This window comes from Sapajus apella, unplaced genomic scaffold (genome assembly GCF_009761245.1).
Source record: "Sapajus apella isolate SASKATOON/1434 unplaced genomic scaffold, GSC_monkey_1.0 scaffold62, whole genome shotgun sequence".
Lineage (NCBI taxonomy): Eukaryota > Metazoa > Chordata > Mammalia > Primates > Cebidae > Sapajus > Sapajus apella.
The window spans coordinates 7,733,355-7,805,158 of NW_022437002.1; the positions used below are offsets into that span (position 1 = coordinate 7,733,355).

The following is a 71,804-nucleotide window of genomic DNA, read 5'->3' on the forward strand; positions in this document are numbered from 1 at the left end:
AGGCATGGGAGACTGCATTTTCAGCGTGAGTTCAGGAAACACCCCATAGGCCAGTGTGGCTGGAGCTCAGTGGATAGTGGAGGTAAGGTGAGGCTAGAAGATAAAGGGAGCCCAGTTGTGAAAGGTCTTGACTACCATCCCGAGGAGCTTGGGCTCCATCCTGGGGGCAGCAGGGAAATAACTGAGGAAGCCTCAAAGGTTCCACATCAGAACAAAAGCACAATCCTGGATTACAAACTGCTTTGCCAACCTGCTTTCTTCTCTTCCTGAGCTCACATCATCTGTCAACTTCCCCACATGGCTTTGGGAACGTAGGCAAATCAAATCATTTTAACCTTTTTGGGCTAAATAAGATAACATGCCTTGAACATTGTTCAATAACATTATAATGGTGAACATTATAATGTTCACCTTGGGCTCCCAAGACCAGGCACAGCCCCAGAGGACCTTTGACATGCCAGAGAGCCTTTAAGGCAGATTAGAACAAAAATTCTTCCCCAGAATTTGTTCATCTTGGAAAAGGAAGGCCCAGGAAGCTGGTGACCTAGTTGTTTTGTTCATCCATTTCTCTATTGCTTCTTAAAGGTAAAGTGCCTCTCTAGTCTACCAAGAAATTACTGTGTGATTACCTTAGGTAAAACATGCCCATTCACCTATCCTCCATTTTGGCTGTTTTCCCAGCTGTAAAATGACAAGGAGGTACATTCAATTAGACGTTTTAAAGCATTTTTAGAGCCTTGAAGTCATTTTTTTTTCTTTCTTTTTTTTTTTTTTTTTTTTTTTGAGACCGAGTTTCGCTCTTGTTCCCTGGAGTGCAATGGCGCGATCTCGGCTCACCGCAACCTCCGCCTCCTGGGTTCAGGCAATTCTCCTGCCACAGCCTCCTGAGTAGCTGGGATTACAGGCACGCACCACCATGCCCAGCTAATTTTTTGTAGTTTTTAGTAGAGACGGGGTTTCACCATGTTGACCAGGATGGTCTCGATCTCTTGACCTTGTGATCCACCCGCCTCGGCCTCCCAAAGTGCTGGGATTACAGGCTTGAGCCACCGCGCCCGGCCATTTTTTTTTCTCAACAAAATCTTTCCAATATACCCAATTCAAGATCTCTCTTCCCCTAACCCTTCCCCCTAAGGGCTCTGAGGGAACCTCGGGGAAGTTTTTATAGTTCCACAGGGCACAGCTGCAAATCCACTGCACCAGATGAACCTGGGAAATGAATCCTCCCCCTGTCCCCCACCCTGTTCCCTTCTCACCCACCCCTTCCAAGGGAAAAAGGAGAAACGGGTATTTTCGGAGCTGCTGGAAGAATGAAAGGTAATATAAACTCTTTCTCTCCAGTGCACTCAGGTGGTCACCAGGAGACCAGAAAAGCCAAATCCAAGGTCCCAAGGCTCTTGATCATCCAGTGCCCACAACAGAGGGAATCAGCTAGACAGAGAAGCTGAAGGTGGAATGAGAGACGGGGGTGCCTGTTCCACCCCCTTCCTAGCAGCTGCCTCTGTGGGCTCCGTAATCCCCAAGCCCTCTCCCCCACCCTACCCTCCGGCCGCCCACTTCTCCTCCGCCCACCCCATTCATCAGTAGGAGGGCACTGTATCAACACAGCCTTTCAAGGCCTGACAGTTCCTTTCTGGGTGCCCCCCACATGTAACCACTTAACCCCCAGCACAAAAGGCAAGGCTGAATGGGCTTGGAGCCGGTGGCTCGTGCAGAGGGGGAGGCCTCAATAGGATTTGGGGAGCTGGGTGTATAAACAGCTCTGCTCCAGCAGCCCTCAATGGACGAGCTGGAGTTGGGGCATGTGCCGAGGGGAGGAGCTCGGCAGCTGCATCCCGCCCCTGAACAATGATTTATTCATTCTCCTGGCTGGCACAGAGAAGACAGTCTGGGGAAACGTGGCCCCACGAATCGCCCTCAGCCTCAGCTAATTCCCATGGCAATCATTGCAGTTCTGAGCGCCCCCTTCCACTTGCAATGTTTTGCCTCAAGCTTGCCCTTCCTCTTCCCCGTGAGGAAGTAGACTACATTACGTGAGGCCTTAAGTAGCCTGAAGTTCAGGTAAGCAGCATTCTTGAATGGGTTGCACCCAATCTCAGTCTCACTCTCTCTGAAAGCTTCCTGGTCAGGTTTTCCTCACACCCATTTCACAGCCACAGAAACAGATGCAGCCTCCCCCCACCCCCGTACCCCCCGCCCGCCAAAAAAAAGGAGGCGCACAGCAGTCTGTCTCAGGATGTCCCCCAGCAGGGAGTTGGGGAACTTAGCCTAGAGGTAACTGGCATGTGATGGGAACGTAGTAAATCTTTGCTGGATGAGTTAATAGTTGCTAACAAAAGGTAGTGCACTCGCTGTCCTCACTCGCCTTCCCAAACCCTTTCCTCGCTCCTGTAGCCATATCTATCCGGCTCCAGTGAATCTCTTGGAAATCTTTGGGGATGAGTGGACAGAATGAAGACCGATAAGCAAAGATGTTAAAACCTGTAGATAAACAATGCTGGGTGGGGGGTTTCAAGAAGTTAAATTGTGACAAGAGGAAATTTGCTCTCGCCCTCTTGTCTCCATATGTCATGTCACCAGGGCCAGATCACCCACACACACGTCATCATAATAAATACGACTAAAAATCAATACCGTTAGCACAACAGGGAGAGCCAGAATGAAGTGACCATCCTCAGACTGGCCTCAGGGCCTACTGGCCCCAAGCTCGTAATTACCTTGTCACACAGAAAACAAATCTATTGTGGATGGTAAGTGTGAGAGGTGGGAGATCCCAGGCATGGAGGTTACCGGCTGGGGAGCAGGGGAAGGGGCCGTAGAAAGACTGATTGGCCTTCAGTGCTGGTAGTGCGGGTGCTTGAAACTAACATAACTAAGGCCTGGACAGTTTAAGAAAGTTTGTTGTTTTGGTCAGGAGGGTGGACACCCTAAGGGAGGTAATCCTGCCCAATACTGGTGTGGGGCCTGAAGTAGCCTGGGAAAAGGCTTCAAGCCCACTCCCGGAGCCTCAGGAGGGCAGGTGGCTAGGATGCTGCTGCCCCCTGGTGGGCATAAAGAGACAGTATCCACACGTCCAACGCCGGAACTCCATTGCAAAGGAGTCTCTGTTCTTTGTTGTTCTAAAGGCTTGGCTACCAGGACTAGTGCATTCACAGCTCGGGTTTCCCAGGAAGCCAACTCTGAGACTGTTTAGTGTGCAATATGTTTATTAAGAACCTCCTTTAGGATCAACAGCTGTGGAAGGATAAGAATGAGCAGGAGTGGGCAGAGGAAGAAGCTGAATTATGATATAAGCCTGTGACAGCCACAGCCAACTCCATGGGGAGCTCTGAAGCTAGAATGACCCTTCAGAGTTGACCTGATATGAGCCAAGAAGGTCGGGCCTTTATACACCTGTTGCTATTGGATGTGGGCTATCCTTGACCTTGGGCAAGGTGTTCTCTGCAGCTGAGGCAATTCCCACATTGGAAGGCTGTCTGAATAGTGCTTCCAGCAGCTGGGCCAAGAAGGCCTTCATGGAAGGGTCCAGCCTCCACACCATAACTCATCAAATATGTGTTAAATGAAGAGCAGGTTTAGATCATGCCTCAGGCTGCAGGCTCAGTTGGGACAGTCTAGAAGTCTCAGTTACTGGGGCTGTTATGCACTGATCCTTGGAAACGGTGAGGAGAGCGTTAATGCTCAGATTCATGGATTCATTCATTCAGCAAGCATTTGTTGAGATTTACTGTGTGCCAGGCCTTGAGGCAGACACTTTACAAATTTTTTTTATTTAATCCTCACAACTGTGAAGCTAGTATTAACTCAGATTATTCAGATGAGATCAAGTTATTAAGTAGCGTTCACAGTCCAATGACACTTTGAAAAAATGCCACTCACAATGGGACAAGTGCTATTGCGGCCGCCAAAGATTTCTCAGGCCAGAAAAGGTCTTGGCTGTCTTCTGTGTGTGTGCATATGTGTATGAATGGGATGGCTTGCTTTCTGCTTTCAGCCAGAACATTTTCTCTATGGCAGCCAAGAGTTGTGCCTCAATAGCCTCCTGCTTTAATTCCTTCTTTAAAGTGTTGCTACCCAAGATAACAAAACCACAAGCTTTTTTTTTTTTTTTCTTTCGAGACAGTCTCACTCTGTTGCCCAGGCTGGAGTGCAACGCTGCAATTTTGGCCCACTGGAGCCAAAACCTCTGGGCTCAATTGAATCTCTTACCTCAGCCTCCCAAGTAGTTGGGACTACAGGCAAATGCCACCATGCACAGCTAATTCTTGTAGTTTTTGTAGAGACAGGGTTTCATCATTTTGCTAAGCTGGTCTCAAACCTCTGAGTTCAAGCAATCCTCCCACCTCAGCCTCCCAAAGTGCTGGGATTACAGGTGTGCACCACCATGCCCGGCCCAAAACCACAAGCTTTACAAATTCCTGGTTGTAGCTACAGAGCATGCCACCACTGTCCAGAAGGAAGCTGGGCTAGCTTCTTCCCTGGACGAGATGGAGAGACAACCCTGAATCCTCAGTGTTCTTTTAGTCATCTGATCATCAGAAAGTTGAGATGGTAAGTTCTTCTCTAATGTCTAACCTCCATATTTGCTGCAACTGTTTTGGGACGATAACATTGAAGAGACAAGAGGTAAAGTTTTCTGCTTCAGAAAACTCTCAGGACCCGTCACCTCTCACTAATCTGCCCACTCTGTGTAAGAGACTGAGGGCTGGAAAGAGAGAAAAAACTGTCAGCTGCTGTTCTTCTATAGCCCTGATGGATTCTCATCCTTGGTCAATTAAAACATCCAGCAACCAACATGAAGATTTTAGTTTTCTCATTTAGATTCTAATCATAAAAGAACTTGAAGGAAAATGAAGGAGGGAGTATGCTTGAATGTAATGGAACAATGGCTGGGTCTAACTACAGAGACACTCACTGAATCTCGCCCCCCGCATGACACACACACACACACACACACACACACACACACACACACACACACATGCCTTCCCTCCTGGGCCTGCAGAACCTAATTTTTCATGTTTGGAAAACCCAGATGATTTTTGCCTACGTCTATCTGGTTTTCCAAATAACCTGTCTTTTTGATAAATAACGTAAGTTAAATTAGACAAGACAAACAAACAGAGGGGTGGGCAGTCAGCCCTTTTCCTTCCCTTAGCCTCTGAGAAAAAGAGATGGGGGCCGAAAAGCCCAAACCACGGCTCACTCCCAACCCTGCCCCAGCACTTTCTACCCCTTGGACTAGGCAATAATTCTCTAGCCTGGCACTGGGAGCTGCCTCTTCACCCCTACCTCTAGCCCAGCAGCCATCAAGAATACCACAGACTATGGTTCTCCCTAAAATGAAGGGAAGGAACTCAGGTGTCCAGCCCCACAACTCCTTCCAATCACCCTTAGGCTGTAGCTACTTCAAACCCCCTTTTCCCATTATGAATCCCACCACAGGGAAGAACTAAATCAATAACCTGAAAATGAAAAACCTTTAAGGTGAGAGGACAGAGGACAGAAAGAGGGGATGAGAAGGACGTGGATGGTACAGACCAAGATGATACAACTACTAGGGACAGAAACCAGGCACCTTGATCTCAAAAGGTAAAATCTGAGGTGACACCAGCCACACACAAGCCTTGCCTATCTCCCCAGTTCACTACGAGAGTCCAGGCATACACGCAGGCCTCCATTTCCACTGCTATAAGTCTTGTCATATAGCTAGCCGCCACTGGTGGACTATGGAGCTTTGTTGGGGTTTGGTTTCTCCTTCCCACTCAACCAGAGCATAATGAGGCATCTCCTCTACCCATTCCTCAGCAGTGGGTTAGCCTGCATTAGTACGGCCTCTTAAATATGCACAATCACTTCACATTAATTTGTACCTTTGATCCTAACCATACCCTGTGAGTTAAACCAAGTCATTTCACATGAGCCTCATTTTCCAGTTGAGGCAAAAAGTTAAGAGGTAATGACTTACCCAAAGTCATGATGCCCACAAGCTGCAGAAGGAGCAAAGACCAAAGCTCTCCACCTCTATTCTGTACTACAGAACTGTATACAGCTCCTCTGTATACATTCAGCTCCGTGCTTTTCACCATTAGCTCTTCCAGGCCTCCCATCACTCATTGCTCAAAAAATCTATTGAATTATTTTATGTGCCAGGCATGGTGCTACCCAAAGCATACATTTTTCAACAAAACAGACATGAAGGCAAAGCCTCAACAAACATTAAGGTACCACATCATGATAACAGACCCAAAAGAGTAGGAAACTTAAGGCTGGATGCAGTGGTTCATGCCTGTAATCCCAGCACTTTGGGAGCCCGAGGTAGGTGAATCACTTGAGGTCAAAAGTTCAAGATCAGCCTGGCCAACATAGCGAAAACTTGTCCCTACTAAAAATACAAAAATTAGCCAGGCGTGGTGATGAGCACATATAACCCCAGCTAGTTGGGAAGCTGAGGCAGGGGAACTGATTGCCTGGGAGGCTGAGGTTGTGGTGAGCCAAGATCACATCACTGCACTCCAGCCTGGGTGACAGAGCGAGGATCCATTTCAACAACAACAACAACAAAGAATGGAAAACATAAACAGAAGTAACCTAATTAAGAAAGGGGTGGTAATGGTCAGAGAAGGCTTCTGTGAAATGAAGAAATTAGGCTTAAGCTAACACCTACCCCATCTCTATTAAAAATACAAAAATTAGCCGGAGGTGGTGGCATGTGGCTGTAAACCCAGGCACTTGGGAGGCTGAGGCAGAATTGCTTGGATCTGGAAGACAGAGGGTTCAATGAGCTGAGATCACTCCACTGCACTGCAGCCTGGGCGACAGAGCTAGAATCCATCTCAAAAAAAAAAAAAAAAAACGTAAACAGAGGTGACCTAATTAAGAAAGGGGTGGTAATGGTCAGAGAAGACTCCTCTGAAGAAATTAGGCTTAAGCTAACACCTTGAGAATTATGTCAGACAAAGAGGGAAGTTGGAGGGCAGAGCATTCCAGGAAAAGAGAAGGACCCTTTAGAGGGTCCTGAGGCTGCATGTCATGAGAAAGAAAAATAGACAGGAGGTTGGGAGGCAGAGCTATATCATGCAGGGCCTTGTTGTCCATGAGAAGTTTGAACTTTGAGTGCAGTAGAAGACATTGAGATTATAAGTAGGGAAGTGTCATCCTCCAAATCATGTTTATATAAAGGTCACCTCTGGCTGCTATGCAGATTGGATGGAAGGGAAGCAAAAACAGAAGTGGGGAGCTCAGGAGGCTACGGCAGTACCCTGGAAAAAAATTATGAAATCTTGGACCAGGGCATTGGCCATAGAGCTGGAAGAAATGAGCTGATTCAAGATGCAATTTGGAAGTAGAAATAACAGAACTTGGAGATTGTCTGATTACAGAATTAAGGAAGGTATTGAGAATGCTCTTCAGGTTTCCAGTCTGAGTGACTGGGTATATGGAGGTGTCATTTACTGAAATGGCAAATACAGGAGGAAGAACAGGTTTTTAGAGAAGATCACATTTTCAAGGATAAGTTTGAGATATTTGAGAAACAATAGGCCTTTAAGAAGTGGCCTACAATATATGATGTAATTGCAATACTGGTAATTTCTTTCTTTCATTCTCAAAGGAGTTGAATTTCTTTTTTCTGGGAGCTACTGGCAATTTCTTATGCTTACAGAGTAGCACTTGACATAATGCACTGACATACATTTTCCAACTTAAGCCCCCCAGCTACTCTGAGACAGCCATGACTTAGTATCCTCATTTTATAAACAGAGACTCTGAAAAGTGTAGTGTCATTTATTCAGACTGTGGTAGGCACCACTACATTCCAAGCTGTGTGCCAGGCCATGAGCAGGAAATAAGGGTAGAACATACAATACCATTTCTTTTTTTTTTTTTTTTTTTGAGACGGAGTTTCACTCATGTTACCCAGGCTGGAGTGCAATGGCGTGATCTCGGCTCACCGCAACCTCCGCCTCCTGGGTTCAGGCAATTCTCCTGCCTCAGCCTCCTGGGTAGCTGGGATTACAGGCATGTGCCACCATGCCCAGCTAATTTTTTGTATTTTTAGTAGAGACGGGGTTTCACCATGTTGACCAGGATGGTCTCGATCTCTTGACCTCGTGATCCACCCGCCTCGGCCTCCCAAAGTGCTGGGATTACAGGCTTGAGCCACCGCACCCGGCGATACAATACCATTTCAAGGATGATATAATAAAATAGTATCATGACAACACTCTTCCCAGAAATACCCTCCTCTATCCTTAGGTACACAAGTCCTAGGACAGGATGCCCCAAGAGTGATTAGACATAACCCTACGAGATAAAAACCAAAAACACCCCCTAAAAAGTCTTCCAGCCTGAGCATTAGAAACTCTCCAAGTGAGAAGTTTGTAGAGAAGCAATTGAGAAAACGAGGGATGCTACAGAGATCTGAGCACCTTGTCTCTAGAGCTTTGGTGAATAAAATCTTATGGTTTATGGAAGAGACCCTAGTATGGCTGTGCCACTGTGAATTAATGAGATTAGGGACCTGCTTAAAGAGGCTAATACCATATCCCTATTCAAGTGTATGGAACAAGGAATAAACAAAAAGACTGACACTGAGCACACTCTATCTCCCACCCTCATGCATGGGCTCTCATCCCTCCAAATGTATAATTTCCAAGTTAGTGGAGCTGAGTTCTCCTAGGAGCCATAGTGGCAGGTCCTGGGACTTCAATTTCATTAAAACATAGCTGATGCTGCTGGCTCAGTGCCTTGGGCAACAGGCACGTGGGTCAGATCAAAACTGTCCATGTCAATCCTGTTTCCAAGATCAAGGCTTAGCTCAAATATAGCAACTATCCTGGCATAAGGAAAAGTAACCCAGAAATTTAAGACTTAAGTTTTCTTTCTCCAAAGAGTGCTTTCTCCCAGGTGCCTCAGTCAGAAACTATTTTCTATTTTTCCTTTGTGACAGTCTCGCTCCGTCGCCCACACTGGAGTGCAGTGGCACGATCTCGGCTCCTTGCAACCTCTGTCTCCCGGGTTCAAGCAAATCTCCTGTCTCAGTCTCCCGAGTAGCTGAGACTACAGGCACCTGCCACCATGCCCAGATAAGTTTTGTATTTTTAGTAGAGATGGGGTTTCACCTTCCTGGTCAGGCTGGTCTCAAACTCCTGACCTCAGGTGATCCACCCACCTCAGCCTCCCAAAGTGCTGGGATTACAGGCGTGAGCCACTGCGCCTGGCCCAGAAACCATTTTCTCCCCAGATTTTGTAGGGACTAATTTTCTTATTTGTTTATTATTATTATTTTTAATAGAGTCGGGGTTTCACCATGTTGCCCCGGCTGGTCTTGAACTCCTGAGTTCAAGCAATGTACCTGCCTCAGTCCCCTAAAGTGCTGGGATTACCAGTGTGAGTCATGTAATCCCAGTGTAAACCGTGCCTAGCTGAATTTTCTTACCCCCAGTTGTCAATTACAATTGTCTTTTCCATCTCTTCCCTAAAAGATATGTAGGGAAACAAGAGGGGAGAAATATTTAGCCTTCCTGCTCAGCAAGGGCTATCTTGTCTTGGGCACTGTTTAGAGAGCTCAAAAGAGGCAAAAACGCTTATCTTAAACCCATGGATAAAATGAAGTACATACAAACTCATCTAAAAAGAAAGGCCAGTCAAAGAGCTGTAACAGGCTGTGCCTGGTGGGTGAGCCTGTGACTCCAGCATTTTGGGAGGCCAAAGTGGGAGGATTGCTTGAAATCAGGAGTTCAAGATCAGCCAGGGCAACACAGCAAGACCCTGTCTCTACAAAAATAAAATAATTAGCTGGGCATGGGGGCATGCACCTGTAATGTGGCCCAGCTACTCCAAAGGTTGAGGAAGGAGGATGCTTAAGCCCAGGAGTTCAAGGGTACATACAGTGAGCTATGATTGTGCCATTGCACTCTTACCTTGACAACAGAATGAGACCGTCTCTAAAAATAATTTTTTTTTTTTTTAAAAAAAGAGCTATAACAGAAGGTGCCATTTATGTAAACTCAGCTCTCCTCTTCTCCTATGCTGAACCCAAACCACTTGGTAAGTTGACTTGATCAATTCACTAGGACTGAGAAGCCAGTGAGGGGACAACTGCAGCAGGCTCTCATTTTAGATCCAGAGGGTTTCCCTGGGATGGAGATAACCTGAAAATGAAATGCTCCTCAATGTTAGACAAGCATTGATCTAAGAATCAGCATTCACCTTTTCCTGTGGCAGCTGCCGGGCCGAGAGGAGCGTGGCTGTCTCCTCTCTCCGCCATGGTGTGTACTCGCCCACTGATATCAGTGTACTCCGAAAAGGGGGAGTCATCTGGCAAAAATGTCACTTTGCCTGATGTATTAAAGGCTCCTATTCGACCAGATATTGTGAACTTTGTTCACACCAACTTGTGCAAAAACAACAGACAGCCTTATGCTGTCAGTGAATTAGCAGGTCATCAGACTAGTGCTGTCTTGGGGTACTGGCAGAGCTGTGGCTCGAATTCCCAGAGTTCGAGGTGGTGAGATTCACTGTTCTGGCCAGGGTGCTTTTGGAAATATGTGTCGTGGAGGCCGAATGTTTGCACCAACCAAAACCTGGCACCGTTGGCATCGTAGAGTGAACACAACCCAAAAATGATATGCCATCTGTACTGCCCTGGCTGCCTCAGCCTTACCAGCACTGGTTATGACTAAAGGTCATCGTATTGAGGAAGTTCCTGAACTTCCTTTGGTAGTCGAAGATAAAGTTGAAGGGTACAAGAAGACCAAGGAGGCTGTTTTGCTTCTTAAGAAACTTAAAGCCTGGAATGATATCAAAAAGTTCTATGCCTCTCAGCGAATGAGAGCTGGCAAGGGCAAAATGAGAAACCGTCGCCGTATCCAGCGCAGAGGCCCCTGCATTATCTACAATGAGGATAATGGTATCATCAAGGCCTTCAGAAACATCCCTGGAATTACTCTGCTTAATGTAAGCAAACTGAACATTTTGAAGCTTGCTCCTGGTGGGCATGTGGGACGTTTCTGCATTTGGACCGAAAGTGCTTTCCGGAAGTTAGATGAATTGTATGGCACTTGGCGTAAAGCTGCGTCCCTCAAGAGTAACTACAATCTCCCCATGCACAAGATGATCAATACAGATCTCAGCAGAATCTTGAAAAGCCCAGAGATCCAAAGAGCCCTTCGAGCACCACGCAAGAAGATTCATCGCAGAGTCCTAAAGAAGAACCCACTGAAAAACCTGAGAATCATGTTGAAGCTAAACCCATATGCAAAGACCATGCACCGGAACACCATTCTTCGCCAGGCCAGGAATCACAAGCTCCGGGTGGATAAGGCAGCCGCAGCAGCAGCAGCACTAGAAGCCAAATCAGACAAGAAGGGAGTTGCAGGCAAGAAGCCTGTTGTAGTAGGTAAGAAAGGAAAGAAGGCTGCTGTTGGTGTTAAGAAGCAGAAGAAGCCTCCAGTAGGAAAAAAGGCAGCAGCTACCAAGAAACCAGCCCTTGAAAAGAAGCCAGTAGAAAAGAAACCCACTACAGAGGAAAAGAAGCCTGCTGCATAAACTCTTAAATTTGATTATTCCATAAAGGTCAAATCATTTTGGACAGCTTCTTTTGAATAAAGACCTGATCAAACAGGCAAAAAAAAAAAAAAAAAAAAAGAATCAGCATTCAAGCTGGACAGCAAATCTTCCCTTCAAGGCATTAAGATTTATTGAAAAACTACATACATATTAAAACATCTTTATATACATTTTCCCCATTATAAGATTACAAATATACAAACATGAGTATTGTCAAAGTCAGCATCTTATTAGAAAACTGTTGAAAATCTACAACCTAATTTCATCAATTAAATTGGTATTCCCACCTCCGAATAAACAACTGGCACACTCTCTTCCAACTTCCCAAGTCCAGCTCCTGACACTGAAGCCACAACATTCACATAGAATGTTTTTCCAAAGCAGCACTAATGCTCAGTTCTGAGGGGAAAAACATTTGTTCAAAATTCTGAGAAGCATGTGGTAGCTCAGGGAAAATAGAGAATGATGGCAATTCTCTTCAATAATATTTCTATTAAATTCCATGGTGCTCTTCTCTTAAAATTAGTAATGAAATATTGAAATGTCCATGGACTAGTGAGGGCAATGTATGTAAGCCAGGAGAACGAAATAAATAATGGTTGTTTCTTCTTGTCAGACCCAGAAGGGAGGTCTTTGAACAACAGTGCTTCAAATTAAGAATTCAGTCCCAGGAAAGGTCTCTCTGCCTCATAGACTGTGATGGACGAACACTGGGTGTAACATTTTATGTTCATCCCCAAGCTCCAGAAAATTAGAGCCACAGTCTTTCTGACTTGGGTACCAGTTTAAGTCCTTATAAAGCAGCAAAAATTAATTCAAAATGTGATGCTGCCTTGGGAAGAAGCATACAGGAAAATGAAAGGGGTAAGACTAATACAGCAGCTCATGTATCGGTTCCTAGGTCCTCTAGGAATCTTTCTTTCGGTTGGGCGCAGTGGCTCTCACCTGTAATCCCAGCGCTTTGGGAGGCCAAAGAGGCTGGATCACTTGAGGTCAGTTCAACACCAGCCTGGCTAACGTGGTGAAACCCCGTCTCCACTAACAATACAAAAATTAGCTGGGTGTGGTGGAGCACGCCTGTAGTCCCAGCTACTCAGGAGGCTGAGGCAGGAGAATTGCTTGAACCCAGGAAGCAGCAGTTGCCATGAGCCAAGATTGCACCACTGTACTCTAGCTGGGGCAACAGAGTGAGACTGTCTCAAAAAAAAACAAAAACAACTAATTTTTTGTATTTTTAGTAGAGACGGGGTTTCACCATGTTGACCAGGATGGTCTCGATCTCTTGACCTCGTGATCCACCCGCCTCGGCCTCCCAAAGTGCTGGGATTATAGGCTTGAGCCACCGCGTCCAGCACAAGAGCGAAACTCCGTCTCAAAAAAACAAAAACAAAAACAAAAACAAAAAAACTTTCTTTCACCGAACCCTGGTCATCATGGTACGTATCTCATGGGTGCAAAGTAGTCATTATGGTACTGATTTTCACTTCCTTCTCTAATCTGTAATGTCACAGTTTTCCTACTCTTCTTCTTCCAACCACTTCTATCACAAAGAGATATTAACCCAGGAAGCTGCTAGGATAAAATGTCAGATGTTTAATGGAAGAAGTGACACCTAACCCAAGGCCAGGTGTGGTGGTTCATGCCTGTAATCCCAGAACTTTGGGGGACCAAGGTGAGTGGATCACTTGAGGTCAGGAGTTTTGAGACCAGCCTGGCCAACATGGTGAAACCCCGTCTATACTAAAAATACAAAAATTCGCTTGAACCTGGGAGGTGGAGGTTGCAGTGATCCGAGATCACACCATTGCACCCCAGCCTGGGCAACAGAGTGAGACTCCACCTTAAAAAAAAAAAAAAAAAGAAACCTCACCCAAGTATTCCATGAGTTGTTGACGCTGTAAATACTGCAGAGTTGAGATCAGTGGCCAATCCAGGGACTAATACTAGGAAAAGAGATGTCCAGAGCTGTTCAGTAGAAAGAACTGGAATTTCAGTCTGCAATCTTATTGCATTGATTATGAAGGATCATTGGCTTGTGTCAATTCCAACTCTCAGTGCTAGAAACTTCTCAAGGCAGTCTCAAGGTAGATTCTGGTACCCTTGATGGTGTTAGCTCTCCAAGTATTTGAAGATGCTTTGCTTCAATCCTGAAGTGCTATTATCATCTGTCTTGAGGCGCTTAGGTGAAGGAGAAGTCACGAAAGATGGACCCCTTCTCTTTACCTGAAAGCAGAGAGGGAGTCAGGGCCAGCTTAAGACCTTCATACAAGTACTTACCTTCAACTAGCTCTCAAGCAACTTATAGTTAAATCGTGGATTATTAAAAACAGAAAAAAAGAAAGAAAGAGAAACTTTCTAGGCAAGTTTCAAAGTTGATTACCTACTAGGGGTAGCAATTCTCTTGTACTTTATTGGGGAGTGCAAGATTTCAACACTGCAGCATAAAGCTGTTAAGTCAGAATTTTTGTTTTTAAATTTAAATAAATTCTAGTTTGGGAATCCACCATATTAGTTCTCAAATTCCATACCTGGGACTTAGACAATTCCTTTGCCGCCTCAGTCTTGACGGGAGAAAGTGTATGAAAGACAAAGTTTCTTGAATTTCGAGGAGCACTGGGGTTAAGATCAGAGAGAGCAGCCAGTTTCTGAAGCACAGCTTTGGGCTGGTTTAGCAGCGAGCCTGTCTTCACCTGAGGAAAGACAAGTCATCTAGTATCAAATCCCAAGTGCCAGCTAAAGAATGAAAAGTCCTTCCCTCCCTACCTCCCCCCAGATATTGAGGATACATATTCCTACTCTATTAAAGTAGAAAAGAAATATCGGACTCCTTTAACGTTAACTTTTTCCCTGCAGCCACCTCCCTCCTCTAAATACAGAGACTATTCCCTAAGCTGAACTTGGGCCTTTATAACCCATAGACTAGATATTAGATTAACTACGTTCCCAACTAACCTGATGAGCACTTCCCAGTCTGATGGCTTCAAAAGGATTTCTGAGCAAAGACTTTGATTCTTGAATAACCACAGGGCGACTGGCTGGAAAGAAAAGACAGAGGCCTATTCTGGGAAAAGCTGATTAGAATTACTTTTAAATCTAAACAAACTAAAACATCTTGTACCTAAATCAATATGCTAAAGCCATGGGAACCCTGTTCTATATAATGGTGACTTTGAAACTACAAGAATTGGCTCCAAGAAGAGAGACAACTAAGTTGAACAGTAATCATTTAACAAAAACAAAAGTGGTAAGTGTGTGGAATAGTAAAGAGCTTCATTTCTGGAATTAAATATTCCTGGATTAAAATCCTACCTCTAACACTTAGGTATAAAATCCTGGGCAACTAAATAGAGAAAGCCAGAATTAACTACTCTGAGCCTTAGAATATAAAGTAAAACCAGCTACATATACTCACAAGTACAGTCTCTACTGCCCAATAGTCTAAAGCTAAGTACACTGTTCCCCACCATCTCTATGAAGCTCTTTAAGACAGTATTAGACACAAGCTTATGATTAAGCTGCAACAGCTCCTGAAGGTTAGAGTCACCTCCAAAGCTCTAGCACTAACAATCCAGGGAGCTAGACCCTAAGGAGAAACAAGAGCTCACCATTCTTCTGCAGTGCTTTGGCTGTAACTTTCTTGGCCATTATCATAAACTGACTGTCCTCCCCAACTTCTTCTTCTTCTTCAGCTGTAATTTTCCCCTGCTGTGCCTGAAAATAAAAATCATACAGCATTTTAAAAAAGTCTATAGCCTTCCTAAATAGTTAGCATGGCCTGGATTGTGAAACTAGAGTTCCTGGGGTATCATGTTTTTCTTTTTGCTGCTGCTTTAAATAAAAAAAATTAATCTTAGACAAACGTGAAGAGAATTGTCCATGGTAGCCTTCTCAAAATACAAAAGATAGCTCGAGGATTAAAAAAGATAGCAATATGATGCCTAAGATTTTGAAACTATTATGCCAAGCTAAGATTTTTTTTTTTTTTTTTTTTTTTTTTTGAGGTGGAGTCTTGCTCTAGCCCAGGCTGGAGTGCAGTGGCACAATCTCAGCTTACTGCAACCTCCACCCCCCGGGTCCTGGTTCAAGCAATTCTCCTGCCTCAGCCTCCCGAGTAGCTGGGATTACAGGCATGTGCCACCATACCCAGCTAATTTTTTTATTTTTAGTAGAGATGGGGTTTCACCATGTTGCCTAGGCTGGTCTTGACTCCTGACCTCATGATCTGCCGGCCTTGGCCTCCCAAAGTGCTGGGATTACAGGTGTGAGCCACTGCACCCGGCCAACAAGATTTTGAAACTATCATGACAAGCTAAGTGATAGCCTCATAAACTAGGGTCAGAGTAGGTGAATTCCTACCATGTCCCGAAGCCACTGCTCTCGTTCAATTCGCTCCTTCCTCCACCTGGCCTCTGACTCATCAAGCTGTTCTTCGGTCTGATCATCATCAGAGTCTCTGTGGAACAAGTCCATCTGGGAAGCATCATCTAAACAAAGAGTGAAGGTAATCAGCATTCAGCAATCCTCACAGGAGAGAGTGCTTGGACAGACAAAAAATAAACCCTTATCGTTTACTACATAATGATGTAAACTTTTCCCATCCACTAACAGAAAACAATAGCTATAACTAGGTCTTCCCATAGCCTGTTAGTTTTGCTTGCCATTTGCCATGTGAAACTGGACAAACGAGCACATTGTAACTATTTGCTTTTAAAGGCAACAACCAAGATACCTATGTTTTTCCATCGAAACTTCCTGATTCGCCCAGGACCATCACTGTGCAGATCCCCATCAGCAAGGTACCTCTCTTGGTATAAACGTAGCTGTCGCTTATCATCATCCAACATAGTTTTCCTATAATAGGAGAAATAAGGTGTTCAAAACAAGGACCATTCTGGCTGGTTATAGGGCCTGTCTTATGATATAGCCTGCTACTCAGAAGGGCTTCCTGGGATACTGACATGTGTATTTTCTTGATTTGACTCTGTAGTTCCTCATCAGAAGGAAGTACTTCATCAATTATGTCCTCTTCATATTCATCAATCTCTTCCCCATCATACTCATCTTCACTTCCCACATCACTTCCTGACACCTCTGCTTCATCTTCCAGGTATTTCCTCAACCTCCTAGAAAGCAATTTTGAGAATTAGGAAATGTAACAATGAATACGCTCACAGAATATGGAAGCAGAGAAAAGCAGAACACAGAGCCTCTTCTAATAATAATAATAAACATAATACATTTTGATAATATTTAAATTTTTTTTGTAATAGTCTCCTACTTGATGGTTTGACTTAATGATTTTGCAACTTTACCATGGCATGAACGTGATTTGCACTTAGTATGTTTCTAAATTTATAATGGAGTTATATCTGGATAAGCCAAAAGTGCATTTTCGACTTATGGCAGATTGATCAGGATACAGCTCCATTGTAAGATGTGGAGCATCTATATTTAAAAGTTGATCACTTAATATGTCCTATGTGCTAATAACTGTGCTTTACAACTATTAACATCTTATCTTAGGAACGGGTACTATTATTCTCTTCATTTTACAGTTGAGGGAACTGAGCCTCAGAAAGATTAAATTTATCCAAGGTCACATAGCTAGAAGGTAGCAGAGCCTGGATTCAACTTAGATTGGGTGACTTGAAAGCCAGAAAACTCTTAATCTCTTCTACATGCATTAGAATACCTGCTGGAAGGTTCAAACTATTTTGTTTTGCATTTGAGCACACCAGCTTTAAGAGAGAAACTGGAGATGATGTGGTGTAGAAAGGTAATAAACTGGGATCTTCTTAGTCTACCAAATCTTGACCCCCATATTAGAAGGAAGACTAAGGCTCAGAGCTCCTCGTTACTAATTAGTTACTTTTTCTGATTTCAGCTCCCCTTGAGAACAAATATGCTATCACCCTGGGTTCTAAGTCTTCTTGGTCCCATGTGGTCCAAAATGGCAGAAGTTTGGTGGCTTTCTGAAAACTGATTTTTATCAAAGACCTATACTGTATTTTCTTTTCTTTTCTTTTCTTTTGAGATGAAGTCTTACTCTGTTGTCCAGGCTGGAGTACAGTGGCACCATCTTGGCTCACTGCAACCTTCACCTTCTGGGTTCAAGCAATTCTCATGCTTCAACCTCCCAAGTAGCTGGGATTATAGGTGCGTGCCACCATGCCTAGCTAAATTATTTTTTGGGTTTTTTTTTTTGTTTTTTTTTTTGAGACAGAGTTTCTTTCACTCTTGTTGCCCAGGCTGGAGTACAATGGTGCAATCTCGGCTCACTGCAACGTCCACCTTCCGGATTCAAGCGATTCTTCTACCTCAGCTTCCCGAGTAGCTAGGATTAGCATGCGCCACCACGCCTGGCTAATTTTGTATTTTTAGTAGAGACAGGGTTTCTCCATGTTGGTCAGGCTGGTCTTGAACTCCTGACCTCAGGTGACCTGCTCACCTTGGCCTCCAAAGTGTTGGGATTACAGGCATGAGCCACCGTGCCTGGCCTTGTTTTTCTTTTTTTTTTTGTAAAGTAGAGACAGGATTTCACCATGTTGGCCAGGGTGGTCTTGGTCTCCTGACCTCAGGTGATCTGTCCACCTCAGCCTCCCAAAGTGCTGAGATTACAGGCGTGAGCCACCGTGCCCAGCCTATACTGTATTTTCTTTCTTTTTTTTTTTTTTTTTTTGAGTCGGAGTTTTGCTCTTGTTACCCAGGCTGGAGTGCAATGGCGTGATCTCGGCTCACCGCAACCTCCGCCTCCTGGGTTCAGGCAATTCTCCTGCCTCAGCCTCCTGAGTAGCTGGGATTACAGGCACGCACCACCATGCCGAGCTAATTTTTGTATTTTTAGTAGAGACGGGGTTTCACCATGTTGACCAGGATGGTCTCGATCTCTTGACCTCGTGATCCACCCGCCTCAGCCTCCCAAAGTGCTGGGATTACAGGCGTGAGCCACCGCGTCCGGCTACTGTATTTTCTTAAAGCTAAATTCTTCTAAATCTTAGGGTTCCTGGAAAATCCCTTCAGAGGCCACTAGTCACTAGGTTTCCGAAACTTCCCACTTACCATCTTTGAACAGTGCAACTTTTATCTGTCATTCTTTATAAGATTTTATTTGAATAAAGAGCTCTGCAGTTAAGAACTACTACCTTAGAAAAATCTATGGATGACCTAAAGCTGTATGAGAGTTAATCTGACAGGTGACAAATGAAAACCCAAAATGAATCTTAATAGAATGAAATGATGGGGGCCGGGCGCAGTGGCTCAAGCCTGTAATCCCAGCACTTTGGGAGGCCGAGGCGGGTGGATCACGAGGTCAAGAGATCGAGACCATCCTGGTCAACATGGTGAAACCCCGTCTCTACTAAAACTACAAAAAATTAGCTGGGCATGGTGGCGCGTGCCTGTAGTCCCAACTACTCAGGAGGCTGAGGCAGGAGAATTGCTTGAACCCAGGAGGCGGAGGTTGCGGTGAGCCGAGATAGCGCCATTGCACTCCAGCCTGGGTAACAAGAGCGAAACTCCGTCTCCAAAAAAAAAAAAAAAGAATGAAATGATGGGATAAAAGCAACCATATAAATCTAACAGGGATCAATACAATGTCCTATATGTGAATTCCAAGTCATTCATATACAATATAACATTAAATACCTATTAGAATTGTCTTTATAAAACTTTTTTTAACATCATAGGAAAATGTTTCTGGATATGCTAAGTAGGGAAAAAAGCAAGATGCAAAATTATACATATAAAAAGACTGTATAAATCTCAACTTATAAAAATATATGCATAAAAAGATTAAGAGGAACTAACTTTTTTTTTTTTTTTTTTTTGAGATAGAATCTCACTCTGCCGCCAGGCTGGAGTGCAGTGGTGCGCCATCTCGGCTCACTGCAATCTCCACCTCCTCGGTTGAAGCGATTCTCCTGCCTCAGCCTCCCGAATAGCTGAGACTATAGGCGTGCACCATTGCACCCAGCTAATTTTTGTATTTTTTAGTAGAGACAGGGTTTTACCATATTGGCCAGGATGATCTTGATCTCTTGACCTTGTGATCTGCCTGCCTTGGCTTTCTAAAATGCTGGGATTAGAGGCGTGAGGCACCTGGCCCAGCACTAACTTTCATTTATATCCTGGATGGTGGATACAGATAACTTTTTATTTATATATTTCTGTATTCTTTTCTTTTGGGTGGGGGGATGGAGTTTCTCTCTTGTAGCCCAGACTGGAATGCAATGACCTTATCTCAGCTCACTGCAACCTCCACCTCCCACTTTCAAGCGATTCTCCAGCCATGCCTCCTAAATAGCTGGAATTTTACAGGTGCCCACTACCACACCCAGATAATTTTATATTTTTAGTAGAGACAGGGTCTTGCCATGTTGGCCAGGCTGGTGTCAAACTCCTGACCTTAGGTGATCCACCCACCTCAGCCTCCCAAAGTGCTGAGATTATAGGTGTGAGCCACCGTGCCCAGCTTGTATTCTTTTAAATATCCTAAAATAAATATTTTACTTTCATGACCAGAACAACAAATCATTAAAAAAATAAGCTGGGCCTGGTGGCTCATGCCTGTAATCCCAGACTTTGGGAAGCCAAGGCAGGAGGATCACTTGAGGCCAGGAGTTTAAGACCAGCCTGGGAACAAACCAAGGCCCTGTCTCTACAAAAAATAAAAAGAATTAGCTATGTGTGATGACACATGCCTGTGGTCCTAGCTACTTGGGAAGCTGAGGTAGGAAGCTTTAAGTTAAAAGGTGGCAAACTACAACTCAACTCTTAGGGGAAATTTCACCTAATCTAAGTTGAATCCAGGCTCTGCTACCTTCCAGCTATGTGACCTTGGGTAAATTTAATCATTCTAAGGCTCGGTACCTTCAACTGTAAAATGAAGGGAATAACAGTACCCACTCATAAGATAATTTTTTTTTTTTTTTTTAGATAGAGTCTTGCTCTGTCACCCAGGCTGGAGTGCAACAAGGCTAACTGCAACCTCCACCTCCCAAGTAGCTGGCACTAAGGCGCCCGCCACCACGCCCAGCTAATTTTTGTATTTTTAGTAGAGACAGGGTTTCACCATGTTGGTCACGCTGATCTCAAACTCCTGACCTTGAGTGATATGCCCTCCTTGGCCTCCCAAAGTGTTGGGATTATAGGCGTGAGCCACTGCACCTGGGCTAAGATAATATATGTTAATGCCTGTAAAGTACAGTTATTAGCATATAGTACATATTAAGTGATCAAATTTTTTTTTTTTTTTTTGAGACAGTCTCGCTTTGTTGCTCAGGCTGGTGTGCAATGGCATAATCTCGGCTCATTGCAACCTCTGCCTCCCAGGTTCAAGCGATTCTCCCTGCCTCAGCCTTCCAAGTAGCTGGGACTACAGGTGCCCACTATCAAGCCCAGCTAATTTTTATATTTTTAGTAGAGATGGGGTTTCACCATGCTGGCCAGGCTGGTCTTGACCTCCTGACCTCAGGTGATCCACCCATCTCAGCTTCCCAAAGTGCTGGGATTACTGGTATGAGCCACCGTGCCCAGCCAGAATTTCCATTTTAAGGTTGAATACTCCATTGCATATATATACCTCATTTTGTTTACCCATTCAAAGTGCTGGGATTACAGGCTCGAGCCACCACGGCCAGCCTAGTGATTAACTTTTAAATACAGCTTAAGGAATGGACATAGTAATGGCACCTACATTTGCCTTTTCAACTTCTCAGATCGCTTCAGGAGTTCTTCTTCATCATCATCTTCATGGTCTTCTAGTGCCAGATCTTCATTACCAGAGTCACTGTGTTCATCCTACAAAATCAGCATCACTTCCAAATTATGCAGAATAAAATGTGTCCTTAACAAAAACAGGATTTATAAACATCTGCCCAAACACCAAAAATTCTAGAAAATTGTTTCTTATAAGATGCTAAACTTAGAATTCTTAAGAACTGAGGGAAAAAAACCCAAGGGCAGCAATACATGAAGCTCAGTTATGATTACTTTGTTCCTTTCATACTTACCTCATCACTATCAAACTCATTATCATTTGAAACAAGCCGAAAGTCTCCAAATTCCTCCTCCTCATCTTCTTCTTCCCTAAAATGCAAATCAATGAATCAATAAATAAGTTGTTAAAAGCAAACTACAAGTAATCAGACAAGTTAGGAATTAAAAAAAAATTGTGTGTGTGTGTGTGTTTTTTTTTTTTTTTTCTGAGATACTCTTGGTCTGTTACCCCAGCTGGAGTATAGTGGCACCACCTCAGCTCACTGCAACCTCCACCTCCAGGGTTCAAGTGATCCTCCCACATCAGCCTCCCAAGTAGCTGGGACCAGAGGTCCAAGCCACCATGCTCAGCTAATTTTTGTAGAGACAGATTTCACTATGTTGCCCAGGTACATCTTGAATTCCTGGGCTCAAGCAATCTGCTTGCCTTGGTCTCCCAAAGTACTGGGATTACAGGTATGAGCCACCTTGCCCAGCAAAATTTAAAACTTTTACTAGCATCAATGATCTCTTCAAGAAACAGGGGAAAAATTTTTTTAATTTTCAGTTGTGGTAAAATATACAGTATATAGTTCAGTAGTGTTAAGTACATTCACATTGTTAAGCAATCTCCAGAACTCTTTTCACCTTGCAAAACTAAAACTCTATACCCATTAAACTCTCCATTTCCCCATAGTCTCAGTACCTGGCAATCACCATTCTACTTTCTGTCTCTATGCATCTGACTAAGTATCTCATGTAAGTGAACTCATACAGTATTTGTCTTTTGGTGACTGGCTTATTTCTCTTAGCAAACATCCTAAGGTTCATCCATGTTGTAGTAAGTGTCAGAATTTCCTTTTTTTTTTGAGACAGGATCTTGCTCTGTTGCCCAGAAGTGGCGCAATCATGGCTCACTGCAGCATTGACCTCCCAGGCTCTCACCCCGACCCCTGAATGCCCAGCTAATTTTAGTATTTTTTGTAGGGATGGAGTTTTGCCATATTGTCCAGGCTGGTCTCAAACTACTAGGCTCAAGTGATGCACCCACCTTAGCCTCCCAAAGTGCTAGGATTACAGGTGTGAACCACCATGCCCAGCCAGAATTTCCATTTCAAGGTTGAATATTCCATTGCATGTATATACCACATTTTGTTTACCCATTCATCTGTCAACAGACATAGGCTGCTTCCATGTTTTGACTACTTACTGTGAATAATGCTGCTTTGAACATAGGATGCAAATATCTATTCAAGTCCCACCTTTACTTTTTTGGGGCATAGACTAAAAAGTGAAATTGCTGGATCATATGGTCATTCTATTTTTTTTTTTTCTTTTTAGACTGAGTTTTGCTCTTGTTGCCCAGGTTGGAGTGTAATGGCACAATCTCGGCTCACTGCAACCTCTGCCTCCTGGGTTCAAGCAATTCTCCTACCTCAGCCTCCAAGTAGCTAGGATTACAGGTATGTACCACCATGCCCAGCTAATTTTTTATATTTAGTAGAAACAGGGTTTCACCATGTTGGTCAGGCTAATCTTGAACTCCTGATCTCAGGTGTCCACCTGCCTCGGCCTGCCAAAGTGCTGGGATTACAGGTGTGAGCCACCACAGCTGTCTCTATTTTTAATTTTTGAAGAGCCTTCATACAACTTTCCCTAGCTGCTGCACTATTTTACCTTCTCACCAATAATACACAAGGTTTCCAATTTCTCCACATTCTTACTAACACTTTTTGGGTTTTTTTTTTTTTTGATAAAAGTCATCTTAATGGGTGTATCACTGTGGTTTCGATTGGCATTTTTCTAATTATTAATGATGTTAAATATCTTTCATATTCTTGCCTTTTTTACCTTGTTCCCCATGAAAGCATTATAATTTGTTTACTCGGCATATATGATACTCAAATCCATTGCAAGATTCTCAGAAAAGGTACAAACCCCTTAAGATGATCAGTTATTGCTAACCTCAGAGAACCTGACCTCAAGATTTTATCAAAAGGCCAGGCCTTCCCAAGTTCCCAGCAATCTGAGACTTACCTGTCTGTTGGAAAAGAGCCTGAGCAAAGAGCAAGTGCTTCTTCCATTGGATCACCCATGCTGCTCTCCTTCTCCTGTTTATTTAATTCTGATGAGCCCAGAGTAGAGGCATCTACAACACAACAAGGATAAGATGTGTCACCAAGGAATGACAGCTTTATACTCTTTTCCCAGCCATCTAAAGTCATGCCAGCTCGATACAGTTCTAAGGTAAGCTTGCCAAGAAGAGCCTACCGTCTATTCATTCAAAAAATCCTAATTTAGTGCTTACTATTTGCCATATGTGCCAAGCCACCAGGGATACAGTAATGAACAAACAACTATCCCAGGTCTCATAGAGCTTATGTTCTATCTACCAGGTGTGTGCATTGAGGGCAGGAGACAGGAAATAAATTAACATTTATATGAAATTTATTATACATCAGACACTGTTCTAAACTTTTAACACATGTTAATCATAAATGACGTATCATATGGGCAAAGCTAAAACAGTCTTAAGTTGATACTTTACCATGCTAAGAAAGTAAGAGTTCTAAATGTCAGGGCGCTAAGCAGTGAATTCAATTTATATACAAGATTCTGTCACAGCCCTGTTTTCTGTGAACTTTTCATCTGAGGGTAAGGGGCTTCTTTTCTTTTTTATTTTTAGGCAGGGTCTCTGTCACCCAGGCTGGAGTGCAGTGCTGTGATCTCAGCTCACTGCAACCTCCAATTTCTGGGTTCAAGAGCTCCTCCCACCTTAGCCTCCCAAGTAGCTGGGACCACAGGCACATGCTGCCATGCCCGGCTAATTTCTTTTTTTTTTTCCAGACGTGGATTTGCCATGTTGCCCAGGCTGGTCTCAAACTTCTGAGCTCAAGCAATCCACCCAACTCAGCCTCCCAAAGTTCTAGGATTACAGGTGTGAGCCACAGCACCTGGCTAGGGAATTCTTTTAAAGGACACGGATACCTGGGTGTGGTAAGCCTGATGCTCTCTGTTGGATATTTACCCTGAGAAGTGAATTTTCCTGAACAAAGGTTCAGAAGTTCCTCCATGTTCTCTTTCTTGTCACTCTTCCTGTGTAGCTGTTTTTCAGCCTGAGACGTAAACTTTCCAGTACACAAATCCAACAGCTCATCCATGTTGGCATCCATGGCATTCTCATCCATACTGGCCAATGGCAATTGAGGCTTCAAAGCTTGGTACTGATCCCTGTGGTTTCTAACATTTAAGAACCTACAAGCCAATGAGCACAATACATAGTATAAATATTCCTTAGAGAAATGGCAAAGTAGGGGGTGAAAAACCACTAAACTCATTTCCAATACCAGTTAAAAGCTGAATCTCAAACCAGAAAGCAAAAGATTCAAACTTTAGGCTTGTGTTAATCTAAAGAGGGAGGGAAAAGTTTTGTGAAAGAATAAAATATTACTCAAAAGGTAAAGTGTTAAGAATAACTTTTAGCTTCAGAGGATGCTAGAGGAGGGCTTGGCATTATATCCTGTAATGTGTCACCAGTCTGTGAATTCTCAATCGTATCCAACAATAAAATAGCAGGATGGATACAGGGAAATGTGCTGACCTTACAATACAAGATCTATGCATTTCAAACAAGACAGAAACTGAAAGACCAGAATGTCAGCAAGAGCTATTTATGTTTTATTCTCTGGACAGACTTTGCTCAAACTTACAGAATGTAATACTAATGGTCTGTACACCTTCTCTTTCTCAGAAGAGAAAGCACAGATGGAGTGACAGAAGCTCACTTATTTTTAAACAAAATGAAGCAGTACCCAGCACTATTCCCACCCACAGAAACACAAAACTACCTACCCATCTGCATCCAACAGTTGGCTCTGAGTGTCATCTTCTAAACAGAACTGGAAGTCTCCTGCTCCTAGGAAAAGTGTCTTAGGTTCTGGGGAGGCGTTATACAGATCCTGGGAATCCTCTATGGGAAGTGAAGGCTCAGACAGTTTCCCTGAACTCTGGTACCCAAACAAAAACAAACAATAACACAACATTTTACAAATGTCATTCATTGTCATGACAACAACAGAAGTTGCTATTTGCAAAATTCAATCTACTCTCCAGCAATTGCAGTTGAGGAGGACAATACACAGCCATCAGAAGCATAAAGAAAAATACCTCCAAGAAAGTAAGAATACTGGATGAAGCTTGTTTTTAATACACAAAGAGGGTGGATTTTTTAAACTGAACACACATAAGCTCAGTACCAATGCGGTGGGAGTTGGTTGGCTGGGACACACTTTATTTAGCAATGTGGGAAGCAAAGAGAGGAGGAGATTAGAAAAACCATTACCATCTTACCTTAGAAGCTGAGCTGACCAAACTGGCTCGAAATAGCCCAGGGGAAGGAGATCTGAATCCTCCTGCTGTAGGTAAAAAACTGGTCCCACGGCCTGTTTGTCTGTTGCAAGGCTGATAGGATGGAATCGTGGAGCCAATCAGCTCAAAGCTGCTATTGTGGCTGCTCTCCTTTGTTAGCAATGAACATGAATCATCCTCATCTAAAGAAAGAGAAACACCTTTTAAGTGCATGATTACAGAAATAAGGTGGATTTGTTTAGGAAAAAGAGTTGAGGATGAAACTGTCAGATAAAATTCATAGGCAAACCCCTAGAGTTATATGTTCCAAAACATTAAGTTAAAGGTAAATTACGGTACTAAGATAGCATTATGTAATCAGCGCTTATTACTCTGAGCAGTGACATTTGAAAGTTCTCTTCTTTTTTTTTTTTTTGGAGACGGAGTGTTGCTCCGTCTTTCAGGCTGGAGTGCAGTAGTGCTCACTGAAACCTCCACCTCCTGGGTTCAAGCGATTCTCCTGCCTCAGCCTCCCAAGTAGCTGGGACAATAGGCACATGCCACCATGCCCGGCTAATTTTTTGTACTTTTGGTACAGACAGGGTTTCACTGTTTTAGACAGGATGGTCTCAATCTCCTGACCTTGTGATCCAGCTTGGCCTCAGCCTCCCAAAGTGCTGGCATTACAGATGTGACCCACTGTACCTGGCCAAAAGTTCTCTTCTTTCTCTTATCCTGCCTAATGCCTATAATCACACTCTTCATTATCCAATTATACGTCTTCCTTTGATCTACATACAGAAATATTTCATTGCTCACTCAATCAACACATATTCACTAAGGACATTATGTGCCATGGCCTACTATAAATAAACCGCAAGTTTTCAAAAAATAGACCAAGAAAAATATTCTAATTCATAAACCGCTTTAACTGCCACATGAGAGACTGGGAAGTGACCAGATTAAAAAAAAAAAAAAAAGGAAACTTACAGTACTGCAGTCCCTAAATATCAAAGCTGAGGGACAAAAGAAATGTCAAGTTCTGCACAAGAATCACTACTTACTTACCCAGTTTGTTAGGCCGTTTGCCTGAGTTTTCATCTGTTTCTGATTTTTCTTCAGCAGGAAAGTAACTGCAAAATAAGAAGGTAAATTGGTTCAGTATCTTTTCTTACCTTTTACAGGAGGGACAAATCCAAGGCAATTTTATATTTTTTTAGAGAAAATCACTTACCCCATCTTGGAAGAGCTGTCCTTAAATAGAAGTAAAGTAGAATCTGACGAGAGAGACTTGGGAACGGAGAGGAAGCCAACTGACTTGCCAACTTCACTACTGCCATCATTATTTTCTTTATCCATTTCTTTTTCATCTTTGGTTTCTATTTCTTCACTACTAAGAAGGAACTCTGCAATCTTTACCAGTCATGCCACCACAAAACAAAATAATACAAGTCAAAAAATTTAAAAGCAAATAAACCGTTAGCCTGAAATATGGCTGCTTGGTTACAGGTCACATCTTAAATTCAAAAAGGTCAACTTGAAGGAAGTTCCATATGACCGTGATCAACACAATTTTCCCTGATACTTCTAGAACTTGTTTGTATTGCTTTTTAACTTTTACCCTCCAGAAATTGCTAAGATTATGAAGGACAACTGCATTATCATTTTATTGATGCAGTAAGAGGTTAAACAATCAGTTTGCAGGCTAACTACTGATCACAGACAAAGCACAGACTGGGATAGGCTCTACAGTTCAGCCATTGCTTTCTTTCTCCTTTACCCCAAATTAAATATTAACTCAAGTTGCTGGGCGTGGTGGCTCAGCACTCTGGGAGGTCACAACAATGGGAGGAACGCTTGAGGCCAGGAGTTCAAGACCAGCCTGGTCAACATAATGAGACCCTCTTCTCTTAAAAAAATAAATAAATAAACATAAATTAAAAAAAAAATTAACTAAAGTGATCCCAGCATACAAAAAGGAAAGCCTTTTCCCCCCTCTTTTTTTGAGATGAGTCTCACTCTGTCACTCAGGCTAGAATGCAGTGGCACAATCTCGGCTCACTGTAACCTTCACTGCCCAAGTTCAAGCAATTCTCCTGCCTCAGTCTCCCGAGTAGCTGGGACTACAGGTGTGTGTCACCACACCCAGTTAATTTTTGTATTTTTAGTAGAAATGGAGCTTCACCATGTTGGCCAGGTTGTTCTCAAACTCCTGACCTCAGATGATCTGCCCACCTCAGCCTCCCAAAGTGCTGGGATTACAGGCGTGAGTCACTGCACAAGACCCAAAAAGGAAAGCTTTTTAATACTTAACAATCGTTATCATCATCTGTCTTCCCGAGGCAGAAAACAATACTATGGAATAAGGGCAAGAGGCTCTTCTACAAATGCCTTCTTCAACAAAGAATGAAAATAACTCAGAAAGACCTCTGCCTCCTTGAGAATTTACTCTAGACCTCAATCTGGCCAAGGTTAAGACTGCTTTTTAATCTGATAGAGAAACCTAAATAAACAACAAAGATAAAATTTCCATTTTTAATATTAGCATTATTATATTAAAACATATAAACAAACAGGTGGAAGCCAAGCCAATGGTATTCTGTCAGTACCATTGAATACCTGTATTGATATATAATAATGATATTCAATGGTACTGAACATCTAAAGATATTCAATGGTACTGACAGAACTGAATGTACTAAGATTTAGGCATATATGAGGTAGTTATCCTTGCCATGCCCCAAAACCTCTTATACAATTGAACATGCTTATTATACTCTTATTCAAATCTGACTTTTTCTTTCATATTCACCATGACCAAGTAACAAAACAACATAATTGCCAGAAACCTCCTGATTTCCTTCTTCTTCCTCTTCTTTCTCCTCCTCTTCCTCTAGTTCTTCCTCTTCTTCCTCTACCTCATCTTCTCCATCTTCCTCAGACTCATCTGTCATTTCTTCCTCTTCCTCCGCTTCTTCCTCAAACCCATCTTCATTATCTAATTTAAATAGTGCTTGGCGCTTCTGGCGTTCCTCAAACCTTCGGAGTTTCATTGCCTCTTGCAGTTTAGCTTTTAGCACCTGAAGCTTTTCACCTGAACAGAAATATGTAGAAATGCTCTAGTCATAATACAACAATTAAGTATGCATTTCAGGCACCTCCAGAAGTATGCTAGTCACATCCCAAAAGGAAAATCTGAGACCTTAGTATTCTGGGCTTTTTTGCTATTTGAACACATGAGGATTATGAATTGAAGTATCAAAGAGAACTTCTGCTCCCTGGGATAGTATACCACTCAGGGATTATAAAATTGTTGTTCAAAAGAGAAAAAAGGGGTTTAGGGAGTGGAGCTTCAAAAGTCTGTGACTCAAAAGCCATGAAGAAAAACACATAAATTTACCTATGTTAAAGAAAAAAAGAAACAACTCAAGAGTAAAATGGGTAAATGATATGAACTGGCAGTGCACAGAAAAATAAACATATATTGTTGATAACAAATTAAAAGTAATGCTTAACCTCACTGCTAATTAAAGAGCTACAGATCAAAATAATGAGATACCATTTTCAACATGTTCGGCAAAAATTAGGTTTGATAATACCTATTATTAACAAGAGGAAACAGGAACTCATACACTGTGATTCAGAGTGGTAGAACCATTCTGAAACCATTATGGATGACATACATCAGAATGTGATATATATAACAACAATTCTACTGTAAGGAATTTTGCAACTAATATACCAACATATATCTGATACTATCATGCAACACTGGTATGCAACAGCAAAAACTGGAACAAATAAGACATCCATCAATAGGAGTATGGTTTCATGAGTCATGTTGTATTCATTCAATGGAATATTATGTGGCCATTTAAAAAAAGCCTCAAAAACAACATAAGGTGGATCTGAGCTCTGGAGTTGGGTGGTCTGGATTAGACCACTGGTCCTATCATTTATTAGCTGTGTAAACTTGAGCAAATGGCTTAAGTGCTCTGCATATCAGTTTCTTCATATACAAAATAAAGATACTAATGTTATTTACCTCATAGCGTTGTAAGGATTAAATGAGATAAAACATATAAAGCACCTAGAACAATGTCTGACAGGAAGTAAATGTTCAATGCTACACACGTTCACAAAAAATGGTACATGGATAAAATACTCCTATAAGGACACACAAGAAATTGTTAATAGTTATCTTTGGGAAGACTAATTTTTCATTTAATACCTTTTTTTTCAGTGTTTAAAACTGTTTTCCATGTGATACATTACTTATGATTTCAAGGTGGGGGTGAGAGCTGTCCTTAATACAGTTTTAAAACAAAAAGCAGATTACAAAGCAGAATGCATGTTATGATCACATTATTAGGTGAGTTGTTTTGTTTTGGGTTTTTTGAGACAGGGTCTCTCTCTGTCGCCTAGGCTGGAGTGCAGTGCCACAATCATGATTCATTGCAACCTCAACCTCCTGGCTCAATTTATCCTCCCGTCTCAGCCTCCCAAGTATCTGGGGCCACACGTGCATGCCACCATGCCTGGATAATTTTTTTTTTGGTAGAGATGAGGGCTCACCATGTTGCCCAGGTTGGTCTCCAACTCCTGAGCTCAAGTGATCCTCCTGCTTTGGCCTTCCAAAGTTCTAGGATTACAGGTGTGAGCCACTGCACCCGGCCCTGTTTTGTTTGTTTTTGTTTAAATACATATACATATGTGCAAAGAAGAGAGTTTAAAAGGATACACAATATGGTTATAGAACCTGTCTCTGATAGATTAAGTTTTTTGTTTATTCTATATATTTTTCTATAATGGATATTATTTTTTATAAGACAAATGATATTTTAAAAAATAAAGCCAGCTTGTCCACCCCGCACCTCTAGGTGTGCTACACGTGAATCATGCCAGAGATACTCCTGTCCAAAGTCTCGAAGGAAAAATATTCTATAACTTTTCATTATAAGGTTTTCAATAGCCATGAAGATCTGCTAGAATACAAAGCAAAAACCAAAAACAAAACCTGTGGGCTCAAATACCTGGTTTTGTGTGGCTTGCTCCTTCCAGCTTCTTAGGTGCCAAAGTCACAGATACCACATCTGCTTTTAGCTCTTCCTTTCCATCAGTGCCCACGTCTTTCACTATGACGTTCACATTCACTGTATGACCAGCCCTGGGTTTGGCTGCTGGATTAGCATGCTTCCAGAAACGCTGCTTCAAGGCTTCCAGTTCTAAACCCAAACACCAACCGGTGTGTCAGTTTGCCACGTTCAGAACTCTTTCCTTTAAGACTTATTAGCTAAGTTTTTTTTTAGCTGAACAATGATGAGGAAAACCACAAACACAAAGAAATAAAAAATCCCTTGCTATTAACTCCTGAGTCAAATTCATACAACTTAACCCAAACTAATGGACTGTTCCAACAATTCTTCCTCAATATTTCAAAAATCAGACTTTTAAGACAGAAATTTATACCTGAAATTTCCAAATATGTGCAATTCTCTTGAACATTCTTTAAAAACTCTTTAAAAGTATTAAACTGGTAGGAAAAAAATACTACATATCTCAACTATTCAAGGGCTTAATTTTCCATGGGTTTTAGTCTCCTTTTTAAAATTCCCTATTTGTTGTTGTTTGTTTTTGTTTTGAGACGGAGTCTCATTTTGTTGCCCAGACTGGAGTGCAGTGATGTGATCTCAGCTCACTGCAACCTCCATCTCCCAGGTTCCAGTGATTCTCCTGCCTCAGCCTCCTGAGTAGCTGGGATTACAGGAGAGCTCTACCATGGCCAGCTAATTTTTTTATATTTTTAGTAGGGACAGGGTTTCACCATGTTGCCCAGGCTGGTCTTGAACTCCTGACCTCAGGTGATCTGCCCACCTCAGCCTCCCAAAGTGCTGGGATTACAGGTGTGAGCCACCACGCCCAGCCAAGTTTTGTATTTCTTTAGAGACAGGTTTTTGCCGTGTTGCCCAGGCTGGTCTTGAACTCCAAGACTGAAGTGATCCACTCTCCTCAGCCTCCCAAAGTTCTAGGGTTACAGATGTGAGCCATCATACCCAGCCACTTTTCATTTTTCTTTTTAGAGACAGGGTCTTGCTCTATTGCTCAGGCTGGAGTGCAATGGTGCAGTCACAGCTCACTGCAAACTTGACCTCCTGGGTTTAAGCATTCCTTCTACCTCAGCCTCCCAAGCTAGGACTACAGGTGCATGTCACCACACCTGGCTTTTTAATTTTTTTGTAGAGACAAGAACTCGCTATGTTGCCCAAGCTAGTCCCAAACGCCTGGCCTCAAAGCAATCTTCCCACCTCAGTTTCCCAAAGTGCTGGGACTATTAAGCATGAAACTTTGGTTAATTTTTGAAAATGCACTCAAATCATACTTCAGTATTTTTGTAACTAGGATCTAGATTTTTTTTCCCCCTAGAAGGTCTTACTAGAAAAAGAGAAAAATGAAAGAAATCTTTTTATCCTGAGGTCCCCAACATTATCAGCAGCAAAAACCCAACTCTAAAGGATGGTATGTTTACATGGCAAACAAAAGAGTAGAGAGACAAGCTGTTAAGTCTGCCTATTTTGCAGTGGTTTAGTAAAGTTGAAAGCAACAGGTGGTGGCAGGGAAAAGGGAACAGAAATAGGCAGGTTATTATGGGTGCCTCTAGAGTAAACGAAATGGTTGGGTGGGAAGATTACCTGTGACTTAAAATAGCAGTGAGGCAAGAGGTACCTTCATTTCATAACTGGAGAAAGCTAGGATCCTCAAAGCTCTTCCTCCCCCAAACCATTGGATCAACCACTTTCTTTGGCCTTTATTACATGACACAACCATCACTGTCTTCATCCTAAAATTCCTGTTCAAGTTCCTCTCCCTCCGTTAGTCTCCATTAGTCCATCACCTCTCATTTTCTTTCTTAAGTGAAAAGTCTCTGCCCTAGTTTGTCTCTACCAGCAGCATGAGAACTGCTCTCATTCACATTGCTCTTGACCAGAAAGCAGAGGAATTAGAGGTAGAAATTACTCCATATGCCATTGCAAGCAACAAAAGTAATATATTTCTGACATCACAAAATTTAAATTTATATGCATTTTCTCATGGAAACCTTATTCTATATGAGGTAAGGAAACTGAGCTGTTCCCACTGTTTTTAACCCCTTCCAATGCATCCAGCACACCAGCTACCAGATTTAACTTCCTAAAATGAGTATCTGACTGAACATTTCCTTTGCTGAAAACCTTTCAATGGTCCTCTACTTATAAAGAGCTAAAGTCCAAGCTCCGAGCATGGCATAAAAATCCTGAATGATCTGGGCTTTGATGACCAATGTCCTTGCTATCTTCACTTCAGTCAGCCAGAACACCCTGTGCTTTCTATTGTCTCTGACATTCGCAGGTCCAATTCCTCCACCAAAAAAGCCCTCCCTCACCCCTCTGCCTTAGTATCTCTACTGAGCTCCTTTCAGAAACTTCCCTGATTTCTAGGCTCCAAGTAAGGTACCCTTCCTCTAGCTTCCCAATGCACCCTCAACTACATACCTTGATCATAGCACTAACCATCCAGTATTATAATGGTCTGTTTGCCTGCCTATCACTCCTATTACACTTTAATTTCTTCGAGAGCAGGGAGTGTTTTACCTGTATGCACAGCACCTAACACAGTGCTAAATAAAAGTTTATTGCATGAATGAATGAATATTGATTCTAACTTCATGTATATTATGGCTGGTCTGAAAACTCAAATTTCATATCAATTCTTTTTCTTTCTTTCTTTTCTTTCTCTCTCTTTCTTTCTTTCTTTCTTCCTGAGACGGAATCTTACTCTGTCACCCAGGCTGGAGTGCAGCGGTGCAATCTAGGCTCACTGTAATCTCTGCCGCCGAGGTTCAAGCGATTCTTCTGCCTCGGCCTCCCAAGTAGCTGGGACTGCAGGTGTGCGCCACCATGCCTGACTAATTTTTTTCTTTTTTTTTTTTGAGATGGAGTCTTGCTCTGTGGCCCAGGCTGCAGAGCAGTGGTGCAATCTTGGCTCACTGCAACCTCTGTCTCTCAGGTCCCGGTTCAAGCAATTCTCTTGCCTCAGCCTCCAGAGTAGCTGGGATTACAGGCACACACCACCATGCCCAGCTAATTTTTGTATTTTTAATAGAGATGGGGTTTCACCATGTTGGCCATGCTGGTCTTGAACTCCTGACCTTGTGATCTGCCCACCTTGGCCTCCCAAAGTGCTGGGATTACAGGCGTTTGAGCCACCGCGCCTGACCCATGTCAATTATTTCTAAAGGAAAATATGTTCCAAGTTAAAAAAGTAAGTGCTTAACATGTGCCAGGCACTGTGCTAGGTCCCTTTATAAGCCAAATATAATGTTGGAAAAATTACCTAACCTCTCTGAGCCTCAGTCTCTTCATTTTGCAAAATAATACCTGGGGCTATAAGAATTAAGAAAGACAACTAATAACTAATAAAGAATGTACCAGTGTCTAATTTAGTTGGTACTCAAAAAAGGCTTCTCCCTTTCCTATCAGTCTAGGACTGTTTAGGTAACTTTTAGTCCCATATAACAAAATCTCTCCCTCAATGTTCCAGACAACAGCTTACTCTCACGCTTCTTTGCTAATGAAGCTACGCTAGTTCTGCTAACTCTGCCAACACAACCTCCAGGCCTGGTCAAACTGACTTTCACATCTTCCCATTACACACCATGCAGAGCTCTTTCTTTCTCTCCGTTTCCAAAGTCAACCCATTCAATTAACAGACTCACTGAGCATATTTTACATACCAGATATAGTGACTGACATAGCACCTGCCAATAAGCTGTTTAATGAAAGAGAATCTTGTGTGTGTATGTTTTTTTTCTCTGAGACAAGATGTTCTTTCTATCCTCTCCAACTCCAAAGTCAACCCATTCAATTAACAGATTCACTGAGCATATTTTACACACCAGATATAGTGGCTGACCTAGCACCTGACAACAATAAACTGTTTAATGAAAGAGAATATATATATATGTATATTCATGGGCTCAAGTGATCCACCCACCTCAGCCTCCCAAAGTGCTAGGATTACAGGCATAAGCCACTGACTGCACCTGGTTTAATGAGTCTTGGCCAGGTGAGGTGGCTCACGCCTGTAATCCCAGCACTTTGGGAGGCCAAAGCAGACAGATCACCTGAGGTTAGGAGTTCGAGACCACCCTGGTCAACATGGTAAAACCCTGCCTCTACTAAAAATGCAAAAATTAGCTGGGTATAGTGGCGGGGGCCTGTAATCCCAGCTATTTAAGAGGCTCAGGCAGGAGAATTGCTTGAACCCAGGAGGTGGAGGTTGCAGTAAGCTGAGATCGCAGCATTGCACTCCAGCCTGGGTGACAAGAGTGAGTAAAACTCGATCTCAAAAGAAAAAAAAAAAGTCTTGATGTGAGCCACTTCACTAATAGTAGAAGCAGCAACCACTTTTTGAGTGCTTCTTTATCCATTTGCATGCATTATTTCAACAAATCTTCACATAACCCACAACCAAGTCTTTGCTTGCTTGCTTTCTCTCTCTCTCTCTCTCTCTCCTTCCATCCCTCCTCTTTCTCTCTCTTTTTCTTTTCTTTTCTTTCTTAGATGGGCTTTCATATCCTGCCCAGGATGACCTTAAACTCCTGGGCTCAAGTGACCCTCTTGTCAGGTCTCCATATGCAAGCCTGGAGCCTGAAAGTCTGAAGTCCTGCTTGCCTCAGCTAATCGTCTCACACCCCCCACCTGTGTTCGCCATTGTCCCTAGTGGCCCAGCGGAGCTTCCCCAGACAAGCTCCTCACCCAACTTTGCCATTTTAACTGTTACTATAACACTCATATCCCACCCGCCATTGTAACTGAACTTATGGTAATGTATACTCCTTGCCCCTACCCCCACCACTGTAACTGATTCTTACTCTGTAACATTCCACTGCCCACCCTAAACCTATAAAACCAACTCCTATCCCACTGCCCTTTGCTAATGCCCTTTTCCGCCTTAGCCCACCTCCACCAAGGTGAATAAACAGCCATGTTGCTCACACAAAGCCTGTTTGGGGGAGGGGGTCTCTTCATTCAAAGCCCACATTTTTAATATTTGGTGCCGAAACCCGGGACAGGGGAAGTCCTATTGGAGACCAAACGCCCATCCCTGTTCTTGTGCTCCCTCCATGAAGAGATCTACCTACCAACCTGGGGTCATCAGACCTGCCCACAGACGCATACCACCAGCTATTTTGGTAAGCAGTTTCTCTTTTTTGCTATCCCATTCTTTTGTCTTTTCCTTTCCACTTCCTCCCCCTTTTGGTTTCATGGGGAGGAAGTGGAAAGGGAAAGACAAAAGCGGCTGGGTTGTTGCCCATTTTCCTTGTCTCTGCTGCCTTTCCAGAACCATGGGCAATCGTCCATCCTCTATCCCTCCCTCCTCTCTGCTGGCCTGTGTTCTAAAAAACCTCAAGCCTCTTCAACTGTCTCCTGACCTAAAAACTCAAACGTCTCATCATTTTCTGAAATACTGCATGGCCACAATACAAGTTAAAAAACCGCTCCAACTGGCCAAAAAATGGCACCTTCGACCCCTCTATTTTACAAGATTTAGACAATTTGTCACAACACGGGCAAATGGTCTGAAATTCCCTATGTCCAGGCATTTTTTTACACACCAGTCCCTCCCTAATCTCTACTCCTTCTCTTCCCTTCCATTTGCCCCTCCTTCCTCTGCCAGTAAGCCAAAATCCTCCTTGTCCATCAACGCTTCCAAACTTTCTCCTCCCCACCTGTTCAAACCAGGCCCTGATCCAGGACCTAACGTCACCCCCAAAGCCTTCCTCCTTTTCCTCTGCCCATAACCCACTTCCTTATGCCTCTCCTGTCACCTCCCTACCTCATACTCGGCCCAGCTTATAGTTTAGTCCCGTGGCTACCTCCTCTGCCCTTCCCCAACAATTCCTCCTTCCACAGGTGGCTGGAGCTAAAGGCATAGGTAGGGTGCACATTCCTTTCTCTTTGTCCAACTTTTCCCAAATTGGCCACTGGTTAGGCTCCTTTTCATCAAATCCTCCAATACTTAACCCAGTCCTATAATCTCACCTGGAGTAACTTAAATGTCATCCTTACTTCTACTCACACCCCTAAAAAATGCTTAATATGCATTTTATCACCCAATCAGCCCCTAACATTACAAAAACGTACAGAAATTAAAATCTGGCCCTCAAATCCCACAACAGGAATTAAGCAACCTCACCTTCAAGGCGTTTGATAATAGGGAAAAATCTGCCCAGCAGCAGCGCATCTCAGAACTACAGATGCTTGCCTCTGCCATAAGACAAATCCCAGCCATACCACCAGCTCACAAAGACTTCAAAGCGCCCAGACTGCAGCACATCCAGCCGCCCCTCCTGGACCTTGCTTCAAGTGTGGGAAACCTGGCCACTGGACCAAGTAATTCCCACAGCCTGGGATTCCTCCTAAGCCCTGCCCCATCTGTGCAGGGCCCCCACAGAAAGTCGACTTTCCAACTCACGTCGCTGCTCCCAGAGCTCCTGAAGCTCCAATCCTCAGCTTGGCAGCTAAAGACTAATGCTGCCCAAGTATCTCAGAAGCCCCCTGGACCATCACGGACACTGAATTTTGGGTAACTCTTACGGTGGAGGGTAAGTCCATCCCCTTCTTAATCAACACGGAGGCCACCCACTCCACGATGCCTTCTTTTCAAGGTCCTACCTCCTTGGTCTCCATAACTGTTGTGGGAATTGACAGCAAGGCCTCCAGGCCTCTCAAAACTCCCCAAGTCTGGTGTCAGTTAGGCCAGCACTCCTTCCAAATTCTTTCCTAATCATCCCCACTTGTCCAGTTCCCATTAGGCCAAGATATCCTAGCAAAATTGTCTGCCTCCTTAACTATTCCTGGGCTACGGCCACACCTCATTGCCTCCCTCTTCCCTGAACCCATACCTCCCTCAATAGCTCCCCTTATGTCCCCCACCTTAATCCTAGGGTGTCAAACACTGTCTTCCCATCTGTTGCTACAAGTCACTCGCCCCTCATCATCCCCTTAAAACCTAACCACCCTTACCCTGCCCAGCCTCAGTACCCCATTCCACGACAGGCTTTAAAAGGTGTAAGCCTGTTATCACCCATCTATTGCAACATGGCTTTTTAATTCACCTTCCTGCTTCTTCAGCATCTATACTCAAAGGGGTATCATGTATCCCCTTCCAAAGCCCAAATTTCTTCCCCATCTGTTATAATCTTTTTTTTTTTTTTTTTTTTTTGGGACGGAGTTTCGCTCTTGTTACCCAGGCTGGAGTGCAATGGCGCGATCTCGGCTCACCGCAACCTCCGCCTCCTGGGTTCAGGCAATTCTCCTGCCCCAGCCTCCTGAGTCGCTGGGATTACAGGCACGCGCCACCATGGCCAGCTAATTTTTTATAGTTTTAGTAGAGACGGGTTTCACCATGTTGACCAGGATGGTCTCGATCTCTTGACCTCGTGATCCACCTGCCTCGGCCTCCCAAAGTGCTGGGATTACAGGCTTGAGCCACCGCGCCCGGCCTGTTATAATCTTTTGCCAGCATACACACACTCTCCCTGCCAACCGTATCCAGTTAATTTCCCAAGCCCCAACCCCAACCCCATCTACCAAACAATATCTCTCTTTCCAGGATGTGGTTGCTACTTTCACCTCTGGATACCAGGTTTTGCTATTCTAACTAAGTCATTGTATAAACTCACTAAAGAAAACTTATCCAACCCTATTAATCCTAAATCCTTTCCTCACTCCTTAAAAACAGCTCTAAAAACTGCTCCTTCCCTAGCTCTCCCCAACTTGTCTCAACACTTTTCATTGTACGCTGCTAAAATCCAGGACTGTGCAGTTGGGATTCTTACACAGGAGCCAGGCCTATCACCTGTAACCCTTTTATCCAAACAACTTAACCTAACAGCCCTGGGCTGGCCCTCATGACAATGCACAGCAGCATCTGCCACTCTAATACTCTTAAAATCCCTCAAAATGACAGGCTATGCCCCATTCACCCCCTAGCTCTCACAACCTCCAAAGTTTTCTCTTTACACCTCACACACTTTCAGCCCCTAGCCTTCTCCACCTTTATGCAGTCGCCCCTACTACTTAAACCACACCTCAAAGTCTATTTCTAATGTTTTCTGTCTAACTGTTCAAATTCACTGTACTCATTTACTTTTACATGCCCTGCCAAATTTCTCTATAAGGGACTCTGCCCATATCTGGAACAAATGTAGGGTAAGATCACATGTGGTTATTGGTTTCTCCTGTGTTCTCTGTCCTCAACAGTGGCCAACAATCAAAAGCTGCCAGGATAATCACTCCAGGGAGGCTCCCCACAATTTAAAGGATTACCTCTTTTGGTTTCAGGTTCATCAAGTATCACAAAAGAATCTTCATCAGCACCTAGCCGTGGTTTAATGGAAACATCTACTCCCAGCTGCTTAAGTCTATCCAGAGTAAACCGTCTCACTTTTTCAGGGGGCACAACTGCTGATGATTTACTTTGCTGCCCAGGCTCTTCCACTTTCTCATCTGTTTCTTTTGGTTTTGGGAGGCCTTCGCCCTCCAGGACATGAGGTTCAAATGCTACAAGCCCTCCAACCTGACATTCCTCACTGTGATTGTTCCCAAGGAAGTTGGATTCCTGTTGCAACACTGAGCTGTTCCCAGGTGAAGATCTAATGTCACTCTGCTTCCGTTTCTCTTGAATTTCTCGCTCTTCATTTTCTACCAAATCCTTCCTGCAAGACTCATCTGATCCAGTAGTGATCCAAGTTTCCTTTGAAGCCATGGGGAGTGCGTTAATTTCCACTTCATTTTCTGAACCTGTTGTCTGCTCAGAACCTTTACTATGGTGATCACTGTTCATTTCAGTAGTATTTGCAGTGTCTATGATTTCTTTGTGATGGCTTGACTGATATTTAGATGACCTAGAGAAGAGAAAATGAGCTGGAGTTGAAAATTATCCTAAATGTGAAACATTCTTATCCCTTAGCATATAATAAATCAGTTTTAAGGGAGTGAGAAATCTGAACTTTTTATCCCATATGTTTGCTACAAAACTGAAAGTTCATGAAAATTATAATCATAAGGAAAGAGGGTTCTTACTTCAATAGTGCCATGGCATTTCCCTGGCAAGTGGGCCGGGGTTTACGTTTGAAGAAATCGTGAATGGTTTTATTCTCAGGCATATGATACGGAAGATTAAGTGCAGACTCTATAAGAGGAAATAAAACAAACAAATCTATATACCGTATATTCTAAGATGTCACTACATATTCAGTTCACCAAACATAATAACCAAAGCCGTCACTAGAAATAGTAAACTCCCTTGAACAAAGGCAAGAGCTAAGTACAAAAGAACTCCTTAAAGACCAGTGGCTTTTAAACCTAGCTGTGAAATCAAAATGATCCAGGAAGTGTTTTACAGATACAGATTCTTGGATCCCATTTCAAATCTAGTGAATCAGAATCTCTGTGGGGCCTAAAAAGATATATACAGTAGCTCCCCCTTATCCACAGGGATACATTCCAAGATCTGCAGTGGATGACTGAAACTGCGGATAGTACCGAACCAGTGTTTTTTTGATCTGATGACTGAGAGGGCTACTAACTAACAGGCAGGTAGCATATAGAGCATGATACACTGGACAAAGGGATGATATTTTTAAATTCCATGGTCCATGGCTGACCACAGGTAACCAAAACTGCGAATAAGGGGGGATTACTACCTCTCAAAAGAATCCTGACACAATCAGTCCACAGACAACCATTAAAAAATTTCCTCCGGCTGGGTACGGTGGCTCACACCTGTAATCCCAGCACTTTGGGAGGCCGAGGTGGGACGATCACAAGGTCAGGAGATTGAGACCATCCTGGCCAACATGGTGAAACCCCGTTTCTACTAAAAATACAAAAAAATTAGCTGGGCGTGGTGGTGCATGCTTGTAGTCCCAGCTACTCGGGAGACTGAGGCAGGAGAATTGCCTGAACCCAGGAGGCGGAGATTGCAGTGAGCTGAGATGGTGCCACTGCAGTACAGCCTGGGCAACAGTGCTAGACTCCATCTCAAAAAAAAAAAAAAGTCTTCCTTACTTCCCCTACAGTTCTGAAAATTTCTGTAGTTTATACCAATGTTTCAAAGGGCTTTAGAACAATGGCCATTCACCAAGATCAATTCTAAACTTGATATTATAACCTGAGTTCACATTAGAAGTGTTAAAAAAAATAAGTCTCCAAGTTGAGCTTACAAAGAAATACTGTGACTTTCCCTCAAAGTTTACTGAGTTGCATTACCTCGAATAAGGCGCTGAGTCTCACTATGCAGTTGTTTTAATGCTTCTTTACTTAACTTGGCTGCCTTTCTTTCCTTAAAGAAAACAAACAGTGAGACTACATTAATTATATGAATATCCAGAAAGATAGATATTCATCTCTCAAGAGTTTGCTCTCTCCAAGAAAAGAGGAGAGGAAATAGTAAGCACAAGTAAGCCTAAATGCAGTATAAACTCAAGGAACTCACTTATTCCCAAGTCTCAGAGAATTCGTTCAATCCATTTCATATTTGTGTTCCTACTATGTTCAAAGCAATATGATGGGTAACAGAAAAACATGATAGGCCAAATAAAATATTTATCCCTGAGAAGCCGATAATCTCCTGTGTAGAGATCAATGTGACTAATATACAGGGCTTTACCTCACCTTCCTCATGGTTCCTTTTGATAACTCGCTTTCTTCCTCAAATGAATGGACCCCACTCCCCAAAGATGGTTCTTTTTTCTAAAAGAAATGGCAGGTTGATTATTAAGACAAAAACAAAATTCAAATAAGAGGATGCTTTAGTTAAAGACACTTTTGTAGTCCAACAACACATCATGCTACATTAATAAATCAATAATCATCAAATAGAAATTATTAAACACACAACATTCTATTATGCTTGGAAAACAAATTAGATATCTCAAATGGAGTTTGGACCCTTATTTCTTTTAACTCTGCTTACATCTTTCCCTAAAGAGGGATAATGACTCCCAAGAAGCTAAAGAAAATCTTAGGAAGAAAAATTTTGCTTCCAAACACTTGGGACAACAATGTTTTGACTGATGCCTCTCTTTGATACCCTTCCTGAAACCCTATAGAGTTTATTTCTCAAAGGTCATAGGATTGCAAAATTTATCTCTCTTCCCTATTATTTACCTGCATCTTACTACACCATCAAGTATCTTACTTTTTTTTTTCAACATTCCTAAAAGGGTAATAACAAAGTGCTAGTTTCCAAAGAAGTTAGCATGTCTATCACCTGTACTGCAAGTTTCCAAAATTAACAGCTGAATAACTTAAATCAATTGACACATGTTTTTCTTCAGTTAAAAAAAAAAATTAAGGTTACAACAGTAAATTAAAAATAAAGCAAAGGTCAGAAACAGTTGGTTAACTCTTACTGCAATCATGTTTTACTTGCCTTGTGCTTTTTTACTTTGTTTTTCACAGCTGCTCTTATTGATTCTAATGATTCTTCATCTTCCAATGGAGAGTTATTTTCATCCTCCAACCCAGTTTCAAAAAGGTCTTTATCCACAAGAAGACAGCTACTGTCATTAAATGGCTGTTCTACATCATCTTCCTAGGTAACATATAAACAAAAAATATAATCTGATCATTTCAAAATCCACTATTTCACAACATCATATAGCAGTTTGGATCAGGCCAGAAAAAGCCCATGTTTCATTAGCAGACAAGCATATAAAATCTAGAACATTCTCACTGGTTCCTAACTTACAGTTATCCTTTGAAGTCCAAGTGGTGATTTTATGCAACTGCCCAAAACTAACTTAATCAACTTTTTTTTTTTTTAAAGAAAAATCAAATACTTATTAAGCAATTAGTTTATAAATTCGAGGCTGGTTTTTCTAGTTAGCAAACAAGACTTCTGACTGATAGATGCATAAAAAAGCCTTCTTTCAAAGTTAACTTCCATCAGATCAGAAGCAGCAAAGAATTACTCCATGGGCTCATAAAGAAAATCAGAAACCTATTTATTTGGAAATGTCCTCTATATATCCAAAATACAGAATAAGACCAATAAGTTTTTGTTGTTGTTTGAGACAAAGTCTCACTCTGTCACCCAAGCTGGAGTGCAACGGTACAATTATAGCTCATTGCAGCCTCGACCTCCTGGGCTCAAGTGATTCTTCTACCTCAACCTCCCAAGTAGCTGGGTCTACAGCCACCACACCCAGCTAATTTTTAAATTTTTTGTAGAGGCAGGATCTCACGCTATTGCCTAGACTGGTCTTGAACTCCTGGGCTTAAATGAACCTGTGGCCTCGGCCTCCCAAAGTGCTGGGATTAGAAGCATGTGCCACTGCACCCGGCCAAGGCCGGTTATTTTAAATCACATACCCTATTCTCAACACAAAATAGCCAATTCAAAGCAATATTTGGAGAGTAGAAACAACCTCAAGTACTAACAGCAACCTCTTCTAAAATGTTAATCTATCCAAGCAATAGCAAATTATTCTTTAAAATGTACCTGATTTTTTGTTTCCTTCTTTTTTAGCTGTCTAATTTTTTCCATTTTTCTCTCCTCTTTCTCAAGTCTTCTTTTTGATTTTACTTTTGCTTTTCCTGCAGTTCCTTCTTTATCATGTGTCTGCTTTTTGGAACTCTTTCTGTCAGTGGTAAAGTCCATAGAGTTTCCAGAATGAAGACTCAGCTCTAAACAAGGTTTCACTTGAGCTTCAAGATTTTCCTGATACAAAGACTTCTCCATGTAACTTTCATCACTGTCTGCCAGAGTTTTGTAAATCCTTTTGATTTTTGTATTTTTCCCAGCATATAAATTCTCTTTATTTTCCTCCTCAGCACTGTCATAGGTAGTTTTCTCTGGAGAGGCATTTGTGTCCTCTGTTTCAGAATCACTGTCTTGTAGGACCTTCCTGTTTTTCAACTTCTTACTTACAAATATCTCTTCATCTGAATCTGAAGGAAACATTTTTTTCAGATTATGTAATCATTTGATCTTTCTCCTAACCCCACTACTCCTCAAAAATATATTTAGTTATACAAGTGATATATTACATTGTGAAATTATGTAACTACTATTAAGAACTGATTGTAGCAAAGCAAATCTAAAAATACATTTTGAAAAACACTTTCCCTGAAAAAAAATGCCTCTTACTGAGAAATGTAATTTTATATATATTTACAATGTGTAAAGCTGTTCTAATCCTCTAGCAGGTGTTAAAATTCCTTTTATTATAGGATGAATGCAGTTAACCAGGCAATGTGGTAGCTGTTAGGCATTAACAATATAAAAGAAATTCGTAGTTTCAAAAAGGTACAAGCACTGCTATTTTGCTTTTATAGAAAAACAAACAATAAGGAAGGGGCGCTGGGCGCGGTGGCTCAAGCCTGTAACCTCAGCACTTTGGGAGGCCGAAGCGGGTGGATCACGAGGTCCAGAGATCCAGACCATCCTGGTCAACATGGTGAAACCCCGTCTCTACTAAAAATACAAAAACATTAGCTGGGCATGGTGGCACGTGCCTGTAATCCCAGCTACTCAGGAGGCTGAGGCAGGAGAATTGCCTGAACCCAGGAGGCGGAGGTTGCGGTGAGCCGAGATCGCGCCATTGCACTCCAGCCTGGGTAACAAGAGTGAAACTCCGTCTCAAAAAAAAAAAAAATAAAAATAAAAAAAACAAAAACCAAAAAACAAAAAACAATAAGGAAGGGGCATTAATAACGTAATAAATCAAGAGAATGATGAAATTAATCCAATCTACTTACAACCAAGGCTCTGGCATCCTATTCCTAAAAATAAAAGTACCATTACAAACCTCCTTCACTCAAGGGTCCAGTTGTTTCATAGCTGCCCTGTCCACTATCTGAAGGACTATCTGCTTCCTCTTGTGAAATTACTTTTGGATTGTTGATTTCTAGGTGAACCTAGAAAATGACAATTACTTTGTGTTAACCAGCAGATCACCGAAAGCTCCAAGTACATAATGACACACAAATTATCATGGGATCATCAACCTGAACTAAGGAAAGAATCAAATACAATGGTTCCTTGAAGGGATGACATTTAGAATTACTGGACAACAAACTCCTTTTTCACCTTTGAAGGATGATAACAGAGTCAACTCTTTGAGGAATGATAAAAAAAAAAAAAAATGAAAAGATCAAGCATTTATTATGACTTCTCTGTGTGAACTGTTCCCCAAAATATCCAAATGACTGATGAGGGAAAGTTTCTCATTGATTAGAGAAATATCATAATCAATGAAGAAATAATAGAATTAGATTGTCACAATTTGATCAGCCCTCAATTATTAAACAACAGACTTGGGCAATTATCATTAATGGCTGCTAACATCATCAAAAGAGAACCAGACATTATGTGCTGCCCAATAGAAGTACCCAATGCTAGCTATAAAGTATTCCTGACAAAACAATCAACTCTGAATCCTATCAAGTCTCTAGATCTAACTACCCATTTACAAGAACTAGAGGGAATAGGGGAACATGCTGAATAACACCACAAAGATGCAATCTAGATGTGGGAAACTCCACAAGTCAAAGTGGGTGATTTCTTTCTTTTTAATTCTTTCTTTCTTTTTTTGAGATGAAGTCTCACTCTGTCACCCAGGCTGGAGTACAGTGGCACAATCTCAGCTGGGATTACAGGCATGCACCAACACACCCATTTTTTGTATTTTAGTAGAGATGAGGTTTCACCATGTTGGCCAGACCAGTCTTGAACTCCTGACCTCAGGTGATCCGCATGCCTTGGCCTCCCAAAGTGCTGGGACTACAGACATGAGCTACCTTGTCCAGCCAGTTTAACAATATATTGCAAAGAAAAAAAAAGAGAGGAAGAGGGACCCATAAAGAAAGTTGATACACATGAGATACACAAGCGAATGTATATATGTGTGTATGTATGTATATTTCTATATAGTTATACACATATATATTTCTATATGCATGTATGTAATGTTTATTTCTACATACATATATGTATGCTTCATATATTTATGTATATCTTAAAATATATACATATATGTATATACACACATATATATTAATATAAACAATTGCAATATGCCAACTTTGGATGATTCAAAAAACTAAATATAAAAAAACTATGCTAAAGTGTTTTATAAAAATAAATGAAGTACGCCGGGCGCGGTGGCTCATGCCTGTAATCCCAGCACTTTGGGAGGCCGAGGCGGGTGGATCACGAGGTCAAGAGATCGGGGCCATCCTGGTCAACATGGTGAAACCCTGTCTCTACTAAAAATAGAAAAAATCAGCTGGGCATGGTGGCGCGTGCCTGTAATCCCAGCTACTCAGGAGGCTGAGGCAGGAGAATTGCCTGAACCCAGGAGGAGGAGGTTGCGGTGAGCCGAGATCGCACCATTGCACTCCAGCCTGGGTAGCAAGAGCGAAACTCTGTCTCCAAAAAAAAAAAAAATTATAAAAAAAAAAATAAATGAAGTATCTATGAGTCAAAGAAATCTAAACACTGACTAGATACTTCTTAGATGTGGTAATAATATTGTAGTTATCTTTTATGGAAAGCCCTTGTCTTTTAGATATGCACACTAAAATATTTGTGGTTAAAATAATATGGTATCTGGGATTTTCTTCCACATAATCCAGTGAGAGGAAAAATGGTATAAATGAAACAAGACTGGTCATGATTTGATAATACAGGTTGAACATCTCTAATCTGAAAATCTGAAATCCTCCCAAATCCAAAACATTTGAGCACTGACATGATGCTACTAAGTTGAAAATTCCACACCTGATCTCCTATGATGGGTTGCAGTAAAATCTTTGTTTCATGAACAAAGTTATTTTAAAATACTGTATAAAATTACCTTCAGACTATGTGTATAAGGTGTATATGAAATATAACTGAATTTCATCTTTTAGACTTAGGTCCCTCCCCTAAGACATATCATTATGTGTATGCATATATTCCAAAATCCAAAATAAATCTGAAATTCAAAACCCTTCTGGTCCCAAGCATTTCAGATGAGAGATATTCAAAACTGGAGTCGAAGTAAGGTGATGGGTTCATTATACCAGCTTTTCCATGTTTGTATAGATTTGAAAATAAGACAGTATAAAAAGTCACAAATAAAAATCTAAGGAGCAGGGTTATGTTAGGTGATGATCAGTTAGTGACCAAGCTACCCTAAATGCCAAGTTAGCTCCTCGATGTTCTTAGGGCTCTGAATCTTATTAATAAAGGGAGAAATATGAGCTTCAGTAATGTAACAGGGCACAAGGCCTCACCCTAGTGGCTTCTCAAAAAATTATTAAATTGATTTGAATGCTTGGTATTCAATTTTTTTTTTTTTTTTTTTTTTTGATACGGCATTTCACTCTTTCGCCCAGGCTGGAGTGCAGCGGCAGGATCATAGCTGACTGCAGCCTTGATCTCCCAGGCCCAAAGGATCCTCTCACCTCAGCCTCCAGAGAAACTGGGACCATATGCGACACCCGGCTAATTTTTGTATGTTTGTTTTGTAGAAACAGAGTTTTGCCACGTATTTTACGCAGGCTGGTTTTGAACTCTTGAGCTCAAGCAATCCGATCGCCTTGGCCTCCCAAAGCGCTGGGATTGCTGAGAATTAATATGTGTGCACTGACGATCCTCTCAACAATCCAAAGCAGTAAAACTATTACTTCTGTTTGTGAATGTGGGAACCAATTTTAGGTAACTAGACAGCTTAAGGAATAGGGCTGCTTTTAATCACGATTCTCTTCTAGGCAATTTGCAGCAATGTCAAAGGGCAGGGCCAGGAACAGGGTGGGGTCAGGTCTCAAAAAATTCAGTAATCAAAATAAATAACACATTAATGCAATTATTTTTCAAAAAATTAAATCTCCATGAGACCCCTGCCAATAATAAAAAAAAAAAAAAAAAGAAAAAAAAAATCAAATCAACAGAGGCCAGACGTGGTGGCTCACGTCTGTAATCCCAGGACTTTGAGAGGCCGAGGTGGGCAGATCACCAGAGGTCAGGAGTTCAAGACCAGCCTGGCCAACACGGTGAAACCCCATCTCTACAAAAAATTTTTTAAAAAAAATTACCTGGGCATGGTGACACACGTCTGTAATCTTAGCTACTTGGGAGGCTGAGGCAAGAGAATTACTTGAACCTGGGAGGAGGAGGTTGCAGTGAGCCAAGATCGAGCCACTGTACTCCAGCCTGGGCCAAACAGTGAGACGCTGTCTCCATAAATAAATAAATAAAAATCAACAATCTACGGCTCGTGAGGTCAGCCGCCCGCTTCTGTAAATAAGTTTATTGGAACCAGAGGGGGGATTAGGGTGAGGTGAGTGAGGCAGGGTCCCGAAAGAGCCTGGTCGGATCTTGTCTTTGTTTAAACGTCTGATATTTTGTTCAATATCAAATCATAAAATTTTTTGGATTAATTTTGGTTTTTTAAAAATATTGCATTAAAATATGAGTTTCATTTGATTACTGAGGGTTTTGGCACCCCTTTAAATTTTGCTCCTAAGGTGAGAGTGCCTTGCCCGAATCCGGCCCCAGAAAGGACACAGGTCTGGAAACGTGTGTTTTTATGCCCAATTTCACCAGAGAGCTGCCAGCCACCAGCCAGGACCCCGACTGTGACTTCCCCACTCCGGGCCCCGTCGGAAAACGCGAAGGGCCAGCGCCCGATGACCTCCAGGCCCGCTCCCAAGCCCAGTGTGGAGCTCCCTAACATAACACTCTCACCCTCTATTTGCAGAGAATCCCGCCCTGCACCCTGGCGGCCCGGTTCGGCCAGAGCCTCCCGGTTTTCGGGGCACCCTGAGGGGAGGAGCTTCCGCGACAGGAAACGCGCCACAGGGCTGGGCGGGCGGCAGAGAAGGGCTGAGCTGCAGGCACCGCGCGCCGCAGAGACCTGGAGCTCCACGGCCAAGGAGCCAGAAGCACCGGAAGCCCGACGGCGGAACGGGACGCCCATTCAGAGACCATCCCGGCCGAGTCGCGAGGCCGGGGGAGCAGGCGCGGGCGCGGAGAACGCTGGGAGCCGCAGTAGTACCTCCCGGGGGCCCCGGCTCTGCCGGGTCTACCCCAGCCCTACCTAACCCGTCTGCGCCGGGCCTTCGCAGCCCCGGTGAGAAGCGTGTGCATAAACTCACCTCGGAACCCACCTCGCCCGTCATGACTCCTGCCTGCACAGCGTTCCGCTAGGGATGGAGCAGTCTCTAGTTCCCTCAGCCGGAGCGCAGCAGCTACCACAGTCTCCAGCCCGGCATCACTGTTCGAGCTTTCCCGCCCAGCCAGAGTGGAGGCCCCACCCCGATAGTTTGCACCAATCCAGAGGGGGCTTTCGAGCGAGGCTCCGCCCCCATCCGACCCACCAATCATGCAGCGCCTCCGGCCGCCCAATCTCGTATAACTCGGGCTGGGTTGGCGGGTGGTAGTGACTATTGGCCGCGGAGCCTGGGCCACCTGGAGGTGCGCGGGATGCGGTGCCATAGGTACTAGGCGAGCAGTGGTCTTTGACCATTGACACTTGCTTAAACATCAAGTGCGATTGGAGGAGTGAGTCTTCCAGGAAGAAGTGAGCTGGCAAATGGTACCTGGGCACCTGGGAGTGTCCTGTATCTGAACCTTTTCAGAGGGATTCCAGGGTCGCCGTGGGGATTTTCTCTACTGACTTCATTTCTGGAACAGCGAAATCCGGTCTGGCATTTGCACATGACACTTATCATTGAGTATATATATATACACACAAACACACTGTTGTTAGGTTTTTTTGAGATGGAGTCGCTGTTAGGTTTTTTTGAGATGGAGTCGCCCTCTGTTGCCCAGGCTGTAATGCAATGGCGCGATCTCGGCTCACTGCAATCTCTGCCTCTCAGGTTCAAGCGATTCTTGTGCCTAAGCCTCCCGAGTATCTGGGATTACAGGCACCCGCCGCCTCGCCCGGCTAATTTTTGTATTTTTAGTAGAGATGGGGTTTTACCATGTTGGCCAGGCTGGTCTTGAACTCCTGACCTCAAATGATCCGCCCACCTCAACCTCCCAAAGTGCTAGGATTACAGGCCTTAGCCACCACTCCCAGCCCACTTTTATTTTTTAAAGAGGGCTGGGCGCCTCGGCTCATGCCTGTAATCTCAAGGGTTTGGGAGGTCGAGGTGGGAGGATGGCTTGAGCCCAGGAGTTTGAGGTTAGAGTGTGTTATGATTACGCAACTGCAATCCAGCCTGGGCGACAGAGCAAGACCCTGTCTCTAAAGAAAAAGGTTTTGCGGGCCGCTCGGTTACCAAAGAGTATAGTTGGATAATCTTTATAATTTTATGTAGGGTTAATTCGAGGATGTAGAAAGCCCTCATAACTCCTAAAGGGCTTTCTACCTTTAAACAAGGCTGGGAAAAGAATTGAAACTCTGGGCTGGGCGCGGTGGCTCACGTCTGTAATCCCAGCACTTAGGGAAGCCGAGGCAGGTGGATCATGAAGTCAGGAGTTCAAGATCAGCTTGGCCAAGATGGTGAAACCCCATCTCTACTAAAAATACAAAAAATTAACTGGGTGTGCTGGCGGCCACCTGTAATCCCAGCTACTCAAGAGGCCAAGGCAGAGAATTGCTTGAACCTGAGAGATGGAGGTTGTAGTGAGCCGAGATTGTGCCACTGCACTCCAGCCTGGGTGACAGAGCAAGACTGTGTCTCAGAAAAAAAGAATTGAAGCTTAAGTTTATCCGAGACAATTCTAATCCCAGTTTTGCCACTGTGCTGGCCATTATTTTTTGCCCTTCCACATCAATTCTCTGTCGTTTCTTTGCCCTGGTGTGTGTTGCGGCAAGGCTGACTTCTCTACTGTATTATTCCACCTCCCTTGCCCTCTGGCTTCTGGTTGGGTCAGGCCCATGTAAAGGTATGTAAGGAGAGCAGGGGCTACCAGGAAAGAAAAGTCAGAGTATTTATTGATTTATTGCTCATTTCACCCTCCATGGTCACATTCACTGCTAGTGTGGCCAGTATGGCCCAGCTTGCCCAGGACTTTCCTAGTTTTTTTTTTTTTTTTTTTTTTTTTTTTTTTTTACCTGAGACGGAGTCTTGCTCTGTTGCCCAGATCGTGCAATGGTACGATCTTGGCTCAATGCAACCTCGGCCGTCCGGGTTCAGGCGATTCTCCTGCCTCAGCCTCCCTAAGTAACTGAGATTACAGGCATGCGCCACCATGCCTGGCTAAGTTTTATGTTTTTAGTAGAGACGGGGTTTCAACACATTAGGCTGGTCTCAAACTCCTGACCTCGTGATCTGCACGCCTCAGCCTCCCAAAGTGCTGGGATTACAGGCATGAGCCACTGCACTCGGCTGACTTTCCTAGTTTTAGCACTGAAAGTCCTGCATCCTGAGAACCTCCTCAGTCACAGGCATACCATATGGCTGGTTTGTCAACCAATCCACTGCCCTCCTCTTCTAAGTTTCCAGCTTTAGCTGGATTCAGAAAAAGCTCCCTCTCCACATCTTCATTTCTTTACCTCCTCACCATCTCTCAACCCCCTTGTGTCCTCACCAAGAGCCCATCATCCATCTGCTTCTCTTTTTGTGTATTGGTTTATCCACTTTTTCATCCACTTTACTGTTAATTTCTACATTGATGATTACCAAATATACATCTATGGCACTTCCCATCGTATGTGGAGGGCTAACGTTTATTGAAGCCTTACTCTGTGGCAGAAACAATTGCAAGGATTTTATGAGCATTATCTTATTTAATCTTCAGAGTAAACTTGTAAGGAATATTATTATCTCTTTTTTAGAAGATCAGGAAACCAAACTTTTAAAAAGCTAGGAACTGGTAGAACCAATTTTCAGATCCTGCTCAATGTGACTTCAGAGCTCATAACCCTCAGAGAGACCCTGCCTGAGCATCCTCTGTTATCCCTTCTTCTCCTGTGCTGGTTTCCCTGATAACCCCTGCCTTTGCCTGAAATTTTACTTGTATCTATTTGTCTGTTGTTGCTCCAAGAGGATAGGCACTTTGTTTTCTTTGCCTCTGTATCGGTGCTATCTAGAATTGTCTGTCTTAAATTTGAGCATGCATCAGAGTAATTTGAAAGGCTGGTAAAAATAGCAATTTTTGGGTCCTACCACCAAAGTTTCTGATTCAGTATGTCTGAAGTGGGGTCCAGGAATGCATATGTTTTTTCTTTCCTTTTTTTTTTTTTTTTTTCTCCCAGAGTGCAGTGGCATGATCACAGCTCACTGCAGCCTCAACCTCCCAGGTTCAAGCAACCCTTCCACCTCAGCCTCCCAAGTGGATGGGACTACAGCTGTGCACCCCCATGCCCAGCTAATTTTTTATTTTGTAGGGACGGGGTCTCATCATGTTGCCCAAGCTGGTCCCAAACTCCTGGACTCAAGCAATCTGAACTTCTCGGCCTCACAAAGTGTTGGGATTACAGGCATGAACCACCATGCCCCACAGGAATGTATATTTCTAACAAATTCCCTGGTGATGCTAGTGCTGCTGATCTGGAGACCACACCTTGAGAATAAAGGGCTTAGAACATCCCAGGTTTAAGATAGGGAAACTGATAAATATTTGTTGAATTAGTTAATTCATTCACTTGACAACTATGACAACTTGACAATTTCTTGAACTCCCTCTGAAAGTGAATAAATGAAATAATATTCCTTTTATTAGTATTTTCAAATATCTTTGGGGAGCACCTCTTCACTCATCACAGAAGCTAAGAGAGAAAGCTCCAATTTGAACAATGAGTGGACAGAGGTAAGCTAGGAAAGGAAAACCTTTTATTCATTGTTTATTGTGGTAAAACCTATGTAACATAAAATTTACCATCTTAACCATTTTAAAGTATGCAGTTCATCACTTCTCAGCCTTTTGGCTAAGATCAAGTGTAAAGTATGCAGTTTAGAAGTACATTCACATCATTCATATTGTTATGCAACCAATCTTCAGAATTCTTTTTCTTTCTTTCTTTCTTTTTTCTTTCTTTTTTTTTTTTTTATGTAGTTTTGCTCTTGTTGCCCAGGCTGGAGTACAGTGGTGCAATGTCTGCTCACTGCAACCTCCACCACCAGGGTTCAAGCGATTCTCCTGCCTCAGACTCCCAAGTAGCTGGGATTTAGGCACCCGCCGCCATGCCTGGATAATTTTTTTGTATTTTTAGTAGAGATGGGTTTCACCATGTTGGCCAGGCTGGTCTCGAACCCCTGACCTCAAATGATCCCTCTGCCTTGACCTCCCAAAGTGCTGGGATTACAGGTGTGAGCCAACACCCCTGGCTTAGAACTTTTCATCTTGCAAAACTGAGACTCTATGCCCATTAAACAACAATTTCTCATTCCTCACATTCCCAGGAAACCTTTTATTTCACACATTAACTTGTGCCAAGATAAAGTGAGTCTCTACTTAGAATTAGCAACCTATATTCTCAATTTTGGTGAATGAACCATAATCCACTCACCATTTCAGAAACCTGGGAGTTACTTTGACCTCTCTGTCTCTTCATTGTTGTAGCAATTCAACAATCCCTGTTTATCAAGTTGATAAATGGCAACAAAGGAAACATCTGGAGTGCTCACTTGACAGGGATTAGCCTGAATCTGTCCCGTAGAGGGCTTCATGAACTTAGATAAGTAATTTAATTTCTCAGAAACTTGTTCTTTTATGGAGGCTGGGCACAGTGGAGATCACTTGAGGCCAAGAGTTGGAGACCAGCCTGACCAACATGGTGAAACCTCATCTCTACTAAAAATATAAAAATTAGCTGGGCATGGTGGTGGGCACTTGTAGTCCCAGCTACTCAGGAGGCTGAGGCAGGAGAATCGCTTGAACCTGGGAGACAGAAGTTGCAGTGAGCCGAGATTGTGCCACTGCACTCCAGCCTGGATGACAGAGCGAGACTCCATTTCAAAAAAAAAAAAAGAAAAGAAAAGAAACTTGTTCTTCTTTTTTGTAACTAGAAAACATTGGATAAGATCATGATTCTCAAATAGGTTTAATGGGCAGGGCACCCGAAAATATGGCACTCCAGAGGAAACATTTTGCAGTACTATTGCTGTTAGTTTGGTCATATGAATGAAGAAACACTTTTATGTAGTAGGATATATTATTATGTCACCAAAAAAATCAAAAAGCAATTCTGAAATTACAAGTCTGGGAAAAAATCTGCTATGGAACTTAACATGCTCAGCCATTTCTAAAAGTGCTCTATGTGTATGTGCTCCTTGGCAGAAAAAGCAGAAACCAAAGGCTTAAGAAAGTTTGGAGGGAGATAATTGACTCAATTATCTCTTTTGTTTCTTCTTCTGCAAATTGAGGAAGGCTACTATGTGGCATTTCTAGGAGCTATTCTTTAGGAGTTAAGTTTGAGAACTACCTGCTTTTCCAGTCCTAGGCCTCTAAATTACCTTCGTCCCTGGAGAAACACTGCCACTATGTGGCAGGCCTTGGTTATGCCACGCTATCCTAAAACCATTTGAGACATGGGGGTCATTTTAAGATTATTCAAGTTATTTAAATGTTCCTTTGGTGGGGTAAAATAGCTGCATCTCCCAGTATCTGATTTTAAAAATAATTTCATATTGTCATTCCATACAATTATGAAGCTTCTCTTAAAGAGTACCCTGCTTGAAGGCCAGAGCTGTTTTTCTTGCTCATCATACTAGTCCCTGACCTTTAAAATGGTACAGGGGCTCGGCACAGTGGCTCAGCCTGTAATCCCAGCACTTTGGGGAGGCCAAGGCAGGTGGATCACTTGAGGCCAGGAGTTTGACCAGAAGAGTTAGACCAGTTGTTTAAGTGGGAGATTATGGGAACCTGAACTAGATCAATGGTAGTAACAATGGAGAGGAGAGGATGGTGAAACTCTGTCTCCACTAAAAATGCAAAAATTAACCCAGTGTGGTGGCACACACCAGTAATCCCAGCTACTCTTGGAGGCTGATGCACAAGAATCGCTTGAACCCAGGAGGCAGAGATTGCAGTGAGCCAAGATCATGCCACTGCATAGCAGCCTGGGCAACAGAGTGAAACTCTTGTCTCAAAAAATAATAATACACTGGGCATGGTGGCTCATGCCTGTAATCCCAGCACTTTGGGAGGCTGAGGCAGGCAGATCACTTGAGGCCAGAAGTTCAAGACCAGCCTGGCCAAATGGGGAAACCCCGTCTCTGCTACAAATACAAAAATTAGCCAGGCGTGGTAGCAGGCGCCTGTAATCCCAGTTACTTGGGAAGGCTGAGGCAGGAGAGTCACTTCAAACTGGAAGGCGGAGGATGTAGTAAGCCAAGATTATGCCACTGTACTCCAGCCTGTGTGACAGAACAAGACTCTGTCTCAAAAAAAAAGAAAAAAGAAAGAAAAGTAATAAAATAACATGGCACAGGCCTGAGCACAATGGCTCATGCCTGTAATCCCAGCATTTTGGGAGGCTGAGACAAGAGGATGGCTTGAGCTCAGAAGTTTAAGACCAGCCTGAGTAACACAATGAGACCTCATCTTTAGTAAAAAAAAATTTTTTTTTTCTCTGCTGCGAGCTTCCAAAATGACAAAGAAAAGAAGGAACAACGGTCGTGCCAAAAAGGGCCGCGGCCATGTTCAGCCTATTCGCTGCACGAACTGTGCCCGATGCGTGCCCAAGGACAAGGCCATTAAGAAATTCGTCATTCGAAACGTAGTGGAGGCCGCAGCAGTCAGGGATATTTCTGAAGCGAGCGTCTTTGATGCCTATGTAATTCCCAAGCTCTATGTGAAGCTACATTACTGTGTGAGTTGTGCAATTCACAGCAAAGTAGTCAGGAATCGATCTCGTGAAGCCCGCAAGGACCGAACACCGCCACCCCGATTTAGACCTGCGGGTGCTGCCCCACGACCCCCACCAAAACCCATGTAAGGAGCTGAGTAAAAGATTGAAGACAACTATTCCCTGGAGAAAAATAAAATGGAAATTGTACTTGAAAAAAAAAATTTTTTTTTAATTAGCTGAGAGTGGTGACAAGTGCCTGTGGTCCCAACCACTCAGGAGGCTGAGGTGAGAGGATTGCTTGATCCTGAGGCTGTAATGAGCCATTATCACACCACTGCACTCCAGCGTGAACAACAGAGGGAGACCCGGACTCAAAAAAAAAAAATAGGTCCTGAAATATAGTGGGTGCTTAATAATAATTGTTGAATAAGTGGTTAAAATACTAGGGACTAAAAATAAAACAAAAAATGTCAGGGCCTTTCCCCAAGGTACAACAGCACATGAACACACCATCAGCTAGTCTGTGTGCAGCAGTTCCCTTACCACGTTGGGCAAATAAATCTAAAGTACCTATAAAATGTTCATCCACTTGAGCACCTATTTTAAGCCTGTACTAGACACAAAGAATATAAAGACAAATAAAATGCTATCTTGTACTCAGAGAGCATCCCCCTGCAGTCAGAGGCAGGCAAGCAAACAAGCATGTGCGATATGGAAGTGTGTACAGGTAGCTGCTGGAGGGAGCTACTTGTCCCTGAGGGAGGGACAACTGGCTGTGACTGGGTTAAGTCAGGGCGGAGATGACTCCTGAACGGAGTTTCAAAGATGATTTGAAGTTCTCCAGGCTGGTGCAGGGAGGAGAAGGCATTCCAGGTATGTGCAGGGGCTTGAAAAAGCATGTTATGTTTGGGGAACTTAAAGTAGGTCAGTATGACTAGAGCATGGTGTGAGGGTGTGGCCAGAGTAAAGGCTAAACAGGTTAAGAACAGGTTAGGTAATAAAGGTTAAACTAGGAACAAAAGGCCTGGAATGCTATGTCTAAAAGTTTAGCTTTTCAACAGTATGAATGGAGCAGCTGGGGTGTGGGGAGGGGCTTTGTTAAGGAGAGTGATATGGACAGATATATGCTGGAGATAGATTATTCTAGCAGCATATGAAGCGTGGATTGGAAAAGGATTAGACTGGAGGCAGGAAGACCATTTGCCTAAGTGGGAGATTATGGGAACCTGAACTAGGTCAATGGCGGTAACAATGGAGAGGAGAGGATGGACTGGAAAAAGAGGCAAAGTTGACAGGGCTTGATGGATGATTAACCTTGAGGGGCAAGAGACAGTGGAGTCGATGTGACTCCAATGACACCCACATTTCTGGACTAGTGAGTGATGGATTGTTGCCATTCACCAAAATTAAGAATGCAGGTCACTAATTCCAAATACAGATTCACTTTAGCTTGGTGCAAATTAATGTGTAGAATGAATGAGTTTCCTAGCTCACCCCTGTCTACATTTGTCCAAATTGTAGTCACTTCTGGTGAGTAAAGAGATGGTCCCCAGGCTCAGCCCCTCTCTCCATTCTATTTCCAAACTGCTATCCCTATAGCACCCAAAACCTAAACTCTTTTGTATTCAATTCACATATTTTCTCCTCAATTCCCCTTTTCGTTCTGCCTACCTATCCAGGAAAAGTGAATAAGAAATTCTTCTGCCCTGCTGTATTCAATTATTTTCTTAAGCTTTTTACTTCAGTTTTTTTTTTGTTTTGTTTTTTTTTGAGATAGAGTTTTGCTCTTGTTGCCCAGGCTGGAGTGCAATGGCGCGATCTCGGCTCACCGCAACCTCCGCCTCCTGGGTTCAGGCAATTCTCCTGCCTCAGCCTCCTGAGTAGCTGGGATTACAGGCACGCGCCACCATGCCCAGCTAATTTTTTGTATTTTTAGTAGAGACGGGGTTTCACCATGTTGACCAGGATGGTCTTGATCTCTTGACCTCGTGATCCACCCGCCTCAGCCTCCCACAGTGCTGGGATTACAGGCGTGAGCCACCGCGCCTGGCCTACTTCAGTTTTTATAAAAACCCAGTGTTTTCACGACTCCCGTCTCCATTAAAGAAACTTAATGGCTTGGTGGTGACAGTAGTGTTTATTTAGACATTAGTATCCCTGGCACTTGGCAATTATACTTCAATTACATATGCTTTATTCAGTCTAAGGAGACAATTTATGTATGCTTGGGGAAAAGTAATTCTACCACATAAGGACAAACAGAGTCTGGTTCATTCCTACTTTTTTTTTTTTTTTGAGAGGGAGTTTTGCTCTGTGGTCCAGGCTGGAGTGCGGTGGCGTGATCTCAGCTCACTGCAACCTCTGCCTCCCAGGTTCAAGCTATTTTCCTACCTCTGCCTTCCAAGTAGCTGGGACTACAGGTCCTGCCACCATGCCTGGCTAATTTTTGTATTTTTAGTAGAGATAGGGTTTTGCCATATTGGCCAGGCTGGTCTTGAACTCATGACCTCTTGAACTCATGACCTGCCCACCTTGGCCTCCCAAAGTACTGGGTTAACAGACCTAAGCCACTACACCCAGCCCATTTCTCCTTTCTATTATATTTCAGCACTTGCTTATAAATTGGCTAATATTCGACTCCCTTCAGGTATGCCAGATAATTCAACTATACCTAGAAGGGTAAAGCCTTATAAGAATACAGTAACTTCTTCAAACACAATATAGTTGGGATAGGGGAACACTTAGGAACTTCTAAGACAGGTGGTATCAGACAGCCAATATATTTTGTGCCTATTATAGGCCCAAAGGATGGTTTTTACCAGTGGTATTCAACCAGGGGATTTATCATGATTGTCAGAATGGCCCAGACTCTACTGGCATTTTGTGGGTGACACCAAGGTTGCTAAATATCAGTAAGAAATAGGCAAACAGGAAAATGCGAAGTATTTTAGGCAGAAAAAATAGAATGCGTAAAGGCACGAAGACGGGAAGATAGTAAGATATTAAGGGAAATGTCTAACTAATGACTTTAGAGGGGACTAGTGGGTGATGATGGTAAGGAAAGTAGGGAATAAGATCTAAAGGTTGTTTAATTAAATCCAACTCAATAAGCATCTACAGAGTGTCTCTTTGGAGCCTGAATATCTGCTAGACTCATGAGATTTAAGAGAAAACAAAACAAATTACCTTTCTCTGAGGATAAAATATCATTACAAATAAATAAATTGTGGAGTAGATTGTGATGAGTGTTATAGAAAAGATATGAGGTCTGTGGTCCAGAAGCAGGATCATAGCAGACCTTGAATATGAAGAATAGAACTTTTGACTTGGTATAAGACATAAGGTCATTCGTTCACCACACAAACCTTTATTGAACATTGTGGTAGACTGAGAGAATAATCATGGCTATGTCCTCTCCCTTTTTCAATGTGTTTTTGCTGTACCTCCCATCTAATTCAACATCTCTTAAATCTGAGCTGTCCTAGTTACTTGCATTAATCAATAGAATAGGCTGAGTGTGGTTGCTCATGCCTGTAAACCCAACACTTTGGGAGGCTGAGGCAGGCAGACTGCTTGAGCCCAGGAGTTCAAGACCAGCCTGGGAAATATGGTGAAGCCCCATCTCTACAAAAAATACAAAAATTAGCCAAGGCTGTTGGTTGCTTGTGGTCCCAGCTACTCAGGAGGAGGATCGAGACCAGCCTGGGCAACATGGCGAAACCTCATCTCTACAAAAAATACAAAAATTAGCCAGGGCTGCTGGTGCATGCCTGTGGCCCCAGCTACTCAGGTAGGAGGATCACCTGAGCCCAGGGAGGTCAAGCTACAGTGAGCCATGATTGCACCACTGCTCTCGAGCCTGGGCAACACAGCAAGACCCTTTCCTCTACTCTGCTGCCCCCCAAAATTAACAGAATGTATTGCAAGTAGCTTTGTACTGGGCACAGTAGCTCCTGCCTGTAATCCCAGCTACTCAAGAGGCTGAGGTAGGAGGATCACTTGAGCCCAGGAGGTCAAGGATGCAGTGAGCTGTGATCATGCCACTGCACTCCAGCCTGGACTACAGAGTGAGACTTTGTCTCAAAGACAAACAAACAAAACCCAAAAACATAGCATTGTATAGTTTCTGAGGCTAAGTCTTAAGGGACTTTGCAGCTTTTAGTTTCATTATCTCAGAACACTGCAGCCACTATTTAAGAAACCAAGTTAACCCGTTAAATGGGCCACATGGAAGAGAATCAAGACACCTCAGCCAACAGCTAATTGTCAGCCATGACCATCCTGGACCACCCAGCCCCATTTAGCCACCAGATGAATACAACCACATGAGTGACCAAAGATGAGACCAAGAGAAGAATCAGCCAGCTAAGCCCAGCCAAATTACAAAATTATGAGCCGGGCGTGGTGGCTCACGCCTATAATCACAGCACTTTGGGAGCCTGAGGCAGGCGGATCACCTGAGGTCAAGAATTCGAGGCCAGCCTGGCCAACATGGTGGAACTCTGCCTCTACTAAAAATACAAAATTGAGCTGGGCATGGTGGCACATGCCTGTAGTCCCAGCTACTTGGGAAGCTGAGGCAGGAGAATCTCTTGAAACCCGGGAGGTGGAGATTGCAGTGAGCCGAGATGGCACCACTGCACTCCAACCTGGGTGACAGAGCAAGACTCCATATGAAAAAAAAAAATTACAGAATTATGGGCAAATAAATGATTGTTGTTGTAAGCTACTACATTTTAGTATGGTCTGTTATGAAGTAATAGATAATTAAAAGAAGCTCCTATCATGGGTTAGACATTGTTTGAATGAGACCTTCCATACATATTATTTAGCTGACACAACAAACCTATAGAGTAGTAATTCTTATTATCCCCTTTTTTATAAATGGAAACTGAGGCCCAGAGAAGGAAAGAGAGTTCATTATTCAGGATCACAGAGCTAATTAATAGCTTAGCTAGGATTTCAATCTCATCTCTCTAACTCCAGGTCCAGTGATCTTGTCTCTGCTCCAGGATGCTTCTTTGCTGTATTTACAGGTGCATGATCCTGTTATCTTCTTAAAAGACAGATACCAACTCTTGTTCAGAATGCCAAGTTTTAGAAGGGTGTTAGATATAAGAGTTCCCAGTATAAGAATATGTATTTGATCAATAAGCCCAGATGCTACCAATAATACTCAGAAAATCACCAAATATAATGCCTGACACAACGATGCTATAATTTTTCCTTCTAATGGAAGCAAATGAGACTTACATATTGTGACCATTAAATAAGATATGGTTATTGCAATCCCTTTGCCATTTTTTTTTTCTTTTTTTGAGATGAAGCCTTGCTCTGTCGCCAGGCTGGAGAACAGTGGTGTGATCTTGGCTCACTGCAACTTCCAGCCCCCTGGTTCAACCTATTCTCCTACCTCGGCCTCCCAAATAGCTAGGATTACAGACACACACCACCACACCCGGTTAAATTTTGTATGCCATTTCTTATACAATATCTACATGTCTGTATTGAGAGAGAAGGGTGAACGAATGCAAATTCCCTTCTTACATTTTTTTCTTTTTGAGATTGGGTTGCCCAGGCTGGAGTGCAGTGGCATGATATTGGCTCAGTACAACCTCCGCCTCCTGGGCTCAAGTATTCCTCCTATCTCAGCCTTCCAAGTAGCTGGGACTACAGGAATGCTACACAACACTTGGCAAATTTTTGAATTTTTTGTAGAGATGGGTTTTTGCCATGTTGCCCAGGTTGGTCTAGAACTCCTAAGCTCAAGGGATACACCTGCGTCAGCCTCCCAAAGTGCTGAGATTACAGGCATGAGCCACTGCAATTGGCCGAAAATGCCTTTCTTAAAGTTTCTTTTTTTTTTTTTTCCCCTCATCATGTTACTGAATTAAAGTTTCTTTACTTGGAAATCCTTCTTGATTTTTTTCTCCCAATATGAAAATCTTGTTTAATTGGAGTGCTTGTACATTTAACATGATTATTAATGTGCTTGAGTTTGTCTATCATAATCTTTTTTAAAAAATTTTTTTGTCTTTTATTTTTAGGAGTACATAATATTTGTACGTATTTATGGAGTACATGTGATATTTTGAGATAAGAATACAATGTGAATAGACAAATCAGGTTAGTTAAGTCCGTCATCCTGGTATTTGTCTTCTTTTTGTTTCATCTGTTTCTCCTTTCCTGCCTTTTTTGGGTGAACTTAATATTCCACATATTTTCTGTATTGATTCTTAGCTATACCTTTTGTTTTGTTTTTTTGAAAGTCTCACTCTCTTGCCCAGGCTGGAGAGCAATGGCATAATCATGGCTTACTGCAGCCTCAGTCTCCTGGGCTCAAGTGATCGTCTTGCTTTAGCCTCCCAAAGTTCTGAGATTACAGGGGTCAGCCACCGCCTCTGGCCTTAAAGTTCTTACAATGGCCATTTTCGTTTATCATAGTCGGCTGGACACAGTGCCTCACACCTGTAATCCCAAAACTTTGGGAGGCTGAGGCAGGAGGATAACTTGAGCCCAGGAGTTCAACACTAGCCTGAGTAACATAGCTAGACCCTGTCTCTATGAAAAAACAAACAAACAAACAAAAAAATACTTACCGCAGTCTGTCTTTTTTTTTTTTTTTTTTTTGAGATGGAGTATCGCTCTTTTGCCAGGCTGGAGTGCAGTGGAATGATCTCAGCTCACTAAAACCTTCACCTCCAGGGTCCAAGTGATTCTCCTGCTTTAGCCTCCCAAGTAGCTGGTGCAACTATAGGTGGGCACCACCACTCCCTGCCCATTTTTGTATTTTTAGTAGAGATGGGGTTTCACCATATTGGCCAGTATGGTCTCAATCTCTTGACCTCATGATCCGCTCGCCTCGGCCTCTCAAAATATTGGGATTACAGGTGTGAGCCACCGTGTCTGGCCACCATAGACTACTTTCAAATAATACTATACTTCTTTATGAATAATACAGGAATGCTTACAGTGGTATTTCATTTACCCTACCTCCTGTCCTTTGAATCCTTGTTATATATTTATTCTGTAAATCTCACACAATATTACACACATATACATATATAAACATATAAAATATACTTTATTAAGGATCATTTTTGAAAAGGTCTTTTATATTTATTCAGATATTCACCCTTTCAAGTTTTCTTCATTTCTTCCTGCAAATCTGGACTTTCATCTGGTATCATTTCCTATCAGTTTCTAGAACTTACTTTAGCGTTTCTTATAATACACATCTGCCTGAAACAAATTCTCTTAGCTTTTGTCTACCTACAAATATTTTTATTTCATATTTGAAGGATATTTTTGTGTTTTTTTTTTTTCTTCTAGCACTTTAAAGGTGTCATCCAGGCTGGGCCTGATGGCTCATGCCTGTAATCCCAGCACTTTGGGAGGCCAAGGCAGGCGGATCACCTGAGGCCAGGAGTTCAAGAACAGCCTGGCCAACATGGCGAAACCCCATCTCTACTAAAAATACAAAAAATTAGCCAGGCGTGGTGGTGGGTGCTTGTAATTCCAGCTACTTGGGAGGCTGAGGCAGAAGGATTACTTGAACATGGGAGGTGGAGGAAGCAGTGAGCTGAGATCATGCCACTGCACTCCAGCCTCCTCCAGCAAGACTCTGTCAAAAATAAAATAAAATAAATAAAAAATAAAGGTGTCGTCTATTGTCCTCTGGTCTCAGTTGTTTTTTCCTCTGCCTCCCTTCCTCCCAGATGCCAGTTTTCTAGTCTCCATTTCTGATGTCATTCATTCTTTGTATCATTGTTTTCCTATAGGGACTATGTCCATTTTCACTTACTTATTTTTATCTTTGGTTTCAGTAGTTTGACTATATGTCTAGGTGTGGTTTTATATGTAGTTATCCTGCTTAGGATTTGCTAAGCTTCTGAGATCTGTGCATTCTGTCTTTCATCTATTTTAGAAAAATCTCAGCCATTATCTCTTTAAATACTTCTTTTGCTGATTTTTCTCACCCCTCTCCATCTGGGACTCCAATTACACATATGTTAGCATGTTTAATATCATCTCCATTCTTGGACACTCTGTTCCATATTTTCACTCTTTTTTTTCTCTTTGTACCTTAGTTTGGATAATTTATACTGACCTGTCTTCAAGCATATTGATTCTTCCCTCTGCTGTGTGCAGTCTGCTAAGCCCATTGAAAAACATTCATTTCTTATTTTTCATTTCTAGCACTTCCATTTGGTTCTTTTTTATAGTTTCTACCTCTTTGCTGAAATTCCCCCATCTGTTCATGCATTTTATCCACCTTTTCCACTAGAACCTTTACATATTTATCAGAGCTATTTCAAAGTCCTTGTCTGATAATTTAAAATCTCAGCTATCACTTCATCTGCTTCTAGTACTGTTTTCTTTCTTGACATGGCCATACTTTTTTTGTTCTTTGTGTGTCTTTCTGTGTTCTTTGTGTTTTTTATTATATGCTGAATGTTTTATGTAAAAGAACCATAGAAACTAACAAAAATTAAAAAAAAGGGGAAACCCCTTTCTGTCAGATCACTGTTGGGAAAATTAGTAAATGTGATCTGTAGCAGAGCTGGATCTGAGCTTTGCTGCAGCTTTAGTTAGATTCAGTTCGCCTCTGGCTTCACGTGTTTTGAGGGTATATCAGGACTCCTTTGGACTCTCAGCACCAGAAATATTCTAGTAAACTCTTTATGCTTTAAAGTGGGTTGCCTCTGTGGGAGGATGGCTTGAGGCCAGGAGTTTAAGACCAGCTGGGCAACATAGTGAGACCCCCATCTCACTATTTATATAATTTATAGATTTTATAAAATTAGCCAGGAGTGGTGGTACAAGTCTGTAGTCCTAGCTACCTGGGACACTGGGGCAGGAGGATCTCTGGAGCCCAGGAGTTTTAAGTTAAAGTGAGATATTATCACACCAGTGCATTCCAGCCTGGGTGACAGAGGAGATCCTCTGTCTAAAAAAAAAAAAAACAGAGCTGGGCACAATGGCTCAAGCCTGTAATCCCAGCACCTTGGGAGGACGAGGAGGGCAGATCACCCGAGGCTGGGAGTTCAAGACTAGGAGGCTGAGGCATAAGAATCGCTTGAACCTGGGAGGTGGAGGTTGCAGTGAGCTGAGATCATGATACTGCACTCCAGCCTGGGTGACAGAGCGAGACTCTGTTTCAAAACAAAACAGCAACAACAAAAAACAAACCAAACAAACACAAAAAACAACAGGCTGCCAACTTCTGAACTGTGGAAGATCTCTTTCTACTTTACAGCTCAGCTGCTAAAGTTGGGGATCACCTGAGATTTATTCTCACCCCCAATTTTCTACGCCTCAGGACATTCCTCTCCACCTTGCTGCCCTGCTCCCAGCTTTTGCAAGGTGGCTTCTGTACCCCTGGTTAATGCCTGCAGTGCCCCTACTATTTTATTTATATTATAATTTATTTTAATGTTTTGAGACAGAGTCTTGCTCTGTTGCCCAGGCTGGAGTGCAGTGGCGTGATATCTGCTCACTGTAGCCTCCGCCTCCCAGGTTCAAGTGACTCTCCTGCCTTAGCCTCCCAAGTAGCTGGGATTATAGACACATACCACCATGTCCGGCCAGTTTTTGCATTCTTAGTAGAGGTGGGGTTTCACTACGTTGGCCAAGCTGGTCTCAAACTTTTGACCTCAAGTGATCCACTCACCTTGGCCTCCCAAAGGGCTGAATTTGCAGGCATGAGCCACCAAGCCCAGCCTCACCATTTATTTATTTATTTATTTATTTATTTATTTATTTATTTATCTATCTATTTATTGAGACAGAGTCTTGCTGTGTTGCCCAGGCTGGAGTGCAGTAGCACGACCTCCACTCACTGCAACCTCCGCCTTCCAGTTCAAGCAATTCTCCTGCCTCAGCCTCCTGAGTAGCTGGGATTACAGGCACCTGCCACCACACCCCGCTAATTTTTGTATTTTTAGTAGAGACAGCGTTCACCATGTTGGTCAGGCTGGTCTCGAACTCCTAACCTCAGGTGATCTACCCATCTCAGCCTCGCATTTATAAGTAGATTAAGACTTTTTCCTTCATATCCCCAACAAGAAAAGAAACTTGTAATAGAATTCACTATGGACCCACAGACTGTGTCCACTGGGAAAATCTATGGACGCACAGACTGTGTCCACTGGGAAAATCATGAAAATGAGAATGACCCTTTCTTCTGGTTGGTACCACAACTCAGACCAAGCACTCAGGTACTCAGAGACTCTGCTGCAAGGGTGCAGGCATCTCTATCACTAACCCCAACTACAGAGAAGCATACCACCTCTGGGATTCAGAACTATTCAGATGGTTGAACAATCTCATCTTTAAACAGAGGGCTAAAATCAGTGAGGGTACTATCAAGATATGGTTTAGGTGTTAAATATAGAAAATAAATAGTATAGAAAAGCCTTTGATTGGTTTCTGAGACTTGGTATCCTAAAATTTTCATCATATGAATTAGACAAGACAAAATACAACCTAAGAAGAGAGGCAGCAGAGATCAGGGGTTAAGCACATCGACTCTGGAGTGACAGCCCCTTGCCTTAGGCTTGTATTTAAATCTCTATGCTTTGGTTCCTTTAGTCGAAAATTGAAGATAATGGCAATATCTCCTTCATAAGGTTATTGAAGATTATATAGTTAACATATAATTATTTATCTTATAAATTAATATACAAGCATGTAGAATATTACTGGCTTATAACAAGCAGTATGAAAATGTTTTAAATTATTACCAGCACTAACTTTGACAGATTTAGAAACACTAGGATGTATACACGATAATGTAAGTTAAGATTTGGGGCCCAGAGCCGGACACAGTGGCTCACACCTGCAATCCCAGCACTTTGGGAGGCCGAGGTGGATGAATCGCTTGAGGTCAGGAGTTCAAGACCAGCCTGGGCAACATGGCAAAACGCCGCCTCTACAAAAAACACAAAAATTAGCCAGGTGTTGTGGTGTAGGCCTGTAGTCCTAGCTACCTTGGAGGCTGAGGGGGAGGATCACTTGACCCTGGGGGGCCCAGGTTGTAGTGAGCCAAGATTGCGACACTGTACTCCAGCGTGGGTGCCAGAGTGGGACCCTGCCTCAAAAAAGACAAAAGAAAGCTTTTTGGCCCAAATTGCCTTCACCCATTCCATACACACGTTCTCAGCCCAAAGTTTCCAAATATTTTCTCCATATAACTTTAAGATGCCTTTTCCTAACTACCCTCACTTTAAGGACTCAATACAGTTGTTCATGTTTTTCTGCTATGCGGATCTCAGACACATAAGGCTTGGCAACGGGGAGGAGAAAACCTCAGTTGGCTCCTTGGGAAGTAGGACATGCCTCCACAGTCAGATAGCTGGAAAACAGATGGATGGACCAGGCAGAAATGCTTCTGAACCACTTCTAGCCTCTGAGAAAAAGAAAACAAGAAATACTCTGGAACTCCAGAGGTACCAAGAACTCCAAGGAATGTGGCTTCTACAGGGAAGAACTTATATCTTTCCTGATACTGTGATCCCAGAACCTAAAAAATTGCTGAACATTTGATAATCTCAAAATACCTCTGTTAAGGAGGAACAATGCTGGTTTGAACACATACGTTTATCTCTGCTTTTTCCTGGAGCCCCAGAAAAAATGAGAGCCAATGAATAAAACTAGAATAAACCCACAAGAATAAAGAGAGTGGGAGAAAAATAGAGGATGAGAAGATGGAAAGCTAAGTGAAAAAATTAGCAGTGGTGAGAAAGCTGTATACCAAGCAGGTGGTGCTGACGAGAAGCTAGCCATTTCCTGCCACAGAAATCCAGCTAGGAGATCCAGGAACCCAGGAAGAAAGACCCAGGGAGAAGAATGGATGGAAGACAAGAGGATTGTTGAAAGTCTCCATAAGGATTAGTTAGCCTCTACACCCCTCTATGATCTAGCACCTGTCAGGAGTCTGGCAGGAGTCTAGAGGTTTAGTCTGTGAAGGAATTGAACCAAAGAGGAGCCTTAAGAGGGAGCAAGCCACTGGAAGTCTACATCTGAACCATGAGACACACCCTTCTCTGTCCACTTCCACCCCAGCCCCCACAGTCTCCTTATCCTGGTGGCTAGGCTACTCCCTCCCTAAGCATGCAAATGGGGAATATTCTGGAGAAACCAAACAGTTCCAGAGAAATGACCTAAAGTTAGGGCTTCCATCAAAAGCTACTAACGGACAAAACTTATACATAGATATGGAATTCAAATTAGCGCTTTAATATCTGCCTCTTTGATGCGAATGGACAAAAAAGGATCACCAGACATCCAGACATTTGAAGAAAGCCTGCAAAATAAATAAGGGACTAAAACAAACAAAAAGAGACTAATAGAACATGTAACTCCCTGTGTTTCTGGAGTTTCTCACACTCTTCTTTTCCTTCTCCCTCCCTGGCTGGTCCTCTCCAATCTCCTTTGCTGGATCTTCCTTATCTCCTTGACCTTTATTGACTTTTTTTTTTTTTTTTTTTTTTTTTTTTTTTAGATAGAGTTTTGCTCTTGTTGCCCAGGCTGGAGTGCAATGGCGTGATCTCAGCTCACCATAACCTCCACCTCTTAGGTTCAAGCGATTCTCCTGCCACAGCCTCTGGAGTAGCTGGGATTACAGGCATAAGCACCACACCCAGCTAATTTTGTATTTTTAGTAAAGATGGGGTTTCTCCTTGTTGGTCAGGCTGGTCTCGAACTCCCAACCTCTGGTAATCCACCTGCCTCGGCCTCCTAAAGTGCTGGGATTACAGGCATGAGTCACTGTGCCCGGCCAATCTCCTTGACCTTTAAATACTGCAATGCTGAGGACACAAGGACCTCTTCTTTTCTCCATCTACACTCACTCTTTTAGTGAGCTCATCAGCCTCATGCCTCTAAATATTCTTTATATGCCGTTGACTCCCAAATGTATATTTTTAGACCAATTTCTCCTCTGACTCCAGACTGTTTATGCATACTCAGCCTCTCCACCTAGTGACCTTATAGGCACCTCAAAACTAATGTGTTCAAAATTATATATTACCAGCTGAGAGTGGTGGCTCATGCCTGTAACCCCAGCACTTTGGGAGGCCAAGGCCTGTGGATCACCTGAGGTCAGGAGTTCTACACCAGCCTGGCCAACATGGTGAAACCCCGTCTCTTATTAAAAGTACAAAAATTAGCCAGGTGTGGGGGTGCATGCCTGTAATCCCAGATGCTTGGGAGCTGAGGCAGGAGAATTGCTTGAACCTGAAGCAGAGGTTGCAGCAAACAGAGACTGCGCCACTATACTCCAGCCTGGGTGACAGAGTAATACTCTTCTAAAATATGTGTATATATATATATAAGTCTCCCTCATCTTAATAAATGTCAACTTATTAATACATAACTTTGTTTTTTGAGACAGAGTCTCACTCTGTCCCCTGGGCTGGAGTGCAGTGGCACAATCTCGGCTCACTGCAACTTCCGCCTCCCGGGTTCAAGTGATTCTCTGGCTTCAGCCTCCTGAGAAGCTGGGATTACAGGTGCACACCACCACACTCAGCTAATTTTTTTTTTTTTTTGTATTTTTAGTAGAGATGGGGTTTCACCATGTCAGCCAGGCTGGTTTCGAACTCCTGACCTTGTGATCCACCCACCTCAGCCTCCCAAAGTGCTGGGATTACAAGTGTGAGCCACCGTGCCTGGCCAATAAATAAATATTAATAAATGTCTTTCCAGTTGCTCTAGCCAAAAATGTTATGTATTAGTTTGTTCCCCCAAAAGTGTTCAAGTACAAGCAACTTATTAGAAGTGTCGAGAGTGCTTATAGGAGAATGGGAAGTGATTTGTGGAAGAGGCAGCAGCCAATAAAGGGAATGTTATTAAGCCAGCTACCACTGATTGGATCTCAATCCTGCAGGGAAACTCTAGGAAATAATGTAGAACACATGCCCCAGAATTATCTCACCTGAGGGAGAAGGGAGCAGGAGTATTTATACCCCAGCTCCTGAGACTCACTGGTTGAGGGCTTCCTCCAGGCAGGATAATTTCTCAGCACTTTCCGTCTAAGGTAGGAATTGTTAAAGTGCTTTTCTTTTGTACTTCTGGGAAAGGTCTCAGGCTCAGAAATGCAGATATCTGGGGCACTGATAGCACTGAAATTTTTGAATTATTTTTAATGCCGCCCCTTTTCTCATACCCCATATTTGGTCCATTATCTAATTCTACCTTCAAAATGCAGTCATATCCATAGTGGCAACCTCCACTCAGGCCTCCATCAACACTGACCTGAGGCTGAGCACTAGCCTGCCTTGTGGTCTCCCCGCTTTTACTCTCGCTCCCTGGTCAGTTTCCTAGGATTCAGGAATGAAGTACCAAAAACAAACTGAAATGTATTGTCGGGCTGGACACTGTGGCTCATGCCTACAATGCCAGCATTTTGGGAGGCCAAGGCAGGCAGATTGCCTGAGCTCAGGAGTTCAAACCAGCCTAAGCAACACGGCAAACCTCATCTCTACTAAAAATACAAAAAATTAGCTGGACATGGTGGTGAGCACCTGTAATCGCAATTACTCGAGAGGCTAAGGCAGGAGTATCACTTGAACCTGGGAGGCAGAGGTGGAAGTGAGCGGAGATCACACCACTGCACTCCAGCCTGGGCGACAGATCGAGATTCTGTCTCAAAAAAAAGAAAAATAACAAAAGTTAGCCAGGCAGGGTACATGTACCTGTAGTCCTTGCTACTGGGGAGGCTGAGGCAGGAGAATTACTTGAACCCCGGGAGGTGGAGGTTGCACCGAGATTGTGCCACCACTCTTTGGCCTAGGTAACAGAGCAAGACTCCATCTCAAAAAAAAAAGTTTTGTCTCACAGTTCTAGAGGCTGGAAGTCTGAAATAAAGGGGTTGGCAAGGCCATGCTCGCTCCGAAACCTCTAGAGAAATCGTGGCCTCTTCCTAGCTGCTGGTGGTTTAGCTTCTTCCTAATCTTTGGTGCTCCTTAGTTTATAGATGTGTTACTCCGATCAACTGTCTTTCCAAGGAGATCTCCTTTTGTGTCCTTATACAGTCTTCCCTCTATGCATGCCTGTGTCTGTGTCCATATTTCCCGTTTTTATAGGGACAGCAGTCATACTGGATTCAGGCTTATTCTAATGACCTCATCTTTACTACCTCTGCAATGGCCCTATTTCCAAATAGCATCACATTCTGAAGTACAGGAGGCTGGGACTTCATCATATCTTTTTTTAGGTACACAGTTCAACCCATGACACTCCCACCCCCCGTAATCCATTGTGGTCCTTAAAAAGTTCAAGTAAGTTTATTGTTATTGCAGCTCAAAACCCTCTAGTGGTTTCCTAACTAATTCAGAGAAAAATTCCTAATTCTTAAAATGGTCTACAAGGCCCTAATCGTCAGCATGCCCATCATCTTCTCTCTGACTTCCTCTCTCATCATTCTCCTTGTTCAGTCAGTTTCAGTCCACTTTCCTTACTGTTCCTGATAGTCCTATAGTGAACCATGATCAAACAGAGAATTAAGTGAAAGTCTGTATATTGAATGGTGATCCCTTCAGCTCTCTTCCCTCACTTAGTTCTGACAATGCTACCAGCTAAGTTTGTATCTTCAATCTAGAGATTGGAGGATCTTTCCCTATGGATACTCACTAAACCAAGAGAAATGCATACAAACTCAGATAGCTGAGAGTCCTCCAATGAAAGGATCCAAACAGATAATCTTATGAATGAAACCTACCAGAAAATAAGCCATTCCTGTCTACACAAAAATTCCAGTAGACTTTTTTTTTTTTTTTTTGAGACAGGGTTAGGCTGGAGTGCAGTAGTGTGATCATAGCTCACCACAGCCTCGACCTCCTGAGTTTAAGTGATCCTCCCACCACAGCCTCCCGAGTAGCTGGGACTAGAGATGCACACCACCATGCCCAGCTAGTTTTTATATTTCTTTGTAGAGATGGGGTTTCACCATGTTTCCCAGGCTGGTCTTGAACTCCTTACAGGGTCTCGCTCTGTTGCCCAGGATGGATGCCTCACTGCAGCCTCTATCTCCCTGGTTTAAGTGAACCTCCTACCTCAGCATCCTGAGTAGTTGGGACTACAGGCATGTGCCACCAAACCCAGCTGATTCACAATGTATTTATTT

The 71,804-nt window shown here is 42.9% G+C and overlaps 2 protein-coding genes and 1 pseudogene across 3 annotated transcripts; 2 read left to right on the forward strand and 1 right to left on the reverse strand.

The window, feature by feature from the left end:
• The first annotated feature begins 10,230 nt into the window (after positions 1–10,230).
• On the forward strand, positions 10,231–11,649 carry LOC116529272 (annotated as a pseudogene). Its single transcript, XR_004259446.1, has one exon. The product of XR_004259446.1 is annotated as a 60S ribosomal protein L4 pseudogene (transcript).
• Positions 11,650–13,353: 1,704 nt separating this feature from the next.
• Positions 13,354–49,234, reverse strand: CLSPN (claspin). Its single transcript, XM_032246920.1, has 25 exons — positions 49,086–49,234; positions 44,753–44,861; positions 43,444–43,892; positions 42,373–42,534; positions 41,613–41,690; positions 41,208–41,280; positions 40,020–40,128; positions 39,264–39,841; positions 30,927–31,118; positions 28,743–28,987; positions 27,128–27,306; positions 26,962–27,026; positions 25,897–26,096; positions 25,399–25,553; positions 24,575–24,801; positions 23,584–23,695; positions 21,582–21,657; positions 21,266–21,369; positions 16,530–16,694; positions 16,301–16,422; positions 15,928–16,055; positions 15,177–15,282; positions 14,524–14,606; positions 14,100–14,261; positions 13,354–13,794 (listed from the first exon to the last, which is right to left on the reverse strand). Exons 1-25 carry the CDS (start codon positions 49,107–49,109, stop codon positions 13,681–13,683), a joined length of 4,017 nt encoding a protein of 1,338 aa, XP_032102811.1. The 5' UTR covers positions 49,110–49,234; the 3' UTR covers positions 13,354–13,680.
• A 6,206-nt stretch (positions 49,235–55,440) lies between these two features.
• LOC116529617 (40S ribosomal protein S26-like) lies at positions 55,441–55,885 on the forward strand. The gene has a single exon (XM_032247590.1). It carries the CDS (start codon positions 55,475–55,477, stop codon positions 55,820–55,822), a length of 348 nt encoding a protein of 115 aa, XP_032103481.1. The 5' UTR covers positions 55,441–55,474; the 3' UTR covers positions 55,823–55,885.
• Positions 55,886–71,804: the final 15,919 nt, after the last annotated feature.

Excerpts from the sequence above, each read along its gene's own strand:
- CLSPN (XM_032246920.1), bottom strand. The coding sequence starts at position 49,109 with ATGACGGGCGAGGTGGGTTCCGAG. Across the intron at positions 27,307-28,742 it reads AAGAAGAAGGAAATCAGGAG|ATTGCAGAGTTCCTTCTTAG; the intron begins GTTTCTGGCAAT and ends TGACTGGTAAAG. Across the intron at positions 21,370-21,581 it reads ATGAGTTTGATAGTGATGAG|GATGAACACAGTGACTCTGG; the intron begins GTAAGTATGAAA and ends CTGATTTTGTAG.
- LOC116529617 (XM_032247590.1), top strand. The coding sequence starts at position 55,475 with ATGACAAAGAAAAGAAGGAACAACGGTCGTGCCAAAAAGGGCCGCGGC.